We start from the raw sequence: 52848 nt of genomic DNA, 5'->3' as shown, positions 1-52848 counted from the left end.
TACGTAAGCTAATGGGCCTATAATCTTTAAATTCTTTAACGTCTCTTGTTTTGGGGATTATTATAATGTTTGCACTCTTCCAATTTTCTGGAACCCTTGCACTCGATAGACACTTCGTATAAAAAGCCGCCAGTTTGTCAAGTATCATGTCTCTTCCATCTTTGATTAAATCGACTCGTATTCCATCTTCTCCTGCCGCTCTTCCTCGTTTCATGTCTTGCAAGGCCTTTCTGACCTCATCGCCAGTTATAGGAGGAGTTTGTGTATCCTGTTCATTACTGTTTCTAATTGAAGTATCCTGACTCCTCTGGGTACTGTTCAGGCCAGTATAGAATTCTTCCGCTGCTTTTACTATATCTTCGAGATTGCTGACGATATTACCTTGCTTATCTTTCAGTGCATATATCTTGGTTTGTCCTATGCCAAGTTTCCTCCTCACTGATTTGATGCTGCCTCCATTTTTTACGGCTTCTTCAGTCTTTCTCACGTTATAGTTTCGTATATCACTTATTTTCGCCTTGTTGATTAGATTTTACAGTTCTGCGAATTCTATCTTATCTCTTGAGTTGGACACTTTCATTCTTTGTCTTTTCTTTATTAGGTCCTTTGTTACTTGGGAGAGCTTGCCTACTGGTTGCCTTGGTGCCTTGCCTGCCACATCAGTTGCTGCCTCTGATGCCAGCCTCGTTACGGTTTCATTCATTACCTCCATGTCATCATAATATTTCTGTTCTATAGGGCTGTGTATTTGTTTGCAAGTACCAGCCTGAATTTGTCTGCTTTTATCCTTACTGCCTCTAGGTTGACCTGTTTCTTCTTGACCAATTTTACTATTTCTCTCTTCAAATTGAGGTGAATCCTAGCCCTCACTAACCTATGATCACTGCACGTTACACTACCTATCACATCGTGCACTATGCTGGAATCAGCTGAAAGTATGAAATCCATTTCATTTCTAGTTTCATTTATGGTTTCAATTATGCATTTTCCAGGTCCACTTTCTGTTGCTACACTTCCTGAAAAAGGTGTTCATTGTTCTCAGCTTATTCTTTTCTGCGAATTGTACCAGCATCTCTCCTCTAGCGTTCCTAGAATCAACACCGTAGTTGTGAATTGCTTGTTCACCCGCCGGCTTTTCCCCCAGTTTTCCATTGAAGTTGCCCATTACTAGAGTATACCGAGTTTGCACTTTTCTCATCGCTAATTCAACATCTTCATAAAACTGATCTACTTCGTCATCGTAGTTACTGGATTTTGGAGCGAAGGCTTGTACTACCTTTAATCTATACCTCTTATTAAGTTTGATTACGACTACAGCTACCCCCTCGTTAATGCTGTAGAATTCGTCAATGTTGTCCTCTATGTCCTTATGGATTAGGAATCCTACCCCGTATTGCTTCTTATCTAGGAGACCTTTATAGCAGATGACATGTCCGTTATTCAGCAATGTATAAGCCTCACCAGTTCTTCTAATCTCACTAAGGCCGATGATATCCCAAACAATGTCTATAGTTCCTCAAAAAGTCCTGCTAAGCTAGCCTCGCTCGAGAAGGTTCGGGTCTTAAACGTTGGAAGGGTCACTTTCCATTGGCGGCGCCTGTTCGGACCCAGAGATTCTTAGCACCCTCTCCTGCGTTACAGGTCTGACCGGTGCCTTGGTGAGGTGCTCAGCAGCTGCTGGGGACTGAGGGCTATGGGTTAATTATAGGAATCATTCGGGAGGTAGCGGCTGAATACTGCACCAGGGAGGCCAATTCCTGTTCTGGTGAAGGAGTGTGTTTGTTGAAGCTTAGTGGGCCTTCCTAATTTGGTTGTACCTGGATTAGTATAGCACCACTCGCTCTCGGCATCTTTTGCCGGTGTCAGGTGTCACTTAATTAAATTATGGGGTTTTACGTGCCAAAACCACTTTCTGATTATGAGGCACGCCGTAGTGGAGGACTCCGGAAAACTTAAACACCTGGGGTTATTTAACGTGCACCTAAATCTAAGTACACGGGTGTTTTCGCATTTCGCCCCCATCGAAATGCTGCCGCCGTGGCCGGGATTCGATCCCGCGACCTCGTGCTCAGCAGCCCAACACCATAGCCACTGAGCAACCATGGCGGGTTCGGCGTCACTCCAAGCCTGCAGATGTTGTGCACTGGAGGAGGTGAATTTTAAGCTCTCCATCATCAAATTGAAAAAAAAAGAAACATTATAGAAGGATTTGAACTTCCGACTATAGCAACCGAGCAGTCCACATAGCTCAGTCAGATAATACCGTAGGCGACGAGGCAACCTCATCGCCGACAAATTCAGCCCAGAGGGCCCTACGTGCATTCGAGACCCTCGTAACGTAATGAACGAGAAGAAAGGGAACCGAGAGGCCCGATTCTTATTAATGAAAAGAAGCCAACAAACAGAGACAGCAAGATGTCTTTGGTTGTTGGCTTCTTATGATTAAGAAAAATCGGGTCCCTAGGTTCCTTTTCTCTTTCACATATATATATATATATATATATATATATATATATATATATATATATATATATATATATATATATATATATAAACGAGAAGAAACGGGGTTGACCGAGGGGCCCTATTTTTATTATTGATATAAGAAGCCAACAAACACTGACACCAAGGACAACATAGGGGAAATTACTTGTGCTTATTAAATGAATGAAAAATCCACTTTCATTTCCATTAATTTATCGTTTCTTTATTTCATTTATTAAGCACAAGTCATTTCCCCTATGTTGTCCTTGGTGTCAGTGTTTGTTGGCTTCTTATGATATCAATATATATATATATATATATATATATATATATATATATATATATATATATATATATATATATATATTGAAGGCCCCTCCCCTTCGCTCAGGGGGTCCGCGAGCCGCGACCAGCACGACATAGGACCAGTGACGCAAAGAACAAAACCGCTTTAATTTACGATATAATGAATCAGTCAAAGAATTACCGCAGCCTCGCGGCCAATAGCAGAAAAGAACAAGGCAAAGAAGCAAGCAGCAGAACAGCGAGGCAACAAAATATACAAGCCAAAGGGAGCGACGAAAGAACGGCCGTTACAAAGCATCAACCAACACAATCTTTCGGTCCATAACAGTATGCATAAAGCGCAGGAAGCAAGCAGACACCGAACCAGGCGCGCAGATAGTCCCAAAAGCGAACAACAAGAGCACTCTTTCACGCGGACACAATGCAAAAACGCTTTTCCCCGGCTCTGCTGCACGCTCGGAAATAAACCTAGACGTGCCACGCCCCACCAGCGTCTCCCCAGGCCCGCGCCCAGGAAGAAAGCCCGGAGTGCCGTCTCCAACGCGATCGGTGCGCATGCTCCATGCGACGAGTGCTGTTTATATTATATATATATATATATATATATATATATATATATACATAGAGTTTCTCACAATAATACCTAGAGAGAAATCTGGCGCCACCGTCTATGGGAGTTTCTTAAGGGGGCACCGTGCCGTCATGGGAATGACGGTATATGTGTCTGCGAGGCTCGTGTTGGCTGGTGTTGTAAGAGGCTTCGTCTAGAACGTGGATATGGCTACATAAATAACGCGTTCTCAAAGTAAAATCTTAATGAAATGTTTCCATTCACGCATATTACATCTTTACTCACCCGCACTGCATCACCAAGCGAAGAAAAGCAAGAACAGACGACCAACTGTTTCAGAGCGAGCGCGAACCTTGTCGTCTGTCCTCCAACTGTAGCGGCCCGCTGATATTTTTTACGTAACGTATAGTCGTACACGCAATAACAAGTTTTCATAGTTAAACAAAACATGTTTTCGCGTAATAATAAAGCTAAAACAGCTTTTTACGCGCTGTTTTAGTAGGAAATGAATCATTGTGACAGACTGAACGGTACTTGCCAGGCGCGTCTTCAAGGTGTCCTGTCTCTCCGAGAACGATGTCAATCCGAAGTCACAATATACCGGCATTCCCATGCATACCACAGCGCAGCAGCGCCAGATTCCCCTCTAGGTAATAGTGAGAAACTCTATATATATATATATATATATATATATATATATATATATATATATATATATATATATATATATATATATATATATATATATATATATATATATATATATATATATATAGTGCAACTGACAGTGATACGGTGACGGTTTGCTCCCGAAGAAGAAGCAGTAGCACAAGTGTCGAGTAAGCTGCTGAAGGACAATTTGGAATGTGGTGAATGCAATTTAAGTTATAGGATCCGGGACCTGAAAGAGGTGCGACGTAATGCTGGCGCATTTCTCTCGCATTTACTGCTAAAACGTCACTGAATTTTTATAGAAAGCTTAGTGTGCAGGACTTCGTGCAAAATTTAAGTTGATGGAAGCTAGAGCATGAATAATAATGACGCGTTCTCTAAAGAAAGAGGAGCCAAATTTACAAATCAGTAATCTTATGGACTAAATTGCACGAATTAACAGTCTTACGCCGTTTATTTAGGAGGTTAATATTTGGAAATTTGTACTTTTGTTCGAGCAAGTAAATTTTAAACTTGCACTCTTTTCGGGACGTTCTTCAGAACCGGCAGATTTTAGAGAAACGTGATGTGCTGCGTCTCGTTGCGTCTTCACCGGAGGCCGAATACGAGAGCCAGACCAATAGCGCAACTTCGCCGCCCTGAACAGCGGCGCTATGTTTTGGACACAGTCGAAACCCGGCCACGTTGTTGTCGAATTGCGCCACCTCGACGTCTTCAGCCAATCGGAGCGCGTAGCTGACCTGCGAGAATCGGCAAGGACCGGCAAGACTGCGAACTTGACCAAACGGCGGAAACTTCACAGCGACTATAGAATATCGCCCGGAGAGTCCCGTCGCAAACCTTGTCGCTCGCCGTGCGCCCGTGCCGCGTGACGTTCGCCTTTTGGCCGCGGAAGGCGCGCGTCACCTCGCGACCGCGACGGCGCAAAGGCTTCACCTTCAGCTGAGTCCGAGCACGCATCGGTCACTGACCAGCCGCCGAACCGAGACGTGCAGATGCGTCAACGAAATGCGTATACCTTGCACGTGATAATAATAATAATATTTGGGGTTTAACGTGCCAAAACCACTTTCTGATTATGAGGCACGCCGTAGTGGAGGACTCCGGAAATTTTGACCACCTGGGGTTCTTTAACGTGCACCTAAATCTAAGCACACGGGTGTTTTCGCATTTCGCCCCCATCGAAATGCGGCCGCCGTGGCCGGGATCCGATCCCGCGACCTCGTGCTCAGCAGCCCAACACCATAGCCACTGAGCAACCTCGGCGGGTCCCTTGCACGTGATAGGCGTGCCCTTTTAGCCCCTGTATGTGTCTATCTGAAAACAATGGAGCGCGCACGCGCAGGAGCGCTCTCAAACTCACTCGCGGCACAGTGTGGGTTCAGCTGACATCGCGAACTTTTCTTGTATTTTCTTTTCGTTCACTGCAAAGCGCAGAAAAGAAGCAGGAATGTTTGGCTGGACACAGTGTGATTTGTTGACTATACGTTGACGACTTAACGGCGGCAACGGGTTGGGAAGGAGCTAAGATGGGACTGTGGATGATAAATTGACTGTATAGGTATGAGCATAGGCGCCGACTTCGGCGATGCCGAAGCCCCCCACTTCCTTAAAGTGTCATCACCGGAATTCTGTTTCCCACGTCATTCGGGGTTTATTTTGCGTTGCCTTTACCTTTTCACTCAAAACTTTTATTGTAGCTAAGAGCTTACTGCGCCATTGTTGGCACGGACGTGCATGGTCTTTAATTCGTACTCTCGCTTTATTTCTGCAAACACTGACAATAGGAGAACGAGAACATTAGAAACACCCAGAGGCGGCTATCTCATCCGTGTTCCTTCACTTCAACATTTTTTTTCCACTGTGAACGCCATGCACAGACACTATATTTAAGTATATAGACGGGAGAAGGTTTATTATTACGTTTTTAAAGAAGGTAGCGAACTAACAATCATTTCTAACAGTATGGATAGCCTACGCCTACAGAATGATCCTGTTGCTGTGCTCACTTCGCTTCAAATTGCTTCGCGTGCTTTTTTGACCCCGAGAAAAGCCTGCAGACTTCAGTGGCACTTCCCGCCGTTGGTCTTTTACCAACGGCGTGTGAAATGCAGGTGAATGATATGTGTCTCAGTATTGTTTCTGTTTCCAGTAGGCAATGCTAACGACTCACGAAAAAAAAAAACTTCTCTAATAATTTACAGCATTTATTAAGGATAGAAGCATCGACACTTGAATACAGACGTTATAAATGTATACAATTCACTCAGTAAACGAAATGAGGCCAAGCCGGAGTCACTCGAAAACAGACTCAATAGTAGTCATGCGCAGCAGCGCTTATGCTCGGCCTCACAGAAAAAAAAAAATAATAAGGCGGCAGTCCCGCCGGAAAGGCGAAGCCGTGTTAGTGATAGCGAAGTTACGTGAAGGAAGATTCTTACCGTACAAATTCGTATAAGGGCCGCACCCCCAACTTGACAGCCAATATTAAAAAAAGAAAAAAATCCAATTAACCGAGAAACACTCGCGTTCGGTGCGAGGAAAAGATTTCTTGATTGTATCTTTGTGTATTAAAACTTTCACAAGGCGTTACGTGGCTTCTTTTTTATTGACGTGCATTTGTGCGAATTAATACGCGCAATTCAGACATGTATCCCTAACGCGTTTAACTGAATCCGCTTGTCTCATGGCGCATCCGAGAGACCCCAGTCTCTTTCTTGGTGGTGTGACGGGACTCAGGCTGTGAAATTGAACTTTCTCCTGCTATGAGGTCTTGTAAGTACTCATATAAAGCCGTCACTTCAGGGAACAATTCTTTGAGGTCACACCAAGTTTCTTCAAGAGCAACTGTTATTAAATGTTATATATACACATACACATATGGGTGCTTTCGGAAATCTGGTTAGACCCCAGCACCCCCCCCCCCTCCCTCAGACAAATGAAAACTTTCCATCTGTGGAAATGAGAGAGTAAAAAAAGCTATTTAAAAGAAAAACTATTACAAACGCGCGAATCGCGCGCTAAGAGACGGCGCCGTCCCTTGCTCTTGTTGAACGCTGCAAAGGCGGTTAGCCGAGGCAAACAAAGCTTGAATTTTCACACGTCCTCATATATTTGCGGACATTTCTGGCACATTTGACGGGTCGTTTCTAGGCGCTCCGGCTAATCTTTAAAGACTGCATGCTCAACGAAATAATCAAGCTTTATCGCGATCATATATAGGCGCGCTCACTTAGTGCTAATCCACAGGGCCGGAATGATGTTGCTAAAGTCATTTGACTCTGTAATGCACCTTCAGCATGTCGTCCCACTAGGCAATCAGAGCTCCTTGACAGCGATTTCAAAATAGAAATCAAATGTGTCATTAGCGTCCAGCGATATAAAGTCCGTGGAGTTTCCTGCAAAAAAATTACTGGAGCGTCATCTGGCGCTCGTGTCTATACGTGCGCTGCAAGCATGGTGGCTCATCCAACATGGGAGTGAAGAGCAGTACATTGATCGGCCTAAACTTTGTCCTTCCTGCTTCAGCCGGCTTTGGAACTTGGTATTTTTATAGTTTTGAACGACATATTCCGTTGCTGTAGCTGCAGCCAAAGAAAAAATATTTTTCCGGGGATATGTCCTACTTAACTCTTACAAACGACCCCTAAAAAGCTTTGGCAAGGTTTTTCTCAAGAACGCGCCAACAATGTTGTTACATTTCAAGATGTTGATACTCTTCCTTTTTCTGCATCAGAGTATGCGTCAACATTGAACTCCTTTTTTTTAAATAATGAAGACTACTCTACTGTCTCCTGTGTTTCTGGCATCTACTGTCACTTCATGTCCCCTATCAATATTGGCGTCGAAAGTGCATCAAACGCACAAAAGAGCTAAGGTGTCTATATACATCATCTGGTATTGAAAACAGTAAATTTAAGATATTATAAAGCCCATCAGCTTTGCGCAGTCAAATATTGTGCCATATTACTGGGGCGTCTTTGTCAACTCGTCGTCTGTCCACTGACTGGAAGATAGCCAAGCTAATTCCTATTTTTAAACAACATTGTAACCGACCGACCTTCACCTGAAAACTACCACCCCATCTCGTTAACATGCATCTGTCGCAAGCTTTGAGCACATAGTCTCCCCCCACCCGCGTCCCACACACTTTTCTGATATCTACCATCATCTTGAGACAAGTAACTTCTTTGTTTAATAATCAACATGAAAAGGATTGTCTCGTCACACTCAACTATACTGGAATCCACGTCGGAATTCTACTGTAGCATGAATATAAAATACATCGATTGTATATTCCTTGACTGTCATCCGGTTTGGGGAGAACGACGCGCAGCCAACGCACCGTCTCGACGCTCTCGGTCAGCAACGACGTATATACGGTGAGATCTTGATGAGGGCTAGTTGGTTCATACTTAGAACTGAGGTGAAACAGCACGAAAAAGACGAGGACACAAGGACACAAATACCACAGCACTTGTCTGTGGTATTTGTTTCCTTGTGCCCTCGTCTTTTTCGCGCTCTTTCACCTCAGTTCTAAGTATATACAGCGCGTCGATGGCTCTTCAGAAGGGCTGTCTTTACGGCAGCGAAAGCCGCGAACTTTAGGAATAGGTGGTTCCCATACCTCGGCCTGATGTCCCGAACCGTATGGCGGGCAGGCGCACGAACGGAAAACTTATGTCCTTCGAATGTATATTCTAATGTGTAATGGACCGGTATTGCAATACCCGAAGGTAGTGCAATACCGGCCCGACCCGCGGCGGAGGTGAAAAATCTGTTAAGCACTTCCCATACGTGGGCCGATCCCGAAGGTAGTGCAATACCGGCCCGACCCACGGCGGAGTGGCAGTTCGCCATTAAGGGGCCCACGTACACAGTTTCGCTGGTCATCCTTCTTCACAGAGTGGAAGGGCACTGAGTTTTTTTTTTGTCACCGAAGCACTGGAACATGCATAAAATTATCGCTCACGAGTGGTGCAGATGTGGCTGTGAAAACTAGGTAGCTGTTAGGGCTCCTCTACCTCGTTCAATCGTACTTATTTTTATGAAATTTTACCACCTAAAAAATCATGCGAACACACAAGAGGCTCTCGCTCATAGATCTTGGAAAATTTCGCCTAGAAGTTCACCGACAAGATGAGTTTACCTTTTAGCGGCAGTGACACTTCCTCAAGGAAAATGGCACCATTTGGGTTGTGCGTATTTGGAATAAAACGTCAGTGTCATGTGCTCGCCGCCGTAGCCGATGTCAAGTTAGCATTATCTTGACGTCTTTTTTTTTTTTCTTGCGCCTCAAAGGTTGACCGTATACACTTTACGACAGTTTATAAACCAAAGTTCAGAATGCTTTCCGGGTGTGCCACAGCGACCTTCGGATTGCGCTGGCTGCGAGTGTTTCCGAGTACTGCACTCTAAAAAGAAAAGGAAAAAATTGGGTATTGAGGTTACTCCTTTAGATGAGGAACTGATCTGCCACAACCATTCCTCCCTTTAGGGGGTAAGTGTGAGGGGATGAACTGTTACTCCCCATGCCGTTACACCCCCGAGGTCTAACAGTTGCTCTTTTGCGATGTTCTTCAAGGGAGTAACGGTCATTATTCCCGATGGTCCGCAAAGTTGGAATCAATGAATTTAGGCACTCATACCCTAAGAAAGATTATTGAGCGGAAAAAAATAGTCGCCGGAAAGTAGGATTTGAACTCACATCCTCGCGCTCGCAAGTCAGGCACTCTAACCCCTGCACCACGGCACATCTTTTGTTTTCTTTATTGTATGGAATTATGAGTAGTGTCAAACCAATATTGTTACATTACAGTTGAACAAACATGAGAAACAAACGCACACATGGTATGCAGTCCAATGAAGGCTAAAAATTCTGGCAAACAAACACAAGCGTCCAGACGCGAAATCCATTCAGGTACGGGATCAAAGGAAGCAACCACACTACACACGTGAGCAGTCTCTTCTCGGAAGATAGACCTTGTCGAGCGAGGTGGCTCCGCATGTTTGTCGATCATTCGGCTTCTCCATAATGAATAAAGAGCTAATAACATTAACAAATCATATGGTGTATTACTGGCTGTCTTTTTGAAAGGAAGGAACCGGATACCATTATATGCGAGAGGAGTCTTTTTTGATAGTTTGTAAAGTGTCCCAAAAATGAAATGCGTCACGACAAAGTATAAAGCAACGTTCTATTGTCTCGGGTTGATTGCAAAGCCTACAATTTGTATTCCAGGGTACATACAGTCCTTGTTCCTGAAGCCATGTTTTAACTGGCAAGGTGGAGGTGTGCAGCTTAAAGAAAAATGTTTTCGCTGCTGGCGTAATGCACATTCTACTGACACGGCGAAGAACATCTTGACCAAATAGAGACAGGTACGGCTTTCGCTACAGAGGTTCGGGGAAAAGATTATCTATAAGTGCTACATTTAGCGACGTGCGATTAACGGTAAACAAATATTCAAGTGTGAATCTGGCTTTTAAGAATGAAGTAATGTCGACAAGTTCCTTTAGGAAGCCCCTTAACGGCAGTTCTTGAGCAAAGTTTGTCGTGACAAAAAGAAAAGGGAGCTGTGACGCAAGACGTGCTCTATTAACTGCGAGAAGGAATGGATGACGGACATTTTAAAGGTAAAATAAGCGCATGACCAATTGTCGCACAAACAAATGCACAAGACTCAGGCCTCCCTTCTCAAGCGGAAGAAAAAGGTTGCGCCTTCTCATGGCTTCCCATGATGAATGCCAAATAAAACATGTTAACATTCTACGAAATGCTTGAACATTGAAAGGTGAGCAGTGCAAGACCTGCAGAACATAAAGAAGCTTAGAAGCGAGAAATGTATTGCATGCCTTAGCTCTCGCAAAAATGGAGAGATATGAATATTCCCGAATATAGAGGGAGTGAGCGCCCACGGTACTTTTGTCAAAATTTCACTAGCTCCTGCAGTCTCACAGAAACGCAGGGTAGCGTTTATTGCCTTGGTAATGCTTGGTTTATCGACGCAAAAGAAGGCAATGCCATCTGCATAAGCTAGCACTTTAATTTCCTCATCTGCATACATGTATCCTTTCATGCTCGAGTCGCAAATCACGCTTAAGTTAAGCGGTTCTAAGTATATGGCGAAGAGTAAAGGCGAGAGCGGACAACCCAGACGAACGGATGCCTGTACTTGCATTTATATCTGAGAGGGTACGGCTCACAATTAACTTTGTAGTGCAATGTCTATAACAAAGTGTTATACCATTGTATAATACATCCCCTAACTGAAGATGTCGCAGTAATTCGAACAAAAAATCGTGCTGGACCTTATCAAAGGCTTTGGCGAGGTCAATCTGGAGAAGAGCTACTTTATCCGTACTACCCTTTATGCACTCAAGGACTGAGCATGCGATATGAACATTTGTCTGTATAGAGCGGCCTCGAATTCCGCATGTTTGATGGTCACCTACTAATTTAGTAATGACTGTCTGCAGCCTATTTGTCAGTACTTTTGCTAATACTTTGTAATCGACGTTAGATAACGATATCAGCCTATATCCGTTTACTCTCTTTATTACTTCGTTATCAGGGCTCTTTGGTATTAAGGTTGTGTGGCCCTGATAGAAAGATGGAGGAAGCTCACCATATTTGTAGGCTTCCTCGAAAAGCTGCTCAAGAAAAGGACACGGGAATTTCTGAAATGTTATATAAAATTCAGCACTAAGGCCATCAGGGCCAGGCGTCTTGTTTTTCTGCAGCGTTTTGACGGCAAAATTAATTTATTCTCGAGTTATTGGCCCATCAATGCTGAGTCGATCATCTTCTTGTAAGTGTGGCATAAGTGAAATAAACTCATCAGCTTTTTCTTCCTATCCATTCTAAGGCTTAACTGCAGTGCAAATTTTTATAATGAGCTTCAAATACGGTTATTATTTGTGACGTTTCTGTGTATATGGAACCACCAGACTCGATTTGTAATATTTTCTTGGAAAGCGCGTATCGCTTTTCATCACCGAGAGCCCTTTTTGTGGGCTGCTCATCTGTGAAGCGAGTTGTGCGTGAACGCACCATTGCCCCTTTGTACTCTTCCGTCTCATATTTCTGTATTTATGCACGAACTATATTTATCTCATCACTATACAACCCTGGTTCCTGGCTTTCGAAAGCGTGCAGCTTGTGAAATAGATCGGTTGACGGGGCAGGAAATTGATCAGATTAAGCATCGGAACGGAGGTGCGGCAATATAAAAGCGACTCGGCATTTTGTGTATGCTGTGCGGGGAGAGTGTAACGTTGAGTGTACTTGCAACCATAAGCGAGTGCGAAAATAAATCTGCCTGAGCATTCTTAGGGTGATTTAAACTGAGACACTTCGCGATGTAAACGTGTAGCGAGCTGAAACGGGGCACCTATAAGGCGACAGAGAAGGACGATTTCTCTGTCGCATAGTGCGTCCCGTTTGAGCTACACATCGCTTCAGTTAAGTTTGTGATCTCATTGGAACGGAAGGAACTTAGGTACTATTGACCAGCAAAATCTGACAGTCTATCAATGACTTGCGCGTTTAATGTGCATCGCTCACTTATGGTGTGCGCACGATGGGCATGGCACTTCACATTCCAGCTTTTAAATTTCACGCAATTTTCTCACGAAGAGGCAAAGTGCTGCTTTGCATGTAGTTCAATAGACAGTTCATGAACTTCGAACTATTCACGATTTATAGACAATACCGTTTTTGCCGCTTCACTCCATAACACGGACGAAAACAGAGGAGCGCTTGTTGAGTAACTGTTGTCGTTCGTCCTCCCGTTGATCTCTTTCCGCCCAGGGATTAAACACTTACTCTCCGAAATTTGCGCATGGCACGCACATTCATGCAGTTACTCCCTTGAGGGACTAAAGCGCCCTTTTTAGGACTAACTGCCCAGTTACTTCCGTTTTCCCCGGGATTTTTCTTAGAATGTATATTCATCAAACACCCAGAGCCGTTCTCGATGAGGATCCACCATTTTATTTGATCCCTCGTCGATATTCATGGTCCATGGGTCTCGGGGCAATGGTCACTTCACAATCTTGTCCAGTAAAAATGTTTGCAAGGGTAATAGTCTCAATATTGCATTGCGGGATTTAATGTCCCCGAAGCTGCACAGCTAGCTATGAGAGACACGCTGTGCGGATGCCTCCGAAAGAATTTTGATCACTGTTTGACACGCACGCACCCAAGAGCAGGATGCGCAAGAGCATTTTTGCATTAACTCATTCAAAGTGTAGCCACCACTGCCGGGAAACGATCCCGCGACCTCGTGATTAGCGGCAGAACGCCATAACCACTAAGCCACTATACGGCGGGTTTGCCTGGAGATCAGGGAGAACGTCCGCGCCCACTTTTTCACTGGCCACCTTTTACCATGCTTTCTTTCCTTCCGTGTGCTTACCTTCATTAGCGGCGACAGCGCCGCAGGCGAAGTAGCGCATGCGCAGTAGGTCTGAAGCCCACGCCAGTGCTTTTGTTTCCGCACTGGCCGCATGTCTGGTTAAAAATTATGGGGTTTTACGTGCCAAAACCACTTTCTGATTATGAGGCACGCCGTAGTGCGGGACTCCGGTAATTTGGACCACCTGGGGTTCTTTCACGTGCACCTGAATCTAAGTACAGAAAGATGGATCGGAAATTTTTAATGATGGTTTACAATTTTCTGATTGACAAGTTTCCGCTGACTATAATATTTGAGAAGTTCATTATTTAATAATGGCTAATTATGTAGTCAGGCGAAATACAATAGTCTGACTTGCTCCAAGCGACGGCAAACATTACTTTGGTTCACTCGAGCTATGTAGCACTCACATATTTTTAAATTTTGGCACAAGTTACGTGGGCAACCCTGTACACTGCTTGCTTCACAAGATTCTTCTGACCCATTGAATGTCTACCTACTCGTATATTCCGGCTATTTTTGCGAAGATTGTCGAAATTAAAAAAAATGTCCGACGATTACGATATTTCCTAACGCGAAATTTGATAAGGATAGCTATAGGGGCTTGTTGGTACTGCATATCTCATTTTGTTGTAGCGCAAGATGAGCGACAAGGAAAACAGAATGGCACATCTGACACACACAGCGCTAACTTTCAAGAATGGATTTATTTCCAGTTATCGTCGCCATATATACACCATCAAAACGTGTAAACGCTCGGCAAACACGAATAAAAAACAGGGAACCGCATGCTAGCACTTTTGTGCCAGCAGATTGACAGGCATGTACACATTCAACGCGAACAAAGATGATCGAGCTCTTCTGTGGATAATGAAATGCAGGGTGTAAAGTTTGGGAGGTCAATCCCACCGCTGGCAACCAGTTGTAATGTTTGGAGTCGGGCATGAAATAGATGGTAGCTGGCCCATGCCGTCGTCCAACTTATCCACGCTGAGGACGTTGTTGAAGGGAAGGACTGCCTCTCATCGAGAACGAGGAATATGGGTTAATTTACAGTATCTACATAAGGACGTTGCAGTTCATCAGTCTAGCATGACTGCGAGAGAAAGCACCCTCAGCAGCCGCACAACAGCGGTTTATAAACACTCTGTCCTCCCTAGATCCCTAGGAGAGGGAAAAACGGCCGTTCAACCTGCTACAAACTCGGAGTGTTCACAGTCATCGTAGCGGACCCGCCTTTGAGGGGGGGGGAAGGGTTTACACACAATTCCGCACAGCTTTCACTGACCACGCCGAGGTGAATGAGTTCTCGTGGTCACGGTGCTTGACCCAAGCTGAGCTCGTACAGCGGCCGCCGCGGCTGTCCGTTGTCTGGCGTCTTCAAAGGCTCATGAGAAGGCACCGCAAAGCATCTTCCAGGAATTTCCCCTGCTGCCGGGCCGACCCGCGGCGGAGCTGAAGCAGGCGTTAAGCACTCCCCATACGTGGGCCGATCCCGAAGATAGTGCAATGCCGGGCCGACCCGCGGCGGAGCTGAAGCAGGCGTTCAGCACTCCCCATACGTGGGCCGATCCCGAAAATAGTGCAATACCAGGCCGACCCGCGGCGGAAGTGAAACAGGCGTTAACCACTCCCCATACGTGGGCCGATCCTGAAGATAATGCGATGCCGGACCGACTCGCGGCAAAGGTGCAGTTCGCCATTAAGGGGCCCACATACACTTCTTCCTTCTTTTGTGCATCCTTCTTCACAGAGTGGAAGAGCACTGAGATTTTTTCTTGAAAGTCTCCTTGCGCTCCTCAGAAATGTTTTTAGGAGATGTTTAATTTTAATCAAGGTTAGTTTGCCTAACTTGTTAAATGCTGAACTTTGAACCCATGTTGAGGAGCGACCTAATAAACGTCATTCAGTAATACATTGGCCAGCTTCATGTTCATATTTTTGCCAACTTCGAAAGTAGCAAGTGAATTACAGAAAAAGAAAGCCACGGTGAGCCGCTATTGTGTTGCACTCCACCATGGTTTAAGCGAACGAAATCACTATCCTTGCTGTGTATCCTTGTCACACTTAGGATACATCGTGTGCTTGCCTTTTCGCAGGGATTCCTTTTGCTCCGCGGATCAAGTCACCGAGTGGTGCCTACTTTGGGGACGACTTTTGTGTTGCGTGTAGTTACCCGAGCTTCTCGTAAAGCTTATTTCATTGATTGCATTGACAGATGCTTGTCCTGAAGCAGCGGTTAGCTATTGGAAGTGTATTTTTCAGCTCTGCATGGTGTTACATTTTGCTTATGGTGTATCCACACGACGGACGGCTCCGCGCAAATCTGTGCCGCGGACGCTTATTCCGCCGCCCGTCCGGCGGCGAAGCGCATCCAGACGACGGACGGACTGAGTAGGCGACCGCGCCGGAAAAATAAAGATGGCGGCTACGCCCGAAGCAACTGCCGTCCGCCTCGAACCTGTCAAGTCGTCGTCGTCCACTGTGTGGCCCGTAACTTTCAAACTGAGGATTGTATTCGGTTTAAATTTGTGTCCAGAAGCTTCGACAGCAATATATTCGTGATGAGTGGGCACCGTTTCCGAAAGCGGTACTCAGATTCTCGGCGTGTAGGCTTAGAGTGGCTGTTGTGGCTGAACATGGCCTCGAAGATGTTGCGGCGGCCCGGGCGGATCTCAGTGGCCGTAAGTTAACATGATTGCTTGTTTCTACTCACTCTAGATGGCGCCATCGGTGTAACAAACACTTTGTCATAGGTGTTTTTCACTTTGAATGAAAATGGAGATCGAAAGGAAACGACGGTTGGCTGCAATGGCTGTTGTTTTGTCCGAATTGGACACGAATGGTGTTAGCAGCGATGAAGCTGTTTCAGAAAGATACCAAAGTCGCGCTTGTTGCCAGACTGTAGAGCATGCTAGGCTAAATCCGCAGCATTCGACCCCCAAAATCCGGATGCGAAAAATAGCTCGGCATTTTACGTCCGTGGGGGTCGCGGACGACGCGCGGACGGCACAAATCCGTGACGCGTAGTCACGTGATGCGCAGTCGGTCGCGAAAAAGACGGATTTCGTCCGTCGTGTGGATCCACCATTATGGTATTCAACACCAAATCGTTGTCATTGTCACTGTAGAGTACTATTTTTGCATGCAGAAGTAGTGAATTTGTTCTGAGACTCTCTCAGGCTTTCTCACTGGTGACGAAAGGGACATGGGGAGTTGAAATTATTAAATATAGGGGGTCGAGGCTGGTGCAGCTGGTAGGTAACGGTTGATAGAAGGAAAATGGGAGATGCCTTCTTTCAGAGTGGACATATTTAGGCTGGTGATAGAGTAAAGCGCCGACTGAGGTACTCAGACAACTGTCTCTTTATAACCAATTCCATCTATATAAAAATACCGTGAGATAAGATCAATGTCTGAGATCACTCTGCTCTCTCAATGCTGTATTGTGCTGTGACCGCTCTTTATATGCTAACGGCCTCAGTACTGTAACTTAAACCTCAATAGCCTGAAAGTCACTTCGTAGGTAGTGTTATAAGGTCTCTCCATGAAGCACACAAATAGTGTATTATCTTACACCCTTTGGTTTCTTTTTTGCAGATGTTTGAAGACTGAAGAAAGTACAAGATGGATCAAAATATCAGAACGTGATTATGATAAGTTATTTCTTTTGTCTGGAATGGACATATGTCAAATGCAGAATCCAGGTGTGTGGAGAACGTTAATAAATAGTTAGCAGTATTGGCCATTTCTACTGCATTGTCTTCCTGCATAGCATATTTACACTTCACATTTTACAGCGGTGGCCTAATCCATGCATGCAGTTTTTAGGCTTTGTCTGAATGCCATAGGTACTGCATAGTAGAAAAGCAGCAGCGTTGCTGCTGTGTAAATCAGATTGAATGAATTCTGCACCATGACATAGCGTGGGCATTGAAGACAGAGAATATCTTTTCTATACATCACAAATGACCTCAGTTGACAAATCTGCATGTCTTCCTTTCCACTAACATGGTTAGACAGCTACCTACGTAAAAGAAGATCGTATAGTCTTCATTTTTCTCTACAAAGGTTAGAAAACTGGAAAAATGTGGGTGTGCTCATCTCACAGTCCACGTCATATATTAGGACCTAAAGCTTAGAAAGCCAGGAAATGTTGGTATGCATCTTTCACAGCGCCCTCCATATTTTACAGTAGACTACAAAACGAGAAAACGTTGCTACCGAAGTTTTTTACGCTACTGTATACTTAACGGCTTAGACGCTAGAAAACACAAAATTGCGGCAGCGTAGATTCTACAGGTTGTGGTTTTTTTATTAAAAAAAGACTGTGGAGTGAAAAAACAGTGGCTAGATTTTTTCTATCCGATATCATTATATAGACGGCATGCATGCCGTATTACTTGATATACGGGTCACAATTTTTTTTATTGTAAAAGTTTGGCAGCATCAGCTGCCGGTGCTTCCAATGTAAAAATTACGGTGAAAATCTTACACTGCACTCCTGCAAATCAAGCCATCTTTAAGCTCATAAAAACGTTTTCCCTCTCTCCTCACCGTAGCCAAGGCGATCGTGCGTCGGTCGACATCCCGCAGTGCATTAATGGTTCTGAGGTCACTCAGTAACCACAAGCGGTCACACACAACGTGCACAGGCCGCACAAAATTGGTTCCCCACAAACTCCCTCGGAAACCCTGGCCGTTGCTCCGGTGAAAAGTTCCAAGTTTGTGGGATAAGGGCCACATGGGCGGTTCGCATTTCTTTCCGCCTCGTGGTCCTCGCGGGCAGCACGCTTACGGGACCGCCATCACGGGAGAGCGGAAGGAAAGGAGAGGAGATACGCAAGCACTCGGAAGGCTGACAAAGAGAGGGTGGTGCGAACGTAAACATGGCATACGCGGGCAAAGTGTAGTATCTGTTCTTATCAGCTTAATATCTGATACGTATTGCATTTAGACCTAAGATATTAAACGTATTGTTGCAAGTTGGCGGAGTGCTTAAAGCCTGCTTTACCTCCGCCGCGCGTCGGCCCGGTATTGTACTACCTTCGGGATCGGCCCACGTATGGGGAGAAATTCTCAATCTACAAGGCTCCATAGAGGCACGCAATTTTTTCCAGAACCTAGCCATGACAGCTTCACTGTAAAAAGAATTGAATCACCCGCTCAAAATACATGCACAAGTTATTTATTGGCGGCAAGCATTTTGAGATAGAAAAAAAGTATTTCGAGGTTGCTACCGACATGCCCCACGTCAAACGGTAGCGTCTTCACCAAGGCGATACTCTGTAACGATACATATCACTCAGAAGTAAAATGGAAGTAATTTAGGTTAGCAGAATGTTCAATTTACCCTGAGCTTAATGTTTGTGCTCTATTTTCTTGCTACCACTACGCAGAAATGGCAAACATAGGTCGCATCCTCAAATGTGGACGCCATGACTGAACGCGATAAAGGCTACTTGAACACAGAGCTTCACGACAAAGCGGGATTCGCTGGCGTTCATAATCATCTATGATAAGACCGGCAACCTATGGTCTGAAAGGCCAGCACGCCTATATATCTCATTTTTTAAATCTCACATCACTCTTGCTCCTAGATCAAATAAACCCATTTTAAGCCATTTGTCGAGCCATTCAATATTGTGAAGAAAAAAAATTATGGGGTTTTACGTGCCAAAACCACTTTCTGATTGTGAGGCACGCCGTAGTGGAGGACTCCGGAAATTTCGAACACCTGGGGTTCTTTAACGTGCACCTAAACATAAGTACACGGGTGTTTTCGCCCCCATCGAAATGCAGCCGCCGTGGCCGGGATTCGATCCCGTGACCTCGTGCTCAGCAGCCCAACACCATAGCCACTGAGCAACCACGGCGGGTATATTGTGAAGAACGCCATTGCTTTAAATTCTCTAAATTCCGCCCTCACTAAGTCTTGTGCCCACAGAATTTGCGAGCTTTCAAGAGCAGTTCGACCGTATCAAAGACGCACGTTATCCTGCGCTTGTGCTGGTGTTGTCCCCTGAGATTTATCAAAAACAGAAAACCCCGACCTTCAAGTGAAACTAACGTAATTGGCGAAAACAAGAAGCGAAAAAACGTTGCAGACATGCCATACGTCCACTAACCATCTCATCGCTTAAAAAAAAATTACCAAATGTTTAAAGTGGATGTGGCTTTTTCTGCCAACCTAAAAGTTGGAAAGGTTTCCGCCGCAAATGAGATGAAGGCCCTTAGGTTAAAGGTTAAGTACTGCTGGTTGCTCTGTAACGCACAATTTGTCTCCTGCGCCGTTGGCGTGGCTTACGAGATCCCACTGTCCTGTGGAAAAGCTGACTGGCAACTTCGTGAACGAGCGACAGCACAACAGTGCTTGAAAGAGAACGCCTAGTATATCTGATATTTCAGCATACTGTAAAGCATGCAGTTGTAAGCATTTCTTCGATTGAACTATGACCGTTCGTCAAGCACAAAGGCAAGAAAGCTCGTGAACTTGCAGATGCCTTTCACATACAAAACATGCGCAACGATTGCATAAATGATTGCGTATTGACGCAATATAGTTGATAGGTTCTGAGACGCAAATGCTTGGCGACTTATTCCATGTGACTTAATGACATGCGCACGCAGGTTGTGTCTTCATTTTTGCGTTTTTTTCTTAAGAAGAAGCTTTAGCTCGGGTGCTCCTATCTAAATACATGTAAAAGATGAATTCGTTTTTCTCGGCAACCACAGCACCAAATTTGGCGAGATTTGTTGCATTAAAAAGAAAACTTTAAAATATAGTGTCTGTTTCGAATTTTCGATTGAGGTCGTCAATTTTTTATTAGAAATTGGCAAAAAATCGAAAATGTTCAGAAAACGAAACAATCGTGTATACAACTCTGTAACTCAGCAATGAAAAAAAGATACCATAATTATGTAAATCACATCTAACATTAGATCTAAAGCGGACAAAATTGATATGTTAGACATGAATCTCAAACAATTTAGCAATATGGAAATACAGCTTTTGCAGAGCCCTTGTGCACTACGTAACAAATTCGCGGGAGATATATAATGGCATATCGACTTTGCCCACTTTCGATGATCTAACGGATGCCGTTAGATCATCAGAACCGCGATATCAGTTTTTGATGCAGAGCTATTAATTTTTAAACTTCGTACTTCTGTTTTTTTTTCAACCTTTCGATTTTTTGAAAAACCTTGTAACAAAATTTAGGCCCTTAATCGAAATTCCGTTTCTGACAGTCACTAGAATTTAACTTTCTCTCTAAAATGCAACACATTTCATTAAGACCCGCCGTGGTTGCTCAGTGGCTATGGTGTTGGGCTGCTGAGCACGAGATCGCGGGATCGAATCCCGGTCACGGCGGCCGCATTTCGATGGGGGCGAAATGCGAAAACACCCGTGTAGTTAGATTTAGGTGCACGTTGGAAGAAACCCAGGAGGTCGAAATTTCTGGAGTCCTCCACTACGGCGTGTCTCATAATCAAACAGTGGTTTTGGCACGTAAAACCCCATAATTTAATTATTTTTTGAAATTTCATTAAAATCTGTCCAGGGATTATCGCAGAAAAAGGTTTTGCGTTTTACATGTATTTGAATAGACCGCGTCGGAGTTGGGCCTGAACCTAAAGCTTCCTCTTAATAAACTTCATTTGTTAGGCAGCGCTCGTACTGTGTCCGTTTTTTGTGCTGCCGTCGTTTTCCGCGCTGATTCAAAGGATGTCACACGTCATCCTCGATTATCTCGCAATTATGCGACCACGACACTGAAAAACTAGATTAGGCTTCACATGATGACTCCGGGGGTCAGATAAACGGGTCTTCTTGTTTTTTTTTGTTTTTTTTTACGCGTTTGCATTAGGAGTGTGAAAGTGGAAAATAGTGTATGCGTGTAAAGAATGGGAAGTCGGTCACGTGGTAGAGCTAGAGAGGAGATGGGAGAGCTTACAAGAGCGTCGATATATATATATATATATATATATATATATATATATATATATATATATATATATATATATATATATATATATATATATATATATATATACGTATGTATGTATCGACGCTCTTGTAAGCCCGAGCGGACCACCGTCAGCTGCTCTTTGCTCCTCGAAGAGGCAGGACGCGTGTCGAGAGAGCTCCTGAACAACAATTTGAAATATGGTGAACGCGGTTTAAATCATGGTTTGACGTGATGCTAACGCATTTCTGTCACACTGATCGCTGATTCACCACTGACCCTTTATGTCGCAGCGACGAAAGACTGTCGCTTATATTCAGAAGCCTTATTATAGCATTTCGCAGCTGCAGCTGGCAGTAGTCTCCGTTTCTGCGGCTAAACGGAAAGGACGGTTTTCAATGCGGCTCCGCGATGCGGGCAACATTTAGTGCTGGTGTGCTGTGTATACCATCTTCATCTCAAAAACTGAAAGAGGAGTCCATGCAGTGGATAGCGCGCAATGAAACCTAAGAAAATAGAGATGATTATCATGTAGTATTGATAAACTGAAAGGCATGCCTTTTGTTGCGTACTACATAAATGGTCTTGGCAGTCGTAGGTATCTGTGACGGAAAATTCACAAAATAGCAGTCAAAGTGTCATACGATAAATTGATGATATATGGTTTTTTGTGGCACAGTGGCCAATAATGGCCAAAGAGCGTCAAGAAATGATACGGTGAAGTCGATGGCGTAGTCAGTGACAAATGGCAGATGTAACATGGCTGCATAATGGCCTAAAGTATTCACTGCAAGTCGGTAAAATATACTGTATATGTATTAAAAATATGATAATGACATGTAAGACGCGATACGTGTAAGACATGCATAATTTACGTGACGAAATTACGCACGTGCTCTAAATGCTACAATCGCAGCACCAGCTTCCCATGTGAGGCCGTGTTACCCATCGTTTGCGTGTGTAAAATGCAGTAAATGAACATCACTTAAGAAAGATAAAACTGATTTTATGTCCAAAAGTGGGGTCATTGTTAAAGAACATCGCTGGGTGGAGTGGAATTTCTTGGCCGAATGGCAGATTAAAGTGCTTTCCCCTGTGAGTTTCCAGTTCACAACGTTCCAGCAACACGTGGAGGACAGTCAGCGTCTGTCAATATACTTACCACATATAGGCGACTCGTCACCACTCATCAGGTACTAGTGTGCGCCATACGCGTGGCCTATTCTAAGTCTACAGATGATTACCTCAGTTCGTCGTATTTTTGCCATGGGTAGCCAGTTTCCTATTTGTGGTTTAATTACACGCAGCTTAGGTGTTTCAGTGTCCCATTAAAGTTGACAGTACGGTTTATAATTTTTCCCTTAGGAAAGGTTTTAAGTCTATAGCAGCTATAGATACAAAGGAGTTAGTGATTTTTGTTACTATTGATGTGGCGGTTTCGTCAGCAAGCACACTGCTCTCGATACCTCGGTGCCCATTAACCCAGCATATTGTCACATACTGGTTAGACATGTATGTTGTGCAAAGGAGTGAGTAAAGGTCATTTAGTACCGGACATTTATTAATTGAATTGAGGGATATTACGACACTTAAAGAGGCAGTGTACATAGCGGCTTCTTGTACTTTTGTTTTCTTGATATAGTGCGTATGCCTCCTGCTGTAAATTTAGATACTCGTTTCAGTATACTGGTTAGACATGTATGTTGTGCAAAGGAGTGAGTAAATGTCCATTTAGTACCGGAATTTTATTAATTGAATTGAGGGATATTACGACACTTAAAGAGGCAGTGTACATAGCGGCTTCTTGTACTTTTGTTTTCTTGATATAGTGCGTATGCCTCCTGCTGTAAATTTAGATACTCGTTTCAGTGCGCAAGACATCGGATTCAGAGAAAGAGGGTCCGAGTGCTGTATAAGAAACGCCAAAACGTGACCTTAATGCGTCAGTGTAATACACCAGGCATGAGTGTTTCGCCTGCAGTTCTAGAAAGTACATCTTAATTAGTACCTCTGGAGCGTGCTTAGTGACCTGAATAAACAATGTGTCCCAATCAACCAGCTGCCACTGCCATGGCAGTACGCGCTTCGCTGGAGGCATTAGACGATGTTCCAGAAGAGGCACACCCACTTTACTAAGTTTCCAAACACGAAGTGATAAGGACGTTCTGATTATGAAATACGATAAATTCAGAGGGACTTCACGTACTTTTTTACCGCCTACAGAACAAACTTCGACGTGGGCCGTTAATTTCAACATAATATATGTGGGAGCACGAGGGAGCTACGTGCTCATCACCAGTGGCGTAGCCAGAAATTTCGTTCGGGGGGGGGGGGGGGGGGCTCACTTTGCAGCTCGATCTCCTCCTTATAGAAGTTGTCCAGGGATCAAATACATTAAACATTAATTATAAGTGCGCTGCCATTGCCAAAGATGCTGCAAACGAATTCTTGAACGCTACGCACTGTAAAGACGAGTAAAATGTGTATTTGTTCATAAGCGAATATACACGTATGTCTGAAAAATTGTGCCGGAAATAACTGATATCAATGCTTCCATGTTTTCTGTATATTTAATACGTAAAACAAATATCACACGAACTTTATAACTATATCAGTTTCAAACCAACAAATCAGTGTATGCCGCTGATATGAAAAATGTAAAGCCCATGAAATGAACAAGTTGAGGGCAAACATTTTTGTAAAACTTTATAAGCCTCCCTGCCTTTCTCTCAGTTGTATCTCTCTCTCTCTCTCTCTCTCTCTCTCTCTCTCTCTCTCTCTCTCTCTCTCTCTCTCTGTCATTCAAGAAGCTTGTTTACATTTTTGTACATATGCAACGACCAGGAAAAAATCTCAATGACGCTGTCCTTTGTTCCAGTGTGTTATGCAGAAGCAGCTGCCACTGGTCGTGTATTGTGAGTAATTGCACCAAAATTATAGTCTCAGCAGAGAGAATATATAGAAAGCAGAAGTTTTGCAAAATGTATGAGGGCGAGAAAATGAAAGTGAGCCAATGCGAATGTATAACAAACAGGGTACTTTATTTAAACGTAGTCTCCATGAGCATTTATACATTTGTCCCACTGACTGACTAGTATCGTGATTCTAATAAAACGCCTTGGGCTGTTGCTTCAAAATGTCTGACTATTTCACGTAATTGTCCGGCACGAATATGGTTCCCTTGAGCTGTTTTTTTTTTTTAATGCTCCAAAATGTGGAAGTCGCAAGCCGACAGGTCTGTGCTGTATGGCGGATGTTGCAGCGTTTCCCACTTGAACTTTGCCAGTTTTGTATTAACCATACCAGCGTTGTGGGGACGGGTATTGTCGTGGAGCAAGATGACCCCACTCAATTTTCCACGGTGTTTGTTCTTGATTGCGACACGCAGCCGATCCAACGTTTCATAACATGGGAAACGATTGATAATCTCTGCAGGCTTAGCAAATTCGATGAATAATGGCCCCTGACGATCGAAAAAAGAAGTCAACAACACCTTTCCGGCAGAAATGACGGCCTTTGCTTTCCTTAGGGGTAGTGAATTCAAATGTTTCCTCAGTAAGCTTTGCCGTCGTGTTTCAGGCTCGTAGTAGTGGCACCATGATTCGCCCCCGGTCATAATTGCAGACAAAAAGTCGTCATCCTCATCATGATACCGGATTAGATGAGTCAAGGCAGCGCCGAACTTCTCCATCTTCTGGCGGTGGTTCAAAATCTTGGACATCCATTGCGCACACAAGAGCTGATAACCGAGATGTTCATGAATTATGGTGGGATCCGAACCGTGACTGATGTTCACACGCCCTGCCAATACTTCGATGCTTATCATCCGTTCTTTTCTAATCAGCCTTTGAAATTGTGTTGGAGGTGATTGCACGGTGGCTATGGCCCGGTCTTGGATCGTCCTCGCAACTTTCCCGCCCTTCTTTGAACCGTTTGCTCCAACGCTTTACAGTGGCCAACGAAATGCAATGTTCAACGTACACGGCAGCCATAGGGCGGCTAATTTCTTTTTGGGAAACATCTTCATCTGTCACGAACCTCACGACACCCCACCGTTCAACTTTGGAATGTTCATTACGTGACGCAACCATGTTCAACCTAGTGTATGAGAGCATTAAAGAACCTTGATCATCACACCTGCGTGTCACTTTTGTAAATGAGAGATGCCTCTGTGCCTCGCGCATGCGTCGCAGATAATGAACCTAGTCATTATTGCGCAGGGTGAGTTAGCTCACTTTCATTTGATTCACTTTCGTACATTAGAAATACGAAGAAACAATGGAATACACAAATGCGAAGATAAACCTTGATAAATGACAAAAATGTGTAACTGGAAACAAAGTTCTCTGCACATATACACAAGACCTCGCAATAAGATATTTAAATATACGTATAACTATCCAATAAATCTACGTATCTAAGCAAAAGTCACTATATATGATGCGTCAACCAAGGCAAATAAACATGTTGCGCAACCACAGATTCAAAGATCACCGCCCCCTCCTCCCTACAATCCCCCGATGTATCGCGCGCGACGGAAGGTGGCGCGCTTCCTCCCAGATTTTCTCCCTTGCACACACAAGACTGAACAACCATCGTCGGCTCACCTATGCCTCCCCCCCCCCCCATTTTGCTTTCACTCGCACATGCAACATGCCGAGCGCGGTCGCGATGTTATCGCCTTTGAACTTCATAGAGAATATGAGTTCGACGGCGACGGCAGGAATGCGCCTGGAGTTTCCATATAACTGCTATCGCAATAATATAATAAGAGTACCCGGCAACTGAAGCGTCCCGCGGCCCTTTATGCTCCACAAAAGAAGATACGAAAGCGAACTTTCACCATGCGGCAATTCGCTGCGCCGCAACATTGTCTTTTTTCCTTTGTGGGGCGTAGGCACCGAAATGAAAAAAAAAAACAAGACGCGAAGGAAAGCATCTTGGCCACAATCGAATGCCCACTTTGGGCACCTCATGTGGCTACCGAATGAATATCGAAGAAAATGTGAGACGCTTGACCCACAGAGAACCATACGCATACTCCTCCGCATCCTACACCGGCGAGACAGGACTTTCCGGACAGATTGCGCTCAAGCAAACGCGTTGCACTCCGTCTAGTCCCCACCGTGATGGTGGCGAGGGAAGATTGTTTCTTTTACTCGTCAGCTAGCCAGAAAGCGTCCAAAACTCTGCCAGGCAAAAAGCCACTCGGTAAGACAAACGAATACGCATCGAAGTGCGCCGCGCGGTGGTCGGGGCAACACGAGAAAAACGCATGCGTTCTGGCTGGCTCTGGCAGCCCGGGGGTAACGAGAACAAAAAAAGTGAAGAGGCTAAATGTGTACTCGCGAATAAAAGTCAAAGTCGAAAAATGAATAAGAACGTAGTTACCTTCGCTGGGTTTAGTGTCTTGACATGGATGCTTTGGCGCAGGTGAAAAACATGTTGATATTCTTTTCTGTGACATAATGGCACAAATGAACCTCCACAACGCTTCGACTCATAGGACCTCGCTGCGTACTTAGCAAACTTGTCTGATAGTGTGTTGATTTGCTCTGTCTCATTGTGTGGTCCGACGTACGACTTTAGAAAACTTAATGCACGTTTGGCGTGAAATATTTATAACAACATTAAACCCGCAAAGTTCCGGAATTTAAAATCTAAATCATGACTTTGGAAATGTCAATGCACCTTTCGCATCAGAAGTTTATGAGAACTTTATACCCATAAAGTTTCAGAATTGAAATCCAAGCGCTCCCTAGATTCCGCGGCCTCCGCGAGATGCAGCGACAAGCCCGCTAGCCGTCAAAACGCCTTTGAAACTGTGCTCGGATGGAGCTCCTTGGGAGGGAGGGGGGGGGGGGGGGCGTTACGATGTGACTCCCGGTGCATTATTGTTGCCGCGAATTTCAGCCCAATTTCGTAATGTTCCCGCTGAAATGTCTTTTCGAGAGTGAAAACGCCACTCTAGAAAAAATCGAGCATGATTTCCGGCGCCGGGGGTTGCTTTAGTCGGCGGATCATGACAGCACGAAAAAATTTCGGGGGGGGGGGGCTGAAGCCCCATAAGCCACCCCCCCCCCCTGGCTACGCCCCTGCTCATCACCCATAAGTTTGCGAATAGGAATGAATATTGTAATGGCGAGTGCGTTTCTCTCGGCCATCCAAAATAGATTATTATCATCACAAATAATGAACAAAATTCAACTACAATCAAATCACTAGTAACTGTATTTACTTTCTCTTTCCTTTCCACAAATATGTAATCCGTCACTTCATCCTATCCTCCTCTGTTTGACCCTTGCTATAGACCCTTTTCGAGGAGCAGTTAGTAAGTAAGTTTGTTCCTAGTCCTTTTTAACACAGGGCAGGCGTTTTAAGTTTGCTCCGGAGGAACGAGATGGCGCTTTCGGCGGCAAGCAGCACGTTGCCTCAGCGAAAGCGCACGAATACGAAACCATGACAACTTCTGCCATTCTTCTGTGAAGTCATCTGTCGGAAATGAAACTACGTGTTGGCTAACACACTGGGCTCCATTAATGCTGCAAAATACGAAGCATTAGAGGGAAGACGTGTGCTGTAGTTGGCTGCAAAAATAGTGACTGGCATATTAAGAAATAGAATGAACCTGTGTGACAGAGTTCACGGACCGTCGCTACATAAGGACTGCCTGCCTTGCCGGCCCATCGCGATGCGTGGCTTTCCCGGAGATTAAAAGTATCCCTGATCCACCAGAAGGCTCGTACCCAGGATTTTTTTTCGGGGAAGGGGGTGGGGGGCAACCCGAGGTAACATTTAAATGCAAATGAAAGGGGGGGGGGGGTACCTTTACAAGTACAAATGTGAATAGCGCCCAGCATTCGCCATAAAGACGCGTAAACCCGCAAAAGAGAAATGAAATAAGGTGTATCTCACAGGTGTACGCCTGTGACAGAAGGACAGAAGCGCAGGACAGAAGCATAGGAAGAACACTGCCAAGAATAAATAAGCAAGCGAAAGTCCAAATTAAAGATTACTTTAATAGAATACAACTTAAAAAAAGAAACAGCAGTTGGCAACCAAGGCACACAAACCGCGCGGGGTTGTGTTGCTCCGCCAGCCACTCACAAATGCAAACAATATCACCGTCATCCGGCCTTTTACAATCGCATCGTACTTGATACCTCCAGAGCGTCCGCTGTTCTTGAAGAGTCTTTTCATCGGCGGAAGCAATGAGGTGTGGAACAGACATGGACAAAGCGTACAGAGTCTGAGCATTTCACTCTTCAAAAGTCTGCGGTACAGTTCATTTCACTGCTGAAACCGTTTTGCTCATGAAACTTCACTGCCAACTGAAGTGAAACTTGACGATAAATTGTTCCCGAGAAGCAAGCATTTTATTTCAGTTCGATAAAGAATTAGGCTTTCGCCATGCCGCTACAAAGGCGAGGGGAAACGTATAAAATAACGCGCTAATAATTTTATTTTTTTGTGGTTCACGTCTTATTTGGGTAACAGCAAAAGCTTGAAGTACGAATTATTTGCAGCTTCGGGGGGGGGGGGGGGGTGGAAGGAACGATGCTGGCGGTTATGAGGGCGTGGGTGGGGCTTCACTGCAGATTCAAGTTGTATCCGACTATAGTAGCGCTTTTTGAATTAGCTCTGGAAGAATTATAAATATATATTTCGGAACAATCACAGTTTTTTAGATCCCTCGTTTACTGCTCTGACAAGTTAATAAGTGCCACAACCGACTCGTATTGTTATTTGGGAAGTTGCGTAACGATGCGTGGCCGCTAGTCCCGTACAACCGCGTAGAGCGCAGGACGCTGCGGTTCTAGACGTACTGCGCCCCACCGCAGAAAGTTACAAAAATACCTACATGAGCACAGAAGAGAAGTGGATACGTCAGGCGGCTTGACTGATAACTGTAAAAGCGTTATTGAAAACACACGGAATTGTTCTTCACTTCCAGCAGTCTTTTTGCTACTTCCTTTTTAAATAAAAAGATGTTGATACATAAATATTTTCATAAACAGCAGTTAAATTTGTTAATTTTCACTTTTCCGTTCTGTTTGGCTGTTGCCTTGGCTCTCTCCCTTATTAGATCACTTAATTTCCAGTTGCAGAGGGAAGATAATAGAAAGAATGATTTTGACGCGCCTGGAATGGTACCTCGAAAATTACAACGTGTACCCAGATGCTATGGCTGCCTTTCGGCGCGGTCGCTCATCCATAGATAATGTCATCGATTTGGTCTCGTTTGTTCAACATCAAAAACGTCTGAAACGACTCACTGCGGCATTATTCCTTGGCATAAAATGCGCCTATGATAATATAGAACATTATGCCATTATAGAGGATCTGATTGAAGCCGGAATCGGTGGCCGCAGTTTTCAGTGGCTGTGCAGTTATTTGGCCGACAGACATTTCTTCGTGATGACCGAGGATGGCGCCACGACTCAACAGCAAACGTTCCGTGGAGTACCGCAAGGCGGAGTGTTGGAACCCGACGCTATTCAACTTACTGCTCGTTGGCCTAGTCAGATGCTTGCCCAACACAGTTCAAGTATCAATCTATGCTGACGACATACTACACTTGGGCGTCTGCTGTAACATGACTGCAGGTACGAGCACGGCTACAAAAGGCGCGTAACATCACTTAGCCTTAACCTTAAGATCACTACTTGCGACAACAGAACTTAGACCTGTCTTCGGAGAAATGTTGCCTTGTTCCATTCACTCGGAAGGCAATGAAGCGTTACTCTGTAAGTGTCAGTGGACAAGCAGTTGCAAATGCACGGAAACACCGCTTTTTAGGGGTAATTATCGACCGCGACCTATCATGGAGCCCGCACGTTTCATATCTAAAGAAGAGGTTAATGACAATAATACATCTCCTCAAATTTCTCGGTGGAAAGTCATGGAGCACATCGGTGCGGTCAGTGCTGCAGCTTTATAATGCCTTGTTCCTCGATTTCGCAAGATACAGCCTACCTGTGCTTGGTACCACCTGCAAAACAAACCTGCGTGTACTCCAGGGACTACAAGCTCAAGCCCTAAGAACGTGTCTCGGTCTTCCGAGGTGTGCGTCTACAGCGGCAACTATTGTCACAGCTCGAGATCACCCAAAATCAATGTACTTGGCAACCGACGCTCCCAGGGCGCATATTCGGCACGTTGCCCGACTACCTTCTCACCATCTTGCCGCTCTACCCGCAGAAAGGCCACACGCAACTTTCAGTCGTATAATTGTTGCCAATCGCACCTCATTGCCGTCGAACTACATGCCTGCAGCAAGACCATCCTCACCTTTATGGTGCCTGCACAGACCTGAAATACGCCTCACCATCCCAGGAATCACGAAGAAGGCTAACATGCCGTCATTTGCCCTGAATCAGGCCACATTAAAACTTTTACATGAGGTGCACAGTGGCCGCGCACACGTTTACATCGATGGCTCAGTCACATCTGTAAGTTCAGCTGCTGCTGTGGTGATACCAACAAGATCCGTCAAAATACAGCTAAGAACGTCATATGTATTATCAACGACAGCTGCTAAACTGGTAGCCCTGCGTGCGGCTCTTCATTTCATTCAGAAGGAACCACCCCATGCATAGTCAGTCTTCTGTGATTCCAAGGCAGCCCTACAGAGTGTACTCTCAGCACTGCCCCATGGGTCATATGAGCAGCTCGTCGCAGAGATCAGAGTAGTCCATCATCGCATAGTTGACGAAGGACACGATATATCAGTGGTTGCCTAGTCACTGTGGCATACATGGCAATGATCGAGCAGACGCAGCTGCCCGATCTGCTTATGACGGCATCAACTGCGTTGCCATTCCTCTTTCGAGAGCCGACGCAGCGAAAAAACTTGCCGTACTTGCACATGAACTGAAATTAGCTCAATGGAATTCATCCGATTTCACAAGTGCGCGCCTTCATACCCTGGACCCTAATTTACAGTTCCGTATACCGCCCGAGCTTCCACGACGGGACTGCACCCTTCTGGTCCGTCTATGGCTTGGAGTAGCACTTTCAAATGCGTACTCTTTTCTTATCGGAATGGCCAACAGCCCACTTTGAGACTTCTGCGGGTGCAATGAAACAATCGCGCACCTTCTTTGTCAGTGCTCTCGTTTTAACCCGCAAAGAGCAGTCCTCTATGCCACCCTAGACAAACTGGACAAGCGCCCAATGACAGAAAATAAGATCCTCAGAAACTGGCCTACGCGAACATCAGCGCGATCCGCTATGAATGCGCTGCTGCGGTACTTAAAAGACACTGGACTTTCTGACAAATTGTGACTACACTGTGTGACGTAGGATAGTACGGTGACACTGTGTAACACTAGGAACGCCTTCGCAGGCTGCGTGAAAGTGCCCACAGAAACAGTTTGTGTGTACGTGCGTGTTAAAATTAAATTATGGGGTTTTACGCGCCAAAACCACTTTCTGATTATGAGGCACGCCGTAGTGGAGGACTCCGAAAATTTCGACCACCTGGGGTTCTTTAACGTGGACCTAAATCTAAGCACACGGGTGTTTTCGCATTTCGCCCCCATCGAAATGCGGCCGCCATGGCCGGGGTTCGATCCCGCGACCTCGTGCTCAGCAGCCCAACATCATAGCCACTTAGCAACCACGGCGGGTGTACGTGCGTGTGTGTGTGTAGGCTTTTTTTTTCAATTGTTTTTTATCCTTCTCTCTCTCACCTATCGCATCGCCTTGCCCCTCCCCACTACAGGGTAGTCTACCGGAGATAATCTCTGGTTAACCTCCCTGTCTTTTCTTTGCCTTTCTCTCTCTCTCTCTCTTCTCAACTCCTTGCGGCTCTTGTTTCCAGTTTCCAATTTTGAACGAAAAGTGATGCACAATTAGGGAAAAACCAGATGGTGACAGTCATATTGCTTATGGGTTTAAGGTTTGATCATGGATGCTGTCTCGCATTATCTTATTTTTCACCTTATCTAACTCATATCGCGGATATGTGGCTCCGAAGATGTGCCAGCGCCGTGTGAACCGTCCTTCGAGGAAATATTGAAGCAAAAGGAAAAGTTGTCTGGCGTTGTCTCCGGCCGCAACTCGTCCCACGAGCATACAGACCAGCTGATCACGAACCAAATCCCTTTCCTAGTCCCTAGATCAGTCTAAACAAAGAAGGTTGAACTAACGAAGCAAAAGTGATGCGGCGCGTGACCGTTGAATAGAGGGTGACAATTGAACGCATCTCGAGTTAATCGCGCGGGCACCGAATCGATGAGGAAACTGGCCTTCATAGCCCAGGAGATGCCGATAACTACCGCCATCCAAAAGGAGTGAAAAGGGCAGCAAATTGTTGACCATCGAAAAGCTGTCAAGTCTCAACGTTGATTTGGCGGCGCTTTAGGAATGTGTGCGAGGAGTGGTGGCGTGGACGGTGAGGGGGGGGGGGCTACCTGCCCCCCCCTCCGGGTTCGCACGTGCCTGTCCGCCAGCGTTCTATCGCTAAGCTCCAAAGAAAGGACTTCAACCCGGCAACGTCGGTAAGAGTGAGTATACTGCTCTTTACATAGGGACAAAGGGAGTAGCACCGCTTCGTGGCACAGTAAGTTTCTCGCACGTTATCTACACTCATCTGCCCAAACTCACACGCGCACTTATGCCTATGCTATTGACAACGTACCAAGAATAAATGAATGGGCGCACAGTTAATCAAAGAGCCGAAGTATGGGTGACGGCGACTACACCGACAGCGCACGAATGCTCGACGCTGAACATTTCATGCAGTCCACAATGTAAGCGAGTGACTTTCGATAGCACGTCTTTGCTGCAAGATATTACAGAATACAGAACATATATGTATACGTTACAATCCCTTGTACGCATCAAGAACAAATCTATCGCAACTAAGCACACCCGCGAGCGATTAGGCAGAAAATAATCAGGTATTGACCGCACCGAGGAACTTTACTGAATCAGAATTATGACAAGCCACTGCTTCAAAATGCTTCCTAAAGAAAGAACGAAAAGTGGAACACAGTGATCCTGATTTAATTCATAAGTGGATAGTTTGCTGTTTGGAAGACATTTCGCCCCCCCCGCCCCCTCTTTTACTGTTCAAATCACCGTATACGCTACTCGCACCATTTAGACATGGCATAATGAGCTCAGAAAGCGCTTACATGTCCTCCGAAGCTGTGGCCAAAGCTTCGTGTCGTTCACTCAGTCACCGTCCACGATATCCACCGAAACAGAGGTTTGCTGAGCCGCACCGCGCGTCATGCACATTCATTGTGAACACGGAGGCAACGAAGGCAGCTGGGGCAAGCAATGGGGGCGTCATCACGTGATCAAACACGGCAGCACCCGTGACTTTTTCCACAAAACGGATCTATATGGCAGAGAAAACGCTTCGCCGAATGCTGTCATAGGGGATAGGAATCGGACACGTTAATCATTGCGCCACATGCATATGCGGCGTTTTACAGTTTGCGCAGTGCACTGCATGTGCCGCAGACTGAAAATGTTGGCGTCTGCGCATGTATTTTGAAGACCGAAACAGCGAATACTGTAGCTGACGAAGTTGTGCGCGTCACAAATATGTTCTGGAGAAGATGGTGCACATGGTATCTGGTGTTAGAGCCCATGCTGCTGTCGCAGCAAGCGAATTCACAGCAGAAGGAATTGCTGATGTCTCCCGATTCTTGGTTTTTGTCTACAGCGAAGCTGTTAGTGCGACCAGAAAACGTTATCACGTGTTTTCAGGTTGCCCGTTCTCAAAGATAGAGATCATTCACAGAATTTACATTTAAAGGAAGTGTGGAGCATGTTAGGGACAATGTTCAGGCAAATTTTTCAGTGCGTGGGTTAATTAAGTGCTAAACCAAATTCGCGATGCTCTCTTTCGGTAGCTGTACTCGGGCTTCTAATAGAATTTCAGCCATTTTTTCGCGTACGACACTTGTGAAAGTCTTCAGGTACCACGTCGATATATGGTGGTACCTGCGACGTCTTCCAAGGTTCTTGCGTCTTCTAAGTTCTTGCGGCGTTTTCCAAGGATAAATTCAAATGTTATAACTTGTCTTAACAGTTCTGCTTGTTGAACGTAGAGACTTTTTCGAACTTCTTCACCCAACTCACGGGGTCTTCTGACGATAATCGACGGAACGTCGGTGGCACCCTATAGGTTGTCGCAGTACGTATTTGGGCCTGTCATTGTGGCTGTTGACTTAATTGGCCCCTATCTTCCTGGTCTTCTCGGGTAGAGTCCGTACTCCGCCAGCAATCCTTATCGCATGTGGCTACAGCCCTCTCGTCTGTGGCGACGTTGGTTTCGGAGCATAGGTTTACCATGGGTGTCCGGTACGAAACAAAGAAGCACCTCCACCAGATATCCGGATGTGGTGAGGGTAAAAAACAAAACTGCCAAAACTGAGTCACGAATCTAACTCTTTATTCGGCCGAACTTGTGCCCAAAAAATGAGTTGCACTCAAAGCACATGCAGCGAGTGAACTCGACGGTCGTCGAGCATTTGATCGATGGGTTAGCGCATCCGCTGTTTATATATGACTCATCGTACATTCCAGCGTAATCGCTGGTACTCGCGTACGTTCTTGAATGTACACCGTTATTCACGTCGCGCAAGTCGTCTGATTAGGCAACATTCTCTCGCGATAGAATTGGCATCAACTTTCGGGAGAGTTCCGATACATGCCGACGCTTCTTGCGCCGAGCGATAGCTTTCTGCTAACAGGTGAAAAACGGTCTCTGGAAAATGATAAACGATGCACGCAATTCTGTTTCAAGCGGTGACGGCGGCAATTGCGTGTCTTCCGGCCGCTTAATATTTTGAAAGGCTCCTCGACACGTTAGTTTCTCACTTTGGCCGGCACGCGACGCGCACATTTGGCGCTAAGTAAGAAAAAGACAAGGGATCGTTAGAAAAACTGGCCCTTAAGAATACTGGAGACGTTGCAGAGCTGAGACATTAGTTGGTAATCCCAAATGCATTGCAAGATAAGAAGGCCGGCGCTCCTTTCTATCTTCATCCGTGTTCTCGTCTATACGCGAAAACGATATAGCGTCACTTGCGATACCCGAGTCACTCTGTAAGCATGTGGATGCCTGTAGCGATACACGGTTGCTCTCCCAAGATGCGTTCCACCCGCGTGGCATCAGATCAGCCGCCAGGAGTGTTCATCAGAGCAGTCCACTGCGTACAAGTACTGCACCGCTGCCTGCCACAGCCGTACCAGCCGTACTCATCTCTGCGTAATCCTGAAGAATGACCGTGTAGTAAGAAAGCCAAACAACACAGTCGCCATGACTGTGCGCCTTCCCGCCAATGCTACGCTGACCGTTCACGAGTTGCTAAAGGGCATCGAGAACGCTGCAGTAACGCATGAATTTGACGCCACAAACTGTATATTCGCCGACAGAAACATTTTGCCAGCGTGGATAGGGTCATGCTCAAACCTACGGATCCTGCGCTGTGTCGGCTGCCCTATACCGCTGAAAAACTTGCTGTGGCTGCTACAGGAACGGCTTGTGCAGCTGGAAGAGCTCGAGTTCTCACTCTTTCTCTCGCATGCCGAGGCAGACGACGTGACTAGGACAGTTCGTCAGCGCTTCAGCAGGACGCCGGTTACCCTGGCGCGCAGTCTGCGCCGAGTGTACACCGAGGTCGGCGGCGATGTTAACCCTGTCCTCCTCTGCTCACTGCTCGGCTTCTGCCCCAACGTGACCGAGCTTCACGTGCACGTCTTGAATGGAAGCTTCCGCAGATGCGTGCTCCAGGTGGATCAAATTTTGGCCTCAGGACCCCAGCTCGAGAGATTCACATTTTCCTCAGACATACCACCAAAGCTTGAGTTTGTGCCATTTGAAATAACGCCCTTCATCAGGCAGTCGTTCGTCTGCGCCAACGTCAATTACCTTAAGTTGCACGATTCCTGGAGCTGCGTTTGGATGCGCGACCTCACCCACGCGCTTGCGCGCCGTGTGCTTCCCTCGCAACTGGTCCTAGTCTTCACTCCCGTGGCCGATGTCCTAGGCGGAACAATCAGCGCAGCTGTTGAAAGGCACATCTGGATGGCCGTCCGCAATCTTTGTCTAGTCCTGCTTCCAGAGCAATCATTTTCAGCTGTCCCCGAGGCGATAGCTGACAGCGGCTGCCTCAGCGGTCTGCGCGAGTTCTTCCCCGTCGTCCGGTACGTCGTCGAGTTGAACGTGAGCTCTTTCCACTTCAGCCAGGACCTCGACCTAGCAAAACTGCTCCAAGACGCAGGACTCGTGTTCCTGCAGGCGCTCTCGACGCCGCCTTGCGGTCTCCGCCAGCCACGCGCAGCGTGGCGTTTGGCCCACGTCTTCCGACGGCTCGTAGACCTCGACGTACGCGTGGAACGGCGCGGATACTTCCTCCGCTGCACCCTGTGCCAGCTCGAGTTCCGTCTCGACCCCGCTGAAGTGGCCAACCTGCACACTGCCTATACGGGGTCTCGCCGCAACCTTCGTAGACTCACGCTCAGCGGCATACCCAATCTGGGGCCTCTCGACTTTCTCCAGCGCTGCAAGGTAATCTCTTTTGTTCATTTTTTCAATCATTTCTGCTGCACTCTTGGAAACATTTGCACTGGGGGTGTGCGAATATGCGAAATTTTGAATTCGACAACTTCAAACAGTGCATTCTCGAATCGAATGAAATAGCGACAACTATTTGATTCGTATTTGCGTCGGGAATTCACTGTTCGAAGTTGTCGAATATTCGTTCCGCTTAATATACTATAAGGGACAAAAGGTATTGCCGTCTACAGGGAGATATACTGGTGCACTCTTCCGAATGATTCAGCCACAAGAGAACCGCGATTGTTGCGCTGACAAACCAGTTACTGGGCGAATGCATGAAGATCACTCCTCCACAATAGTTTTAATTGATTAAGTAAGCGTGTCTCGCCTTCAGCAGCCTACGAATTTATCTCAATCGATTTAGGGAAAGCAATTTATTATTTCGTCAGTTTCATTATGTATAGATTCTTTTAAAGCGGTGCGCTGTGCTTCAATAATGCACTTAGTTCCTTCAACGAGCACTGCACTTTACTACGTGCGTATCTGATGACATGTTGCTTCTCTTTAATTGCTGTCATTGTAATGGTACGATCACCTCTGCTTTGCTTTTCATTTACAAGCTTCTCGGTTGACCTGACATCCGGTTACCCGCAACAGTTGTATCACATAGCGTAGGTAAGCATTTTGTTACCAATCAAACTCCGCCGAACCTTTACGTTACACTTCGTTTCGAAATTGGAGATCTTCGATTCGATACTAAAAAGTCGTTTTTCTAGAATATTGGACTCAAAAATTTCGGTATCAGAACACTCCTGCTAATAAGGCATTTTTAACTGGTTTGCACGTGCAGCGTATGGATGACGCTACAAGCGAAGGTCGGAATACCAGAGCTCAGGCACGGACGAGCACCGGGTGTTGCGCATTCTGGCGACGCAGTTGCCTAAATTGGCCATCTATGCTTGCTGCAGCATAACATTAAACTTCGGTACTTGACATTCATTAGAGGCGTGTGACTATTCGAAATATGAAATATAAATCCAATAGCCTCTGCTATCCGATTGAACAATTCGCTATTCGCAGTTGTCGAACATTGTTTCATTAGAATACATATTGGATACGATCCCTTACTAAAGCCTTGAGGGAGAAATAATCATTGATTTGAGGACTGCTCCGAATGCTTATGTTGCAGGATAAGTGCAGTTTTCGCGCAGGAGCACGAATTTTTGAGTGAACACACGGGGCAGATTACTGCTGCTCAATAATTTCCAGTCATTCGTCAAGAATGATTCGCTTCTAGACAGCTCTTCAGTTGTCCGTACGTTTGATTGTGATCGGTGTGTTACATGCGTGTGCCAATGTATACATGTAAGCCTTACTTATGAGGGTGAATCAGAAAGTCTTTGCCCGTATTTATTAGCCAAAATAAGGCACATAGAGGTAATTACAAATATAACGTACTATTCTACGTACCTTACATTATTTTCCACATAGCCTCCACACGGGTTCAGACATTTGTCCCATCGCAGCACTAAATATGAGATGCCCCTGTCGTCAGTCAGCGACGCATGCGGCCTCCCCGAACGCTCATCGTCATGCAAGTCTTCACGACACTTTTGAGAACTCGCAACACCACCACCTCACACTTCTCAAAGCGAGACACCTTTCTCCATACTTGAGCTGTATTTCCTTGTGCATTTCGATGGGCGTTCGTCACTTGCTCCATAGAAAACGAATTCTTTGAGGTCACACGAAGTTTCTTCAAATGCAAGAAAATGTAATATATATATATATATATATATATATATATATATATATATACATATATATATATATATATATATATATACACACACACACACACACACACACACACACACGGGGTTCGGAAAGCTGGTCCCCTCCCCCCCGGAAAAATAAACTGTCCGCCTATGCTGTGTAGACTTTTTTTATGAGATAACTGCTGATGCGCCACGGCGCCATCGACCGGGGACGGTTGTCGGCTATTGCTACGCACTACACATGGTTATTATACTAACGCTACTAAAGGGAAAACTGTTCGAAAAAAGTGGAAACTGCAAAGGCGCCGCCATATTGCTACCTCTAATTTTTGTAATGCCAAAGATATTCAATTTATGATCCAAAAACGTGCATATACACGTAGAACGTATGTATACATGGGCAATGTGTAAAATTAATTCCGTATAGCTTTCAGCAAAATTAGATGTGTATTAAAAAAATGGCGTCAGAGTTATGGTGAGTGAAAGGATCTGTTTGCAGGCGCCTGAACTACAAATTTTCCTCCTCAAATTAATTGAAGCGTCAGCTCTTTTAGTCCAAGCGCCAGTCAGTTTAATCCAGCTAGGTGCCACATATTTAATCCCAGTGCCAAATAATTTAATCTACGCGCCACGTATTTTAATCATAACACCAGTGAATTTAATCCAAAGTAAAGATGCATTTACGGAGGTGTTCTGGGAAGTTCAAAATAGTTACGAAATGTTATAATTTTGCGCCGGCCAACCATAACTGAAGAGTCTTCTTGAAGAGTAACGTCGGCTGTCGCGCTAGTTGGTATACATCGCTTTTAGAAATGGTTTTAGGCGCAAAAAATATGAGACAGACAACAGACACGGACAGACGCACACTTGTAACTGATTTTTATTTTCCCCGATGCTTAGTTCACTCATACAGGGTGTCCCAGCTAACTTTAGCCAGAGTTTAAGGATATGAAAATGCCACGTAGCTGGACTGAACAAAGGTAATGTTGTTTACGGTCGCTTGGAGATACTCAAATTATTTGTTCATTCTGCCTAATTCGATAATTAGCTTTAATTAATCAACTTCTCAAATATTATAGTTAGATTAATTGTGTCAACGAGAAAATTGTAGAGCGACATGAAAAACTCCCGATACAGTTTTCTGTTGCTCCAATACGTGCTACATAAAATATGCGTGGCTCAGCTATCGCAAACACCAGAGACCAGTGGAGCTGGGGGAAGCCCAGCAACACTTAAACTAAGTTTGGTACTACTTTACTGGCCTTCCCCCAGCTCCACTGGTCTCTGGTGTTTGCGATAGCAGAGCCACGCATAATTTTTTCACAGCGAGAAAGAGGACCGCCCAAGCGAGCGAGCGGGTTTTTGTCGGAGAGCAATGACGTCGCACCACCCGCCGTGGTTGCTCAGAGGCTATGGTGTTGGGCTGCTGCGCACGAGGTTACGGGATCGTATCCCGGCCATGGCGGCCGCATTTCGACGGGGGCGAAATGCAAAAACACCCGTGGGTACTTAAATTTAGGTGCACGTTAAAGAACCCCAGGTGGTCGAAATTTCCGGAGTCCTCCACTGCGGCGTGCCTCATAATCAGAAAGTGGTTTTGGCACGTAAAACCGCATAATTTTTTAATGACGTCACACCACCTGTGTCCCCGCCGCGCCGCTCCTTCTCCCCCTCTATGCTCCACCCACCCTCGCAGTGTCGCTATGCTGCGCGGTGCTATTTTTATACTCTGCTTTCACTCTCTCTCAGCTCTCTTTCCCCCAGCTCTGCGAAGCTGCGGACGTAAAGAAAAACCCAGCGAGGTTCTAACAGCTCCACTGTAAAAGTGATTTTCCGAGTGTGAAAGAAGCCAACGAATGCACGCAAAATTTCCGCGCGACTGGCCGCTCGAGGCACTTTGCGTGTATTCGCGGGCTTCTTTCACGCTCGTAAAAACGATCTTATCTATCACGTATTGACGAACAGAAAGCTGTATCGGGAGTTTTTCATGTCGCTCTACAATTTTCTCATTGACACTTTTCATCTAATTATATTTTAGAAGTTGATTCATTAAGTGTAATGATATAATTAGGCGAAATTAAAAAAAATGTTTGAGTATTTTCAAGCAACGGCAACCATTACCTTGGTTCTGTCCAGCTACGTGGCATTCGCATATTTTTAAAGGGAAGCTGAAGAGTCTGTCGAATTCAATAAGACGCTCATATACGGATGCGGCAACCTTATAAACCATGTAGGTAAAATTTGGGGGTTTTGTTTCAATTAGGAGCGACGTAATCGTCGGTTGAAATTGCGCTGTAGCTCCGCCCCCCGTCGAATGCCGCGCGCTGCTGCTGACGCTGACGATGCCAGCGGAGACCGGAAACCGCGGTGTTGTGACGTCAACTCTAGTGTTTCGTTCCTTCGCAGCGTCCGCGACCGTGCCTGACCGCGCTTGTTTCTGCGTGCGTACCATCGTAATCTGCTTCGATCGACCCTGCATTCCTTTGTTGGTGCGTCTGCGTGTATGTAGAGTGGTAGCCAACGTGCGTGGTAGCCAACGTGCGTGGTAGCCAACGTGCGTGGTAGTCAACGTGAGTGGTAATCAACGTGAGTGGTAGTCAACGTGGTAGTCAACAGATGAAGGTCACTACACATACTGCATGAACCGGGAAGCTTTTCACGCGTTTAAGCCGTCTTTGTAGATTGCCGACAGCTTTGGACAGCGCACAAATGCCGACGATCGCATCCCCGCTTACGTTCCACAAGGAGGCATGCAGGAACAGAACACTACAGTTGTTTGACCGGAAACGAGCTCACTAGATCGGCGAAAGATCGGCGAGATCACTAGATCGCTTTGCAAAAAACATACTCACCAAAGAGCATTTCCAACACGAGGAGACCCCAAGACTTTGCTTTCGTTCGCGTCGAAAGCACTGCTCGCACCAGCATCGTTTGCTTCTTCGAGAGGCCGGCTCTTCGCAATCGGCTCGTACATGTAGGGAGTAACGCCGAACTCCTCAGAAAAACGCAGTCTCTCTAAGTTTTCCATTACCGTCTCAGAAAAACAGCACCAAACTACCTGGCACCGCGCTTCATGTGTAGCGGCAGCGGTCGGTTACTAGAGTTGACGTCACGAGGCGCCCGACCAATCACAGGCGGAAACGAGACGCGCGAGCTGGGCGTGTCCGCTGCTGCACTTTTCGTCGAAATAAAATATATTTGCGCTTTCGTTCGCTCAATTTCGATACGATATTCGAATTCGGAGGGTTGAAAACCATTATGTACAGATGTTCACTCATTTTTTCTGGAAAACCTTTCAGCTTCCCTTTAAGCTCTGACTAAAGTTAGCTAGGACACCCTAGACCCTCAGGGATGCGAACAGGAACTGACACAGGTGAGTTCACATGAGATAGAAACCAAATCTGATCATATCCTATCAGCCAGGAAACTAAACTAATCCTCGTGAAGAGACAACGACGAAACGCCGATATACTGGTCACCAAAGTTTCTGCTATAGATCGCCTCTGCTAGTACCCGTGCCCCCGTATCCTTACTTTTCCATTGTTGCATGTGTTTTCCAGCAAAGTTCACACGTGTGCTCTTTGTAGTGATACGGCAAATGTGACCCTGTCCCATTCTTAATTTATAGAGCATGCTCTTGCTGCAGGCGATCATTTACAACGCCCAGTTTGACCGATGTATACCTTGCCGGAGTCTAAGGGAATCTAATGCACGACGCCAGCGGAACGATTTTTCAAGAAAAGAAACACTTGACGTGGTTTATTACACACTCGGCCCTTTTTACGGAAAAGAGGCGCGCACAAATGCGAGAAAGTTTCTGAGGAGCCGAAATATCAGAAAGTTTGGCGACCAGTGTATCAGCGTTCCGTCGTTGTCTCTTCGCGAGAATGAGTTTACTTTCCTGGCTGATATGATATTACTAGGATTGTTTTTTATCTCGGGTGGCCTCACCTGTTTGTGTTTCTGTTCTACGCAGTCCCGATTTTGAATCCCAACTATGGGCAGTCCAACGGGCCCGCGACGTGGCGGAAAGGCTAGGTCTTTCTGTCCCGACGTGGGAGCAGCCCGCTACGTGATAGTGCACGTCCCGATGGAACTTACTAAAGTTTTTTCATCCATCCATCTATCGGGAAAAATAAAACATTTGAGTGTGCGCCTGTCAGTGTCTTTATTTATTTTGTATTTTATTATTTCTAAAAGTTCTTGAAGAATATTTTCATGTGACTACAAAAATGCGTCTCCCGCGCGATACATCATCGAAATAATGCACTCTTATGTACATAATAATTACTCCCGTCAACAGGTCAGGCAAAACGTAGCTATTTGATGGCTTTGCTGACATGCATTGAAACAAAGTAGCATCCAGCAACAAACCGTTGATTTCTAAAGCTGATAAAAACAGGCTGAAAAGAGCGTCACGGGACATCTGTTCATTTTTTTTTTTTACAGGGCTCGTTCACATGGATATCAAATGAACGAGCTTGGAAGAATTTCCGCGATTATAACCCCGTTGCCCATCTCTGATCACGTGGAAGAGGGTGTTCCGGGATCTCACGTAACATTCGGCAGCATATTCCTGATTCCCAACCATAATGACATAGGTATCAAACGATCGGGCTTCGAATGAGCTCTGTGATAGTAACCACAAAGGGCACGTGGCCAGACTACGTAGTAAAGAAGGTCACGTGACCTTGCATGACTTTCAGAAACCCACGTGTGGTTCAAAAACAGTGAGATGTGTGTCAAACGAACGGGATCGCAAAAGCTATGTGATGGCACACACGTAGCGAACGTCGAACCACGTGAGAAAGGCTGTCACGTGACCTCATGTACCTTTTACTAGCCCAAGCGTGATTTCCAAGCATACTGACATGAATATCAAACGATCGGGCTTTAAACAAGCTCTGCGATGGTACGCATGTCGCGTACTTCAGACTTTGCGAAAAACGTCACGTGATATCACGTACATCACGTAAAGCATAGTTGGTACGCGACATCACGTACCAACCATGCGGACATATATATATATCAAACGAATGGGAATCACAAAAGCTATGCGATGGTACCCACGTAGCGAACGTCAAATCACATGGGAAATGGTGTCACGTGACCTCGTGTATCTTCCGATCGCCCATGCGTGATTCCTAACCGTGCATACATGGATTTCAAATGAACGGTCTTCGAACAAGCTCCGCGATGGTACCCGCGTCGCGCATGTCAAAACACAAGGAAAAGGGTGTCACGTGACTTCACGTAACTTTCGCCAGGCCAATTTTCGCTTTGTAATTCCGAAACAAAAGAAATGATACAACATATTTTCCAGCTTGCATTATAGTTCAAGTGAATAGACTTAATTTTGGGAAATTTTAAATAAAATCGAGGATGGCTTTCGCTAAGAAATATACCTTTAAGCTAGCGCTAATTTAATAATAGGCCTAAGCTTGAACGTCTCTCATCAGTATTTAGTGCCGACTAGGACCAAGATGTTTACCTCAAATTTCAATGACTTTGATGGAAAGAGCCTGAAAAAAATTTTAAAACTGTGGTCTTCACTCATACGGATAAATAAATTTCGACTTTGACCAATATTAAGCAATGCTCCGCTTTTACGATTTTTTCTTTTCCCCATCATAGCGGTCATACTCTGTAATAATGAACTAGAATCGATGCTATTGACCCGTACTCAATAACTATATATATTTTAGAGCTGTAGCCACAACGCTCTTCCTCTGTGAGCCAACCAAAATGCGGACTCCGCATAATTACCAAAAAGCGCTTCTGACTGACCGGACGCTTCCATATTTCTTTCGCAAAAAAAAAAAAAATTATTTTCTCGCTCGAGTCTTTCATCTCTCCTGGCACTCGGGCAGCAAAATATACTTTTTGATCAACAGTGAAATCGTTACCGGACAAACTTATCTGAACACACACATGAGGCGTCTCGGCTTCCACATGGAAGCCTTCTTGACTATAAGGTTAAACGCTCGAAACATCGAGCTTCAGTTCGCTTCAGTAATCTGTTTATGCATGTCCCGTAGGGAGGCGGGAGATGATTGTAGTGTGACCGTCGGCTGTCTGTGGGTTCCGGTGAGCCATAAGGCACATACGAACCATACGAACACCGTTGAGGACTGGCAGGGGCTGCCCCTTCTCCTTTATTCCTTGTGGCAGCCCTTGCGCGTGCGAGCCCGACGCTGATCTTCGTCAGTATCTGCCTATAGTCTACACAAAAGGCTTCCACACGGAAGCCTTCTTCACTATAAGGTAAAATGCTCGAAACATCGAGCTTCAGTTCGCTTCAGTAATCTCTTTAGGCATGTCCCGTACAGAGGCGGGACATTACCATAGTTTCGGTACAGCTTCTTTTCTACTGTCTAAATAGTTAAGATTATAATTTTTCTTTTACATCGAAAGATTCTATACCCTGACGATTACTGAAGCCTGATCCCAGTTTGTTATGCTGCATGGTCTCTGCATGTTCGCAGAGGGCTTTGGAAGCTGCTTTATTTTTTTTTTACTGCTAGCATTCGTGTGCCTCTAGGCGCCGATTTCGCCTATCGTAAAATCCAAAGAGATAGCCCACTTAAATTGAAAGAATATCCAGTGAAAATATGAGGTGGGATAACTTTCAGCGTGCATTAAAAAAAAGTTTAAAAATTTAAAGCAGCCAAAGAATGAACACGCGTTCATTAGCCATGAATTCATTCGTCGTCAAAACAGTTGAACGAACAGTCATTGTCACTTTCAAACAAAAAGTCGACAACCTCCTCACGCACGGTGTTCGACGTGGTTGGCACGGCAGCGGAAGGGGGGACCGCCGAAGCAATCCGCTCATGAAACTCTCCGCCTTCTGATCCATGGTGTAAGAAATATATAAGTATACATAAATATATATAAAGTATAAGGAAAGTGGTTGTATGAATGGTATTGCAATTTAACATATCCCACCTGGAACGCTGAAGGCGAACAACACCTTCGGGGGGATCCGGCCGGTCAGCTCTTTTGAGGATTATGAATGCCGGGAATGGGTATTATCAGGGGTGAGTTATCTGTCGGCGTTTTTGAAAAACTTGAAAATCGTGCAAGAGACAGGGGTGGGTTATCTTTCGGGGGTGGGGCATCTCTCGGGATACGGTGTACACACATAATCGCAGTCTGCGCTTATTCACCACTCCAGGGAACGTTCTTTAGTCTGTTGTTAACGCGTTCGTCAGCTGGCGCTGTAACTTACGCGAAGGAACGTGTGCTACTTGAATGGTATAACTGCGCAGAACGTGCACATACGATATTACGGTCGGCGAGGAGAACCGACTGTGTATCGGTGTTCGATCGTTCATTCGTAAGTTGTTTGCTCGTTCACTCCGATGTTCTTCTCACTCCCAGGTGGAAGAACTGCGCCTCATCGACTGCCTTTGTCCATGTCACCCGGACTTCCCGAACCTCGGAAAACTGCTAACCAGCAACGAGAATCTAATTTTTCTGGCGCTCCGGCAACCCACACTGCCTTTCGCCACACAGCAACTGCTGGTGCGTTGTTTTCTACCTTCGGGGTTTGCGCCACAGCGTGTCTGCGAACCCTATTGTGTGCCTTCTTAAGCGGTCGGTTCAGTCTCGGAGTTGGAGAAAAGGATTTTAGAGAGTACTTACAAGCACTTTGCAAGATAGCAGAAAAGTAGCCTGCAGGGCCAACCAGTCCGACTTGTCATCCCCCGTCCCGCCGCGACAGTCACTCGCGTCGCCTTTCTTCGCTTCAGAAATGAAGAAACCATTGAAGTCTAAGGAAGTCCGCTGGCACTGACTGGTCTGTCTCACCCCTTTATGCGTGGGCGCGAGGCACTTCTGCAGGAATACGGGGAAGTGCTCGTTCCTCGTCGATGCGTATAGTGGTTGTGAACCGCACCAGGCAGCGGAAGTATTCTGCTTCTTTTTATCAAATCACGCGATCCCTAAATTGCTCGAGATATTAAAGCTCGTCTCAAAAGGTAAGTGGTAGTTGTAATGAGAGGTTTCTTTCCTATAATGTCCATTTCAGCTTTCCTGCAGAATGATAACCTTTGTTTGCCCCGCGTTTTAGTTTTCCGGTATATTAGAGTTCACTCAAACGGCTCATCTCACCGACAACCGCCTAGAACGTGTCGTGAGATGTTGGTGGGAATGAAAAGAACATAACTTGTAATGGTAGAATCGAGCATGCTGCTCCCGATTTAAGTAGGAAGTTATTTTAAATTGACACAGGAAGCCGCAAGAAACTGTAAGTGGCGCGAACTGCCGGTGAAAACGTGGTACTTGAGGTGTAGTCAATGTACGCAAGTAGGCTGTTATCAAGTACCGCTTACTTATTGTTTAAAATCGCAGTATTTATATTACATACGCGTTCGCGCTTTATTCTGTATGCATATTGCGGATTAAGAACAAACTTGATCCATGCATTGTAAGCGAAGCTTCCTTTAGTGTGTGCGTTAAACGAAGGTCATTGGCGAGGATAATGATGGTGAATGTTTAAGTTATTGAGTGCTTGGTGCAATACGAGAGTGGTAAGGTGATGTTCCCCTTGCGTGCACCGTTTGTGTTTGCCCACGTAGTGCACTGCTCGAGGCGTTGTTGTGGGTCATTGTTCATAGGCTGCGAGAAGGTTAGCACAGTCATTGCCTCACACAGAGCATCGCATCGTGGCAGAAGTGTTAAACATTAATTAAATTATGGTGCTTTACGTGCCAAAACCAGGATCGGATTATCAGGCGCGTTGCAGGTGGGGAACTCCGGACACCCGGGGGTCTGTATAACGAGCACCTAAATATAAGTGCACGAGCGTTTTTGCATTCTGCCCAATCGAAGAGCGGTCAGTATGAAATCCGCGACCTCGAGCAACGCCATAGCCACCAAGATACTGCGTCAGATACAGAATTTATTTGCTGTGCGGCCGCTTGCGTAGTGTCGGCATGACGCTGCGCTGTTTTGATGCTTTGCCTCTGTATGCCCTGCGTCCGTTCTCTGCAGGATGTTTATTTTTCTGAAATTGCAGAAACGTACTGTACCTTTACATACATCCACTTATCCAACTGAGCCCACCTTTAGTAGTAGACTTTCCATTATTGAGCACATCCCAAGACGCATACTTTCTGACGTCGCATTGCCCTTCTTGAAAAGTGGCATGACCTCCGAGCGGGTGCCGTCCGATCTCGGAGGCTATGAGAGTGGCAAAGTTGTTCACTCGCTTCGCGCGACTGTGGGGATTCGATGGATAGGGCATCTGGTCAACGCCTCCTGGATAGCACAAGGCTTGTGCACTTCGGTGCGTGGCGTCATGCTACCTTGCCCGACTGCCATAGGATCTAATGGGGATGCTCCCAAGTAAGCCGCAGTGATTTTGACGTCACTACTTTCGCCACGCCAGGCCTGGCAATGGAAAGTGCGGTCGAAGTAGCATGGCGTTATAAAGCAATGAACAGGTCTGTTATAGGAGGCGTTTATCCGGTTCTACCCATTCCCTCCCTCCTCTCTCTACTCCCTTTCCAGACTTTTGCGCGTGAGTACAAAGGCAAGCAGTGCAACTTCTACAATGTTCCGGGGAGAAAGCATTGGGGCCTACGGCCACGCTCCCCCCAAACGAGGTATGCTTTCTAAAGCGAAGCTTTCGTTGCCTCTTCCTTCGACTTTTACACTGCTGCTGTCTGGTATGCCGCAGGGAGGTGGTTAAGAAAGTGTGTAATGTACATGGCAGGCGGCGTGGGAGAATTACCTATATGACACCTCTCAAACGAGAGCTTCTTCGGCGTTTCCGCAATGATTTCTCGAGCTCCCTGACTATCGACACAGTGCCCCCTGGACGACTGTAATTGCGTGTCAGCCCCCCGCAAGAGCATTGCAGAAGCTGCAACGTTTACCTTTATACTCGCGTGCGCAACAGCCAAGAGAGAAACTAGAATGGTAGAGATGAAATAGAGGGAGAATACAAAGAATGATTAAAGTCAACGCCGTCAGGAAATGGGTGAATAACGTTGCCACTCTTCGTCCGTAGCCGCTTGTATACCGTAGTTACTCGCACAATGAACACTTTGATGTACTGAACGCCCTCCCCACCCCCCTATTTCTTTTCCAGAGAAAAAGTGAGTTTTCTTTCTTTTTCTCGTATAATGATAGCACCTCGAGCTTGCTGCCGTGAAGTAGGGGAGAGACGGCACGATTCGACGTCCGACGTGCCGGAACGCCAGCCGGATCCAAAGCAGTAGGATGGACAGTTGGGCGATTTGGTACGGTAACCTAATTTTATTGCAACCCGCGCTGGTTGCTTACTGACTATGCTGTTCGGCTGCTAAGCACGAGGTCGCAGGATCGTATCCCGGCCACGGCGGCCGCATTTCGAACACCCGCGTACTTAAGCTTTAGGTGCACGTTAAAGAACCCCAGGTGGTGCAAATTACTGGAGTCCCACTACGGTGTGCCTCATAATCATATCGTGGTTTTGGCATAATAATTTTTTGGCATAATTTTTTTATTTTGTTACAGCGAGAAAGGACGGAGACAGACGAGATACACAGGACGAGCGCTGATTTTATTGAAAAGATCGTATAAGCGATAGCAACACACATGGAAACCAACGAATATGTGGTCAGATACAAATAAGGTTAACAAAGGCGTAAATGTTAAAAGAAAGCAAAAATCAAGCAAAAAATTACAAAAAAAACTAGACCACAAAGGCAAAACAACTTCAACTAACAGATTACGTAGGGCGAGCGCACGTGCTAAGCAGGTATGCATATTTTTTGTCTGGCAACAACACCGATGCTTGGCAGGCGCATGCGTCCCCCATTCTTTTAATAGGAAACGCTTCGATTATTTCGCGAGTTATTTGGCATCTATGTCTAGGAAGGACTTCAGTATCTATACTGACACGGATGTGCAGCCGCATATGTTACAGTGCGTCGTTAGATGCGATGTATCAGACTTCTTTAATCATTGATTATGCTCTTTTAATCGAATATTGAGGCACCTGCCACTTTGTCCCACATGATTCTCCACATGTGAGTGGAATTTGATACCCCAGTCTTGCAAGGAACAAACGTTAACATCTGCTTTACAATTGCAACCACCTTTTATATCATCACACCGCTCGAATTTCCTTTACTGCATAATGCACGCACCCCTAATATTGGGCAAGATTTTCGGGGGAAAAGTGCGTCCATTAGGCGAGTAACTATGGTAGGTGGGAGTATCGCGAGAGAGAGCGGGAGGGGGGGGGGGGGGGTGCTGTCAGAAAGAAGTTGAACACACCACCACAAGTCGTTATGGGTCTCAAAGGAAACGCAACTAATATATAGATGGCTAAAACGGCGGACATAAGGGGAAATGTTAAATTCTTGGTAACATAGTGCCCCTTTCTGCTATTCCTGAAAAATAATTACCGCGCAAGTTTGTCCATGCAGACAACTGAAGCAAGGCGTGAAGACTCTAGGCCGGATTAAAGCACCGCATCGTCAAGATAACACGCAAGCAAGCCAACACTTCAGCCACTATGTGATGTACCGTGTGAGGCAATGACAGTGCTAATCTCATGCAGTTACAGTAAAACACATCAACTTACATTAATAAAGCACGCGTCACGCCAGTTTGGGCGCGTATTTGCTGCCCTCATATCGGCAACACCGGGGAGACGTTGCTCAATGTCGTCGCACGCATGGGGTACGACTTCTAGGCGACGAGCGAACGCGACAGTCATCTCCATCGCGTCGCTTTTCGCTGTCGCTCGCAAGATCGCTTGCATAGGGTTTATACTTCAACATCACCTCAGGACTGTCGTATGCCGTCGACGTACATCACCACCAAATACTGTCAATCAACGCAAACAGCACAGCAACCTTCGCTTATATCGATTCCCACGGTATGTAGGATCTGCATAACTTTTGACAACGTCTATTTCTTTTACCACGCTACTGCCATGTGTTCTCAATGGCTTCCCGACGGGCCGTGCCAGACAGTAGCAGCAGCAGTAGAAAAAAAAATATGCAGATCCCCACGCACTGTGGGAATCGATGTAACCGAAGGTTTTCGTGCTGGATGCTTTGATTGACAATAATTAGCGGTGATGTTGACGGCTAAAGCTTAATTTCTTCAACGTTTAGTCTAACACGAGAGTGGTGAGCTGATGTTAAACGTTACCTTGAGTGCACCACTGCTGTTTGTCTGCGTGGTACAAAGAACACACAGGGAGAGGTGTTTGCTTGAGGCGTTGTTGTGCGCCATATTTCATAACGTCTGAGAGGGTTGAGCGCTGACATTGCCTCACATGACACATCGCATTGTGGCAAAAGTATTAAACTTGAATCGGATTATGAGGCACGCCGTAGTGGCGGACCCCGGATTAATTTTGACGCCGTGATGTTCTTTAACGTGTCCCAAAATATAAGTGCCCGTGCGTTTTCTATTTCGCCTCCATCGAAATGGGGCTGCCGGGGTTGGGATCGAATCCGCGACTTCTAGCAATGCTAAAGCTGCAAAGCTACCGCGGTGTGCACAAAAGTGTTGATTTGACGGTCGACCGCTTCCGTAGTGTCGTATTGTCCCCTGGACCCTGCGGTGCGCTTTAATACTGCTCTGCTTCTGCACGCCCTGCGTAGTTTGTCCGCTTAACATATTTGCATGGTTTGACGTAATAGTTCTGCGGAAACCCGTAAGGTGAAGGGAGGTAATTAATAAAGGGATAATGAGACATCTACCCAATCGTAGCAATTGCTACAAAGGAAACCCATACGGGTTACTCGAAAGAAAAGCCTCCCAGTTGAAGAAAAATTCGTCCTGGCCCTGGACTCAAACCCGGGACCACCGCCTTTCCGGGGCAGCCGCTCTACTATCTGAGCTAACCAGGCGGCTAGCAGATGGCAGGGCGTATAGCCGAACTTAACAACTCGAAGCAAAGGCAAGAGTTTGACGTAATAGTTCTACGGAAACACGCAATGCGGAGAGAGGTAATTAATAAAGGGATAATGAGACACCCACCCAATCGTAGAAATTGCTACAAAGGAATCCCTTCATTAATATTTGCATGGTATTTTTCAGAAATAGCAGCAAAGTACTGTACCGTACCTTGAACTTAAGCTTATCCAGTTTCCCCGCAACCACTGTCTTATAGTAGTAGGGTTTCTTTGCCTTCTCACGTCGCCTCCCCTATCTCCCTTGTATGGGAACTGCCTCTTCTCCTCGCTCCTCTTTACAGTTATATCTACGTCCTTTCTGGACTCGCACCTTAGTAGAAAGGGAAGCGCTACAGTTCCTGCAATGCTTCGGAGCGGAGTTGCGGATAATTACAGCTGTCAAGAGGCTAATGTGGCGACGCCCAGGGAGCTCCAGAGGGCACTGTGAACATTCGACGCGGTGGGGTGAAAACGAGTTATGTATACACCCGTTCCGAACCCCCCCCCCCCCTCGACGTGGTGCACGGACAACAGCAGCAGCAGTGTGAAAGTCGAAAGAAAAGGCAAAGAAAGCTTCGCTTTGACAGCAAGACCTTCACAAATATTTTATGCTGCTCTTTATAGGAAGACACATCAACTTAAATTAATAAAGGACGCGTCAAGCCAATTTCGGCGCTTATTTGCTGCCCGCATACCGGCAACACCGGAGAGACATCGTTCAACGTCGCCGCTCGCGCGGAGTTCGACTTCGCGTGTCGCCGTCGCGCGCAAGATCGCTGGCATGGGGTTTATACTTGAATAGCTCACGCGAACCAGCGGCGTTGTCTTTGCGGCGACGAATGAAGCCGCAGAGCCGTGGCGTGGCGTCCCTCATTGCATGGTGGCGCACAGGAGTGCTTTTATACGTCCACGAATTTGGGAGTGAGTACTGCGAGTTCTGAGGTCTCTGAGAGAAAAGGTGCGCGGCACCGCAAACGAATAGGTGCAAGCTGTGCCGGTTGTGGTGCAACGGGCTGCACCCACTCGCTGCAAGGTTCGAGGGTGCACTGCATAGCGGCGGCACCTTTCCTTGCACCCCGTGTAATCGAGGACAGCCGGGGGTGCAGGGTGCGCCACTGTACCTCGTACAATCGAGGGCGGTGGTGGTGGTGGTGATGGTGGTGGTTCACAGGAGGAGAGAGGACGCTTGATTCTGCAGCCCATTTGGGAGCACG

At 45.9% G+C, this 52848-nt stretch overlaps 1 long non-coding RNA gene and 1 pseudogene across 1 annotated transcript; both read left to right on the top strand.

Moving 5' to 3' along the window:
- The first annotated feature begins 5509 nt into the window (after positions 1-5509).
- Positions 5510-17192, top strand: LOC142571880 (uncharacterized). The gene is made up of 3 exons (XR_012825969.1): positions 5510-5594; positions 10275-10414; positions 17053-17192. It is a non-coding gene; the product is annotated as an uncharacterized LOC142571880 (long non-coding RNA).
- Positions 17193-18341: 1149 nt separating this feature from the next.
- LOC142568333 (U2 spliceosomal RNA) lies at positions 18342-18520 on the top strand (annotated as a pseudogene).
- The last annotated feature ends 34328 nt before the right edge of the window (positions 18521-52848 follow it).

Source organism: Dermacentor variabilis, chromosome 1, assembly GCF_050947875.1.
Source record: "Dermacentor variabilis isolate Ectoservices chromosome 1, ASM5094787v1, whole genome shotgun sequence".
Classification (NCBI taxonomy): domain Eukaryota; kingdom Metazoa; phylum Arthropoda; class Arachnida; order Ixodida; family Ixodidae; genus Dermacentor; species Dermacentor variabilis.
This window is presented reverse-complemented; position numbering and strand designations above follow the sequence as displayed.